At 32.4% G+C, this 51,596-nt stretch overlaps 3 protein-coding genes across 3 annotated transcripts; 2 read left to right on the top strand and 1 right to left on the bottom strand.

Moving 5' to 3' along the window:
• Positions 1 to 3,018: 3,018 nt before the first annotated feature.
• On the bottom strand, positions 3,019 to 23,760 carry LOC134719970 (inter-alpha-trypsin inhibitor heavy chain H3-like). The gene is made up of 12 exons (XM_063582800.1): positions 23,537 to 23,760; positions 20,823 to 20,980; positions 20,312 to 20,422; positions 17,929 to 18,176; positions 16,559 to 16,725; positions 12,669 to 12,954; positions 11,095 to 11,780; positions 10,577 to 10,667; positions 9,209 to 9,376; positions 7,935 to 8,048; positions 5,307 to 5,672; positions 3,019 to 4,517 (listed from the first exon to the last, which is right to left on the bottom strand). Exons 1-12 carry the CDS (start codon positions 23,597 to 23,599, stop codon positions 4,279 to 4,281), a joined length of 2,697 nt encoding a protein of 898 aa, XP_063438870.1. The 5' UTR covers positions 23,600 to 23,760; the 3' UTR covers positions 3,019 to 4,278.
• Positions 23,761 to 27,226: 3,466 nt separating this feature from the next.
• On the top strand, positions 27,227 to 35,495 carry LOC134719928 (microfibril-associated glycoprotein 4-like). Its single transcript, XM_063582797.1, has 7 exons — positions 27,227 to 27,347; positions 27,699 to 27,827; positions 30,143 to 30,271; positions 31,321 to 31,451; positions 32,346 to 32,442; positions 33,099 to 33,263; positions 35,219 to 35,495. Exons 1-7 carry the CDS (start codon positions 27,260 to 27,262, stop codon positions 35,464 to 35,466), a joined length of 987 nt encoding a protein of 328 aa, XP_063438867.1. The 5' UTR covers positions 27,227 to 27,259; the 3' UTR covers positions 35,467 to 35,495.
• A 4,452-nt stretch (positions 35,496 to 39,947) lies between these two features.
• Positions 39,948 to 47,230, top strand: LOC134719912 (microfibril-associated glycoprotein 4-like). Its single transcript, XM_063582796.1, has 6 exons — positions 39,948 to 40,068; positions 40,372 to 40,500; positions 41,967 to 42,097; positions 43,443 to 43,539; positions 45,396 to 45,560; positions 46,928 to 47,230. Exons 1-6 carry the CDS (start codon positions 39,981 to 39,983, stop codon positions 47,176 to 47,178), a joined length of 861 nt encoding a protein of 286 aa, XP_063438866.1. The 5' UTR covers positions 39,948 to 39,980; the 3' UTR covers positions 47,179 to 47,230.
• Positions 47,231 to 51,596: the final 4,366 nt, after the last annotated feature.

Raw genomic sequence — 51,596 nt, 5'->3', positions numbered from 1 at the left:
TACATGCTTATTGTATATGTCATATTTTCTTCAAAAGCAAATAAATGCATTTTACCCTTCTGTTCTGTTTTAGCCATAGTGTCTTTGTTTCTTGACGTACAAGGAAATGAAATACAAAATTCATACTAGATTCATTTGAGAAGATTTTTGAAGTTAAAAAACATAAACAACTGGTGTAAAATTGTCATTTAAGGACAATAACTTATTGAGGGGGTCAAGTGACAATTTTTGTCATTACAGTTTATCTTTATCTTCAATGTTCAAGATAATAACCAAAACCTGCATTTTCTTTAAATAACCAATTTGGTCTCAGCAAATCAACAATGGGTTGTTCGGTTTGTCTCAAATTTCAGGGCTGATAGATCTTGAACTTTTAAACATTTTTACCCCTTGTCAGATTTGCTGTTAATGCTCTAGTTAATGAGATATAAACCAAATCTGCATTTGACCCCTATGTTCTATTTTTAGCCATGGCGGTCATGTTTGTTGATGGATAAAAATTCGGATACAATTCATAAACAAGATTCATAAAGGAACATTCATTTAAGGTGTAGAAGTAGTTTCAGAGGAGAAGATTTTTAAATGTTAGCAAACTGGATGAACGAATTGTGTAAAATTGTCTTTAGAGGGCAATAACTCCTTAAGGGGTCAATTGACAATTTTCAATTGGTAAAATTGACTTTTTTGTAGATCTTTCTTTGATGAACATTATTGCTGTTTACAGTTTATATTTATTTAATAAAATTCAAAATGCAAAATTTTCTTAAAACTACCAATTTAGTGGCAGTATTCAAACAATGGATTGTACGATTCGTCGGAACTGATATATCTTCACCAATTGAACAATTTTACCCATGCCAGATTTGCTCTAAAAGCTTTAGCTTTTGAGGAATAAGCCACAAACTGCATTTGACCCCTATGTTCTTTTTTTAGCCATAGCGGTCATGTTTGTCTATGGATCAAAACATTGGATACAATTTATAGACTAGATACCCTAAGGAATATGTAGTTAAAAATTGAAGATTTTTGGCGCAGCAGTTTCAGAGAAGAAGATTTTTTTAGCAGTTAACGACGACAGACGACGATAGACGCCGAGGGACAACGGACGACGGACGAAAAACGACGACAACGGACGACAAACGACGATGACGAACGGAAAAACGACGACGACGTACGACAAACGGCGACGACGGAAGCCAAATGATGATATCAGGTCTCATGGGCCCGTCGGCCCCCGTGAGCTGAAAAGAAAAATCCCTAATTAAATGGTAAAAGTAAAAGCTCAAGCACATCAAACGAATAAACAACAACTGTCATATTCCATTTTCTTGTGCACAAATAAGGCAGTTAGTTTTCTGTTTTATATAGTTTTACATTCGTAATTTAGGGCCTTTTAAAGCTGACTATGTAGTATGGGCTTCGCTCATTGATGAAGGACGTACGGTAACCTATATTTGTTAATTTCTGTGTCATTTTGTCTCTTGTGGAGAGTTGTCTCATTTGCAATCATATCACATCTTCTTTTTTTGTACATAACAGGCAATGATGTCAAAAAAGGTGAACAGCATAAAATTAAGAATGGGAATGGGGAATATGTCAAAGAGACAACAACCCGATCAAAGAGTAGACAACAGTCGAAGGCCACTAATGAAAAAATCCCACACCCGGAAGTGGTCCTCAGTTTGCCTCTGAAAAATGTGTAATAGTTCAATGGAAATGGACGTCACACTCATTTCAAAAACATATATATGAACTCAAATTAAAAAACATACAAGAATAATAAAGGCCAGAGGCTCCTGACTTAGAACAGACGCAAAAATGCGGCGGAGTTAAAACTGTTTTGTGAGATCTCAACCCTCCCTTTAGCAATTTTTTTTTTTATAAAATAATATCTTTATTGCACTTTTCTTTGCTGTTGTTACAAGTTACTCGACCTACAGCAGTTGGCCGAGTATCCCTGTGAATTAGTCACTGGATAACCAGGGAATTTATTCCCTTTAGCAAATGTAGAATAAAGAAACACATAGCAATACGCACAGTAAAACTTAGTTTAAAAGTAGTCCGAGTACCATGTCAGAATAGGTAACAAAAGAAAAATGTCAAAAATTAAACTAAGATTATGCTTTTATCGTATTAAAAATGCAAGTACAATTCCTCCTGTTAGGGGTTTAGTATCATACCATCATAAACTTTATGAGAGGGGCTTAGTATCATACCATCATAAAATATATGACAATAAAAATTGAGAATGGAAATGGGGAATGTGTCAAAGAGACAACAACCCGACTATAGAGCAGACAACAGCAGAAGGCCACCAACATGTCTTCAATGCAGCGAGAAATTCCCGCACTGGAGGCGTCCTTCAGCTGGCCCCTGAACACATATATATACTAGTTCAGTGATAATCACCAAATCTTGTGAAATACGACATTAATCCACTAACGACAGTTACATTTTTAAATATTTAACTGTCTCGAGAGGATAAATATCGAATCACACTCGATGCAGTGGTAGAATCTATGTTTACATGAAGCTGTCATAAGGGATTTTCGCGTCCAACATTTTACTGATGTCACTGAACTAGTATAATATACATGTTGTATTTGTTTAGGGGCCAGCTGAAGGACGCCTCCGGGTGCAGGAATTTCTCGTTACATTGAAGACATGTTGGTGACCTTCTGCTGTTGTTTTTTCTATGGTCAGGTTGTTGTCTCTTTGATACATTCCCCATTTCCATTCTCAATTTTATTATGTGTAAATAAATATATTATATTAAATTTAAAAATTATAAAATAATATCTTTATTGCACTTTTCTTTGCTGTTGTTACAAATTACTCGACCTACAGCAGTTGGCCGAGTATCCCTGTGAATTAGTCACTGGATAACCAGGGAATTTATTCCCTTTAGCAAATGTAGAATAAAGAAACACATAGCAATACGCACAGTAAAACTTAGTTTAAAAGTAGTCCGAGTACCATGTCAGAATAGGTAACAAAAGAAAAATGTCAAAAATTAAACTAAGATTATGCTTTTATCGTATTAAAAATGCAGGTACAATTCCTCCTGTTAGGGGTTTAGTATCATACCATCATAAACTTTATGAGAGGGGCTTAGTATCATACCATCATAAAATATATGACAATAAAAATTGAGAATGGAAATGGGGAATGTGTCAAAAAGACAACAACCCGACTATAGAGCAGACAACAGCAGAAGGTCACCAACAGGTCTTCAATGCAGCGAGAAATTCCCGCACTGGAGGCGTCCTTCAGCTGGCCCCTGAACACATATATATACTAGTTCAGTGATAATCACCAAATCTTGTGAAATACGACATTAATCCACTAACGACAGTTACATTTTTAAATATTTAACTGTCTCGAGAGGATAAATATCGAATCACACTCGATGCAGTGGTAGAATCTATGTTTACATGAAGCTGTCATAAGGGATTTTCGCGTCCAATATTTTACTGATGTCATTGAACTAGTATAATATATTTGTTTAGGGGCCAGCTGAAGGACGCCTCCGGGTGCAGGAATTTCTCGTTACATTGAAGACATGTTGGTGACCTTCTGCTGTTGTTTTTGCTATGGTCAGGTTGTTGTCTCTTTGATACATTCCCCATTTCCATTCTCAATTTTATTATGTGTAAATAAATATATTATATTAAATTCAAATCAAATTTTATTTGCCACAAATGGACAAAATATATGAACTCGAAACTTAGTATACTAGAGTTTTTTTTATAACTACTACTGGTGCCTCTAATACAATGTACACTAAGAAAACATTTGCATGAGCAAATCTTATGTAAATTCTAATTAAAATTGCAAAACATAATTCTACATTTCAATTGGCCCTGCGTATGTTCTTTTTATGCATATAAATAGACCTTAAAGCTATTTGGGAATCCAAAACACTTCACCCAATAATCTGAGACACAAGACCTATTGGGGTCATTCAACATTCACTTTTCCTTTGTGGCGTAGACATTTTATTTTATGGCGTCAAAATTTTACGGGAACTTTTTCGGATAAATAGAGATCATGTAATAAAGTTGGGTGCACATTTTGCAGTGTATTAGATCGCGAATCATTGCCTATAATTAAAATCGTTGGCTCAAAAAATGAAATCGTTCACCTTTTAAAATCATATAGCATCAAATAAGTTTTATAACAAATTCGCACAATAAATGTATTAGATTGTTTAACTAATAATTCAGTAACAACTTAAAAAGCACATAATGATGACGAGATATTCAAAACACTAGTCTTTCAAGCATGCATATCAGGTACGATGTACTTTGAAATATTTTCATCTAATAGGCCTTCCATAGGCTGGGGAACATTCCAGCATGTCATGTCCTCTCCGGTAATAACGTTTTGTTTCTGGTCCAAATTCGTGTAGAATCGATACGTATGGCCATCTCCAACTTCCAAGAAATGACCATGTTCATTACCTTGTTTATCCAATGTAATCTGAAACAGCTTTGTAGATTTGTGTACAAGTTCTCCTAAAACAACATAATTAACATAATTAACAATTCAATTATGTAACAACCAAAGCTGAGGTATTTTTTAAAACAAACCAGTGTGTAATGTTAGTACTAAAAATGACACGCGAGATAATTAAAAAGCGCCACATAATCATGTGCATATCCCAAGTCGAGGTCCTCCCTGACTTTATTAACATATCTGTTTTCCTTACGCAATGCCGAAATATGAAACATCTGTATTTGTGAGAGAGAGCAAATAGTACCACATCAGTTAAATTGATGTCTGGAGGTGACATTTCAGTAACTGCTAGTTGTCCTTTGTTCATTTATGCATCATTGTCATTTTGCATAATTTCTTTTGTTACCTATTCTGGCATCCGACTCCAACTGAGTTTTACTGAGCGTATTGTTATGTGTATCTTTATTCTACATTGGCTAGAGGCATAGGGGAGGGTTGCGATCTCACCGTTTCACACCGGCTCATTTTTACACCTGACCCAAATCTGGAGCTTCTGGCCTTTGTAAGTCTTGTAGACAAAATCCGCGTCTGGCGTATTAACTTATATAATCCTTGTACCTCTGAAAATTATTGTATGGTTTTAGTTAATTTATTTAATTTCGCGGCTAGTTGAGGACCACTTCCGTGTGCGCGATTTTTTGGTTCGTCGAAGACCCATTGGTGGTCTTCGGTTGTTGTCTGCTCTTTGGTCGGATTGTTGTCTCTTTGACATATTCCCCATTTCCATTCTTAATTTTATTACTATATAATAATATATTTGTGTTATATGACTTTATGAAGTTCCTCACCAAGAACCCCTGATGCAAACTGTGATATCCCTGTCTCTTTTTCTATATAGATGTTTAAGTAACTCATTGCCATGGTTGTATCCTGTTTCATATGTCGTCTGATGGTAACGATGATGTCATTTCCAAAGTCAATCGTCATAGCTCTGTCATGGCGACCAACATACTTCACCATGATTGCAACATTTTCCATTCGAAAAACGGTTTTGTCATCCCAAGATAGGGACGCACCATTAAAATAAATGCTACTAGGTTTTACCACTATTTCCACAGAGGGTGTGCGTAAAACAAGTTCCCCGAAAAAAGTTTTAAAGTCTCCGTGTTCATTTCTAGCAGTCGATTCCACAACTCCAGCATTGATAGTGACACCTTTAGAAATAATAAAAAAAATAAAACCATAAATGTGTTGTTATCGTTCGAGCTTTTCAACTAGAGTGAGAAATGGAAAAAAAATATGAAACAATAAGTATATTTATTGTATAGCAATATCATATTCCCCGCAGAAAGTAACCAAAAGTTAGCGTGCAATAAATTCTAATATTGCACTAGTGCAATAAATTCTAATATTGCACTAGTGCAATAAATCTTCAAATTCATGACGTCATCAACGACAAAATATTAGTTTAAACCAATGTGTACGTTCAAATATTATATTGCTATACAATAAAAGGGTTATTGCATGAATATTGGGGAATATTGTCCCTCGTAGAACATATATTGCACTCGCAAGCTCGTGCAATATAAAATTCTACTTGGGACAATATTCCCCAATATTCATGCAATAACCCTATATTATTCTAAAATAAAAAGTGTTTCTAAATACAGAAGTTTTGAATTTTGATAGAATATAGTTAATAATTATCAGTATTGTACCGAGCGATTAAAATAAATTGAAATTATAGTAATACCAAGAATGCCGAGTATCAAAAGCACTGTTTAAAGTATCAGCTGTATGTCATGTCAAAATAAAAACGTATTTCATCTAGTTGCAAAAAATAATTTGAAAATATGAGTAAAGTGTTTACGGGAACTTTTATACAAGAAGAAAGTATGATAAGGTTTCCCCTTTTTTCCCTTGATTTTGGAAATCTTGGAGTACTTAAAATCTTTCAAATAACATTCTCTTCGTACGTAGTCTTTCGTGGTGTGTTTTTTAAATTTAGTTCCTTTAGTTTTGGAGTTGAGTGTAGACTTCCCTGAAATAGTACACATCTTTTAGGGACAGCTGAAGCCTGTATCCAAATGTGGGAACTTCTCGCTGTAAGGAAGACCACTTGGTGGCATTATGTTTTTTTTATAAATTTTGCTCGGATTGTCTTGACACATTTCCCATTTCCAGCCTCAATTTTATTTATATGTTTATAAGTATGTAAGATAGCATTCAATTGTGTAGACTTTTTTAATATATTAACAGTAAAGAATTTAGTGCAAATTGCACACAGACTGCTAAAATAACCTAGTTGTAAAATCTTGTAGATGATATTTAGATATGAAACAAGGTTTTACCAACAAATATATTTATTCATCTTTGTTTAAAACTAAATAATGTTCCTTTTATATTTCAAGTATCTGATCACATCACTTATTTGTATGTAATTTTGTTAAAAAAAATACATCTTATGTTTTCAAATCTACTAACTTGTCGACTGTGAAATTGGTTAAAGAAAGGTTAAATATTTGACAATTGGAAGGCTTGATGGTAAAGCATAATGAAATATAAACTCTATGTATATTCTCGGATTAGAATTTCATAAATCTATTTGTTACAAACTTTTATTAAAAAAAAATCACATTCTCATATTCAACATGACACTTCAATTCAGCAGGTTTTTTACTCATATTGTCTCCGTCATTGATGTTTATGATCAATTTGTTGGTATATAAATGTCAATTTCATATATGCTAAGGACACATACTTAATATATTTGAATTAATTATCAAACAAGTGTAATTGGAAACATTAAAAAATCGCATGCGTCTGTAAAAACGGTTTGATTTAACTTTAAAAACTTTAATAAATGTTTGTTAAACTTCTATTTTCGAGCAACAATTTTTCTTTTTCTCCTTTTCTTACATCGTATAAGTTGCATTTCGAACTATCTCTCAATAAGTTAATTTTGGATATAACGCGTCTTCTGATTGGCTGACGTTATTTTGTAAATTGTTATTAACCCATAGAAATAATTATGTCATGTGGCCGTGACGTCATCAACGTTTTTTATGGTTTTCTACGGTTTAAAATGGAATTCAGAATTAAATTATAAGAAATGACTGTAATATTTTTTCTGTCTTTTCGAAATTACATAAAAAAATGTGGTGCACACTGTGAAATAACCCGCTACGCGCGTTATTCGATGTGCACCAATTTTTTTATGTTATTTTTTCGTTTCGTAGACAGAAAAAATATTAGTCATTCCTTAAATGTTGTAGCCCTGAACCTGGCTCACTGATCGACAAAGTTGAAGATTGGATCAGGATGCTATGCTACCAACGTTAAATCCAACATTGATTTTGATTTACATTATCTATAAAATAAATATAGTCTTCACATAAAAATTTCAACAAGTTAACAGCTGACTTTCAGGGGAAAACTTGACCAACATAAACAAGGATACTTTCAAGATACAGTACCTGACACTGGGTCTTTCACCAACTGGAGGATTTCGCCATTCTTTGCTCGAATATTAAAACAAACGGGTAACTCTAGATCCTTCATGCGAACCATAAAGTGTGGATCTCCGCCAGCTAAAACAGGATACACATTTCATAGTTAAATATTATTGTTAAATAACATGTTTTAGAATGTTCATTTGAAGTTTTTCAGACGGAAACCTTTAAAATGTCATTTTAACATAACATTTGTTAAGAACAAAATATTTGAATTGCAACACAGTTGTAAGACATTTAAATTAATAGTTTTAGCAAAATACGTGCTTCCTTTATTTCATCATTGTTTCAATTTTTCTGTGTTCCCTTGAACCTAAGGAACAACAAACATTGCATTTTTACCATTTGGTGTGATGAAACAGTCATGAAACCGTACAGTTAAGATTTGGTTTATGACAAATATACTCCCTTAATAAATTTAGCTTCCTGATTCATTTTTACCTTATTGGCTCATATCTTTAAATTTTTATCACACTAAAATATTAAGACGCACTATATGAATAACTGCATAGAGTGCCGATGGTCAAGTTTTCCAATATAAACTAATTATACGTACAAATAAGCATACGAGAATTTGCAATGGTGTAAATTAGCTCGTTTCTTTATTTATATTCATGATAGTAACTAAATGATGATTATGAATGCTTAAAGTTAAAACAAATGAACTAAATATGGTTACAATATGTCTTGTATCTTTATTGCAGAGAAATAATATTTTAGATATATGGAAACAAAAAATGTCACAGAATTTATAATCTTTATCAGGAATAAATGTTGTCTGAAAGTACGTTGCATTTTAAAAAAAAATGGTTGATACAGTCACTACATTATATATATATTGTCATCGACAACTTTCATTCGCACAACACTTAAGTGCTTGCATCAACTTTATATTCTTTCGTCTGTCCTTACCAAAAACGAGATGTTAACAAATTATATAAATCTGATTAAAACTTATATCTTGTGTTCAAGCTTTGCTTAAAAGGATCTGAAAACACTCTAATTTTATTCAGTGATGGTAAATATTACATCAGCCAATCAAATTCCAACTTGAAGGTGAGTTATTATCTGAAGAAACCAGAGGATTGCTTATTTAGGGCGTTAAAACAGAAAGTAGAATGTTGTTTTCACATGTCTTTGTAAGCAAAGCTTGGACACAGGATCTATATTTTAATCATATTGTATAAACATCATACTGACAATGTCAGTGTAGGCTATGTTACTGTATGTTAAAGTACCTCCCCCACTGAAACTTCCTCCCGACGGGCCTCCAGCTCCAGCAGTGTAGTAACTTCCTTTTGAAAGGTCATAAACCGGCAAAGGCGAGTTATACATGGAAGCACCAACAGGTGGCCCACGTTGTTGTACTGAAGAACTTGTCCTAAAAATCTGCCCAGACACCGCAACTAAACAAGTAAAACAAAGAATTAACATACTCATTAACGGTACATTTACTAATAGTATTCTAAGGTCGCATTTCTGAAATATTTTGCCTAGTAATTATATCATTGATTCATGTCGTTTTTTCAGTAGTTGAAGGCAAACTTGACAAACTAACCTATTTTTGTTCTAGCTCTAGCATGGAATAGTTTTCGTAGATTAGATACCTCATTCTTTTAGATTTCGTGCATTTTATGAAACATGAATTTGTTTTTACAAATCATGGTAACATCTAGGCTATTAGTTTGTTGTTATTGAAAGCAAAATTTTGAAAAAGGCTTGTTTATTAATCAGATTTGAAAAGGAAGTACCCGTGTACCAATACGACATGTGATGATTAAAATGAGCGTTCGTATACATTATTTTTTAGTGCATATCCTTTTTAGAGTGTCTACTTTATATTTGATTCTTTAAACGCTATTTGTGCAATAAACCAGTTTAAAATTAAAAAAAAAATTAAAAAAACATTGTTCGCTATAATTTCCTAGCTTAATTATAGGTTCACATGTTTTGTAGTACTACACAAGTTTAAAGTGGCTTCTATATTTCTGTGAAAATATATTATTGACAAAAAATAAACAATTACATTTACAGAAAAACAAACTTTAAATTTGTTCATTCTGATGTTCAATCTGATGGGCACATTCAGACAAATAAAATGATTTTTATTTAAATTTAAAAAAAATCTGGTTTTTTTTATTAACAATTTGTATTGTTATATTTTCGGTAGAAATATTTTAATTTATACTGCATTTCTAAAATGAATAACGTGAATGTGTTTACCACCTTTTGCAGTAGCAGTAACCATATTTGTCATTTGTACTCTTGTAAACAGAAACTGAGATGTATATGCACTAGTGATGCAAGTGCTTTATTGAATATACGTTTTATATTGAACATTAAAAGGAAAAACGATCGGGCATAGACATTGTTTTCCCTTCCAGACGACCTACGTGCACTCCACAATCCGAATTGGGTTGCATTAAATTTTATGTGGTTCTTTGCAATATTTGTGTTACATTCCTTGTCTTTAAGTATTTTTATGTTTGTCATGGTGCTACTGTTTTTTTTCTTTCACACATGTTTTTTTGGTGGCAGCATTTGTATCTCCTCTAATGTGTTACATAAGGATGTGTTTTATGAAATTTAAAAATATTTGTTCTTACGTTTAGCATCCTCATTTTCTTCGAATGATCCGACATCTTTTTCATCTGGTTTTGTAACGACCATGGATGTCAAGGGTGTAACAAACTTGTACTGTAAATAAAAATGTTGTGGTAATGAATAAAATTGAGAAAGGAAATGGTGAATATGTCAAAGCGACAACAATCCGACCATAGAGAAAACAACAGCCGAAGGCAACCAATGGGTCTTCAATGTAGCGAGAATTCCCGCACCCGTAGGTAATGAAGCCTACTTTTCTATTTCTTTCCTATTTTTCTATGACATTCCTATTTTTCTATTTATTTTATAGCCTTATAAAATACATTTAAATAGTACTGAGTCTGTAGTGGTGGAATATCAATTTCAAGTATGATATATTCAATAATCATATAAACAAGTGACCATGCTGTCAAGTCTGTTAATAGTAATCAAATCCAGATAGCTAATATATTGCAAACAATTGTTTTATTTTCAATTCTTAAAATAGTTGAAGAGTATATGTATTTCACGTCATATATACCTTAAGAGAAAGATCTAAAGCTTTTTGATTCAATTGTGTCTTTTCTTCGGCATTGTCAACTTCTATTGCAGACTCTAGCAATTGTTTTATTGTTAAATATGCCCATATTCTCTCTGTAATTTTGTGGAAATCCTCAGGTTTTGTCAGTTCCGGAACACCTTTGTTTACATCTGAATCAAGAGACAGTTCTATATGTCCATCAGAACCGTCCCCAGTTACAACCAAATCCACTTCATTGACATTTTCATCGGACATTTTACCGGCAATAATTAATTCCTTTCCATCAAAAAACGTATCAAAACTCAACCTTGTAACATTTTCAACAACTTCATCGTCTTTTCCGAGGTATTGAAATGTTAAATTTTGTAATGTCGCAGACGATATTTCATCATAAAATCCTTTTATCTGCAAAGAGGAATCTGAATCTTCAAAAATTCTTCTGGCAATTCCTTTGTTCTGGACAGCAAGCTTCTTGATGAAGGTATAATCAGCATTATTCCCAAATGCAAGACTGAACATCGTTATTCCTTTTGTGTTATATGTTTTAACGTTTTTCAGAATTGTGTTGCTGGCTGTTTCTGCTCTTCCATCAGTCAAAAACACAATCAATTTGATACGTTGACTGTCGAGTTCTACGTTATTTAGAAACTGTATTCCTTTCTCCAATGCGTCATTAGCTCTTGTTCCTATTCAAAAAGTAATTATATTTATTAAAATAATTATCGATTATTAAACTTTCTCGCATCGGAATTAATGACGTGGACCCAAATATGTTTATTCAAATCCAATAGCTTTTCTGTTTCGTATTTACCGATTTTTATTCAAACAAAATAGTAGAAAACCCGACTTCTGGTGATGTTATGATTATTTAATGTGGCGAATTTCGGTTGTCATCTTTCGAAAAAAAATTGGCAAAAACCCGACTTCTGGTTGTGTTATAATTATTTAATGTTGAGAATTTCGGTTGTCATCTTAAGAAAATAAAACAACGGGGGACGGTATTTTCTTGAGTGAAGAGGGGTTTATTTCGTTCGTTTTATTTATCCCACAGCAAGGTATGTAAATTTTTTGGACGTAAAACTTTTTTAGGGGGGATCGGATGTGAGCAATCATCATCACAATTACTCGCGTAGAGTTAGGAAGTCATGGGTTCAATCCCCGGTTGGGTAAAATTGAAGACTGGATAATTAATTGTTTGTGCTTCTCTACAAGGGACGCTGCATATTGTAAGAACAATCGACTCAGAGTTAGAATAGTGTGTTACGGTAAGATGATATGTCTTCCTCCTCACCAGTGTCCTCCTCATCATCATCATCACCATTATCCAGTCCCAAAATTTTATTATTATATTATAATTGACAATTTCAGCAAATAAAATTATGGAGTAATGTTAATATATGGACTTTCGACACATTTTATTTCATCTATTACTAGAAATTCAGGTTACCATGGTACATATGTTTCAGTGTCTATTAAAATCCGTTCATAATAATAATTTACAAGTAATCTGCAGATATATACAATAATAGAATATAGTAGTGTATACCATATAGTATACAAATAATCAAGTTTACCTCCACTTGCCTCCATCTTTTTGCTAAACTCTCTGGCTGTATGTGTTGTATTGCTATTTACAGAAACCAGAGACTCCTGCCAAAGTTTAGAATGTGAACTGAATTTCATAATATTGAATCTGTCTTCTTCGTTTAAGTCTTGCAAAATCTTATCCATGGCATCACGTTGTTGTTGGATTTTCACTCCGGACATTGAGCCGCTTACGTCTAGAATGAACAGAATGTCTTTCGGAATCGGTTTCATACCAGACGGTGCAAAGAAGTGGACAAAATATCCATCAACAACCTAGAAATTTTAAAAAAAAATGATAGTTATCAACAGCTATACTAGTGATAATAATTATACAATACAAATGATGTCTGACGAAAAGTTTAATTATGGCCGTTACTTCGCTAGTACGCCTACATCTTGTGTACGCATCAGCAGTATGGAACTATATCGAAAACTCACATAGACTCCCTAGACTTTGTCCAAAGAAAATGTGCCAGATTTTCAACATCAATATACAGTCGAGAACCAGTAACAGTTACAAGCATCATGAAAACCCTAGAATGTCAAACGCTTGAATCTTAACGAAAATCCAGTAGATTAAGCATGTTTTACAATGCCACGACATATGGAAATGCAGCAGTCAACATAACACCATGCGTTAGAAGACCATCTACCTCAACAAGACAATACCATCCAGATGAATTAACTCAGATCAGTACCTCCACAGATGCCTACAAATACAGCCTGCCTCTTGAAGCCTTCCGAGCTATGTACTTCTCTGGAATGCTTAAAAGGGCTACTTCGGAGACTGCAGCTTTATATATCCAATTTAATTAGAACTTGTAAATACTGAGCAAGTTGGATGACATTTGCACAGAAGTATCTGCGCTACGGATAATACAGATTGATAGTGCATTTATATAAATAGAGTGTGTAATTTGAACTTATCCCAAAGCACGTACTTGCTCTTGCGGTTTAATTTCCAACCCAAACTTCATATATTTTATACACACATTATTAAGACACATTATTTTGCAATAATGATGCGAATATATGGACATGGTTTAATTTAAATACTAGTATATATGTAAACCTCAGATCTATGTACGACCTCAAATCTGTGTCCGTTTCTCAAATCTATGCCCAATCGTAACGTCAATCGCTAATCTATGTCCATACAAAATTATTCGACCTCAAATCTGTGGCCGATTTTTAATCATGACGTCAATCGTAAATCTATGTCCTTAAAAAAATAATTCTGCCTCAAATGTGTGGCCGATTTTTAAATATGACGTTTTTCTCAAATCTATGTCCGTTATAAAAGAAAAGGCTAAAAACTGTAATGTTTAATTCTTTTTTAGTCATGCGCAAATTTATGCCCGTCTAATAATTTCGGCCTTATAGGTTTTTGTCATTCCCATAGTTCAATATATATTTGGTGGTAGATCTATGTGTTTTCCATGTGTGTACAAGAGCTTAAGTATTAGTAAATCTTCCGTTCTTATATTGTACTGCTATACCACTGTCCCAGGTTAGGGGAGGGTTGGGATCCCGCTAACATGTTTAACCCCGCCACATTATTTATATGTATGTGCATGTCCCAAGTTAGGAGCCTGTAATTCAGTGGTTGTTGTTTGTTCATGTCTTACAGTTTTGTTCATTTATTTTACATAAATGAGGCCGTTAGTTTTCTCGTTTGAGTTGTTTTACATTGTCTTATCGGGCCTTTTATAGCTGACTATGCGGTATGGGCTTTGCTTATTGTTGAAGGCTGTACGGTTACCTGTAGTTGTTAATGTTTGTGTCATTTTGGTCTTTTGTGGACAGTTGTCTCATTGGCAATAATACCACATCTTCTTTTTCCGACGTAGTCTTTATAGTTTCAGTTTGTGCACTTTGAACTTGAGGACGCTTAACTATGGCAACCGAATACGCATGCTCGAAAATCCTTTCTCTGATTGGACAAAAAGCTGTCATGGTGAGTGATTTGGTTGTGTTTGAAAAAAACGTCTCGAAAATTATATCGTGATAGAAAGCAAATGAAAAGCTATAAATATTTGAACTAGATGTTACAAAGATTTATATTTCTATTAAAATAAGTGTTTCTCCAATAGCTCTTTGCATCCATGACAGCTGTTTTTTCGGGACAATTATATAATTTTTAATGTAAACTTTGTCATGTTTGTTGTACGAACGTACGTGTCGTTTAGAACGCACCTACGCATGTGAGATTTCCGCGGGGTTTTGGTGAATTTAAACAGAAAGATACTACTTATACTACCAATAGTTTCTAGCTTTGTTAACCATGAATTTAGTTTAATGTCAACAGTAGTAAATGTATATATTTGTTTCTTGTTATTTGCACTGGATTTTTGGCAAATAATTATTTTAGGTGTCATCACAATATTCTTATATATTATTGCCTTAATATAACCAGACTTAGTAAAGAATTTCTTGTAACTAGTTACATTCAGATGGAGATTTTATTAAAGAGGTCCTACATCATTAAGTCATTGTGCTTCTGAAGGTTATCGAAATGAAAGTTTTAAACATATACTCAAATTTAAATACGTCGGATATATTTTTTAAAGATAATACTTGTTTTATACTAGCTAGATTATTTCGCTTGTATTTAAAGAGGGACTAAAAAAGTCCCTGATTTAAAATTTTATTTTTTAATATAAAAAAGATGTGGTGTGATTTTTGATTTAAGTACGGTTTTGTATGATTTTTGTTTTATATAAAGTAATTTCTCCATGATTGTGGTTAAAATTATGTGTGTGGTATTATTGTATGCCGCCTTGAAGAATTCAACTACACGTTTTTTCTAACTAAAAAGACAGTAAAGAATTACTATTTGTATGCAACTTAGGCGTACTTCAATTGTCTCTAAATTCTCTCATATTGCTGTTAAATTGACATCCATACCACATTATCTATTATATGTTACTTTAAATATCAAAAAAATCATTCTGAATTGATAAAAATAAAAGTTACGTGCTCTATATTTTTTATATACGTTTTGTTATGTTAGACGTCCATGAAAGGACATAGATTGGATCCAAAAATGGCCATAGATTTGAGTAAATAAAGGACATAGATTTGAGACAATACAGGACATAGATTCGGAACATCTATTACGCAATATAAAAAAGGACATAGATTTGCGGAAAGGACATAGATTTGAGGCCGGACATATATTTGAGGCTTACATATATACTATTGTAAAAATGTTCTTCAAACAGAAATCATTTTAATTGAAGGAAGAAATGTCCATCGTGTATGGCTCTGATTGTTCTCCGAGTTTGGCTTTTCAGTTTTATTTTGTTTTTTAACAACTCCTTAAAGTTTTTATAAGGTTTTTGCCTTTAACATCACAGACAAGACATGATTGATTGTCAATATGAACATCTGGTGCAGTATTATAAATGGTACTGTTAATGTTACTACATTCACTGTGTTGATGCCTCTGCTAGTAACTTGATATAAATCAGGCTGTTAGTTTTTTCAGTTGAATTGTTTCTTATTTTTCATATCGGGGGCTTTTATATTCAACCATACGATAAGGTTTTTCTCATTTTTGAAGAAGGCCGTACAGTTGCCTATAATTGCTTACATCAACTTCATTTGAACTTGGGTAATTGTCGCGTAGGCTATCATACCATATCTACTTATTTTTATATAGTAATTAGAACTTCCAAATTAACAGGTATTATCATAGTTAAAGTCATATTATATTTCATTTAATTAACTGCTCTCAAAACTTTAAAATGGTCGAAATACTACTAAGAGTTTCTAGCCAAGGAGTTGTTTTTCCAAAATACCAACAATTAAGTTACACTAGTTAAAATAATAATTTCTGAAACATATCATTATATCTACTTTATACTAATCATACCAAAACCTCTCCGCCATCAAATTTTCTTTCAACGTCATATTCAATGACAAAGAGCCCGGATATTCCTTGGTCAGATAGCTGTTTTTGGTCATCTGCAGTAGGTGCATAGTGAATCATCGCTGATTTTGTTGTTGGTCTATTAATCGTCACCAAAGCATTCTTGCCTTCTAAAAATTTAAAAACACAATGACTTACCATCTCCAATCATAATTATATATTTAAATGTTATATTTGAATTTAGAAACTGTTATCATTGGGTTTTTTTTATCAAATATTTCAGAATGATTTATAGCATAGCTGTAAACAAAAATGTATCCGCAAACATAAGCAAATTTTAAGCAAACGTTACACTTAAGTATCAGCATTGTACATGTATGCAGCATGTATTCCCTTAGTTACATTATGTATTTGACTTGTATGTGTGTGTTTGACAGTTTGTGCGTGTGTGAAAAGACAGGATCAAAGGATGGTATATTTATCCTATAATAATAATTTAGATGTTTGGTAAAATGATGTACCACATTCCAAAAATTCTTTTGATGACACATATTGATGGGAAATGCACGAAAATGTGTCAATTATAAGGCTTGACAAAACCTAACAATGAATAAAGTTTTGGAATTAATTTTGAACTTAGGTACATGTGTACTAACAAATGTTTGCTTAACAGAAACAGACACATTTAAGAACTTTTTAGGTGCAAACATGCAAACTTTGATTTCAGGCCAAAACAGTAATTAAAAGTTAATGTTTTTGATTCTATGCCGTTTTAAAATCTTGTATTGAGGGCGTTGTAAAAACATTTTGTTTTTTAAGAACGTATATATTGTTGGACTAAAAAAATGTATATATCTCGTATTGTTCTTTCGTGATTTCTATTAAATAGGGCTCACTCTTACAAGGAAGTTAAGCTCTTATCGGTCAAATTGAAATTTTAGGAACACCATCATGTTTACAATTATAGAATATACTTGAACACGGATATGTTCCAATTTATTGTATGCACATTTCTGTCCTGTTGCACTTGGTTGTGACTTCTTTCTCAAACTAAGACTAATCACGGGATGTTTACTTCTTTAAGCAACACAACGAGTGTCATATGTGGAGCAGGATCTGCTTACTTTCTTGAGATTCTGACGCGAGTTCATCCCTTTTTTTGACGAGGTACATTTGGCTTAACATTTTTTTGGGATGAATTGCACTGGTTTAGTAGGTCTGTTTTCGCCTTATGAGTTTTGATTGTTCCTTTTGATATCTAATTAGACTTGTTTTGGTTATTTCATGCACCAATTTGGTTTGCTGATGGTTCAGTAAAAGGAATGTCTTAAAATGATTACGTCATGCGTGTATGTTAATACTTGTTTTCTTACCATCAATACTACTATCAGAGAGTATGTCATTTCTAATTGGTGGCACAGAGACTTTAGTAATTTCCCTCGACTCGTGTATAGCTACGTCTATCGTGAAATCTTCTACTATCTGACCGGGGTCAATATATATGATATGCTCATATTCCCCGTAAACTCGCTCCAATAATTCTTGGTAGGTCAGATTGAATGTTACTGAACTCTCGGCTGCAACGTTAACATCAACACTGAAGCGGTTGGTATGCCTTGGTCTGTAACGAGATAGCTTGTTGTTTGTAAAACCATGGAAGTACAATCATGTATACTTCCATAAAACTTCCATGGTAAAACAGAAGCAAAGGCTGTTAACAATGATAAAGGATTTTCAATACAATTTATATTTAATACTTGTGGCTATCGTTAAGAAATAATCAAATTAGGCAACTACTAGTACTCCTTAAAACAAAAGTGTGACGCTTTCTGTACAAAACATAAGATTAACAAAAAAACTCTTTAAGGGGTCTACTAGGGGAACGAAATCCAGCTTATCCTCATTTCTCATGACGACAATTAAATATTTCGCGCTCTTAAATCAGTCTTCTAATTCTGTAGACCTTAATCATAATACAAAAGCAATTGTTAACATCAATGTGCATGAACTGTATTTTGCCCAAGGCCGTTCTATAATAAATAAATTACTGTGTAATTAAAATGCTGAAACTTGAATTGGCTCCTGTCCTAATAAGAACGCCACGAAACACGAATTAACATTTCGAAGAAGATCATGACATAGACGGCTAGAACTCCACGAAACTGGTAGTGTAGCGAGACTAAAGACAAAATTGACGATTTTAAGCTAAAACACGATACTATGTCCAATCCAAGGGTTGAAGACCTGTTTGCCCCACACCCGAATCCGCCATGTGCCTTGAAATTACGACAAAGTTGAACTTCGTACAAACATCGTAGTTTCAAAATAGGAAAACGAAAGGTTTCTCATTCCTTTTTTTTTTTTTTTTTATCTAAGCTGGGACATAAACTATTTTACTATATTTTGTGTAAAACGTAAATCTAAATCGGTGTTTTAAAGTTAGAAAGATAGTTAAAACATTTTTTGGTCATTTCTGTTAAAAAAGAAATGTATCTAAGAATATCCGAATAAAAGAAATCTGATTTGGATAGCTATTCCTACAAAAGGACTATTTTTGGATTGAATTTAATGAGGAACATAACTAAGTTAGTTTCAAAACGGGGATTAGCTGGTTAGATGGAGATCAATCAGACTTCATTTAGATGGACGTGTCTAAAAAAGTAATACAGTAGATAAAAAGGAAATTTGGGGGGGGGGGGAGTTAAAAGGTTTTAAAAGAGAAATGTATTTTCTGTTTATTAAACATTAAAATTTAGGTAATATAACATCTTTTTTTCTCTAAGCATATCATTGAGAGAAAGAAGTTCAAAAGCATTTGATCTAATTTAAACTCAATAACCCTTGCAGTTATTTTTCTTTTCATACACCAATTTGAAAGTACACAATTTGTCAAAGTCTTAATCATCACCAATGAAATAAAAATGGGAATAAATTTAACGGAAACGATAAAAAATAAATATACCATTTAATCGCAATTTTAGAATGAGTCTAAATATTATTTTTTTTTTTTTTAAACCTACCAAAGTCGTATTTCTCCTACAAGAAACTTTCCTAGGATCAGTGGATTGCGGAATAACGTACACATTTCTAAAACGTTAACGTAAATTGATTGCGTCATGTGTTAAAATAGTTATTGGCCAATCAAATCGGTATATGTAATTTAATCTGCACAGCACGAGATGACGCAATAACCCGAACTCCTACGTCGTTCGGGTTATTGGGTCATCTCGTGCTGTGCAGATTAAATGGCATATACCGACTTGCTTGATCAATAACTATAACATAATGAGAAAAACTGTTCAGTCAAATTTCTTTACAATACATTTGTAGTGAGCGTAGCGTATCGGAATTTACGATTTTAAGCTGTCTACTTTTGTGGACAACACAATTAAAGCCCGATACACACGATTTCTAAAGGAAACGGTAATGTGTTTTTTAGAAATCAAAAGTTTTCAAATAATGCATTTTTGTATTACTGGTAAATTATTAAATTATTGAGTCAGGTATCTGCATTTGCTACCCCAAGTTACTTAAACCTTTACTAGATTCTTTCATGGATACAAAGATTTGGTTTGCAAGTTTGGATGTTCCTGTAGAACTTATTTCTAAGGTAAGGAAGCACAAAAGTCATCTTAATATTTCCACTGGTGTGGTTTACCGAACCCGGAAATTTATTTGAGCTTTGGTGGCTAGTTGTCTCATGGGAAATCATACCACATCTTCTTATTCTCATATACCCGGTAGTGGTTTACATACTTTTGTGAAACGATTCCAGCTGTTTGTCCCTTTTTCTTTGCTGTTTCGTACTTTTTCTTTGCTTTCTCTTTCTCATTGATTTCTCCTGGATATAGTTTGCCATCAATCTCCCTGTTCATATAATGATAATATTATCTATTAAAAAGGACAAAAGGGATATCACATGAAATGAAAGAAAACATAAGGTGAATAAAGCAAATCATGCATAGACTAAATGTCCTCAGACGAAACATAACAGAGCACAATGTGACATGCTAGGAACATTGTGGATTGATTCATGACATAAAATCGCAACAACAAAAAAACGACTTTGATGAACCCCAAAACAACGTATCTGGGTTTGTATTAAAGTTGTTAGTCTGAATGGCATATTGATGTTCAGGAAACGAAGTCCAAGACGGCTCACGGTAGAGGTGAGAACTACTGCTTTTAAATAACCAAAAATTCAAAAAAAATATATTTTGTTCAAGACGAGACGAATGGGAAATAGCTACATTTTTTTTAAACTTACATGACAAATTCGGTGATAAATGCGGCATCCGGAAGAGTGACATCGAATTTAGCCTCTACCGACTTGTTATCGCTATTAGCCACAGTACTGGTAACGAGAGTTGTAGCAAACCTATATCTGATATCAGATTGAACATGAAGAGATGTGATTTCTAGGTTCTGAAATGAAAAAAAAGTATATTAAGCTGAAAAGCTGCATACCAAAAAAACAATTATCACTAAATTGGTTAGTTTCTTCTGAAAGAAGTATAGTTTAAACATGGGAATAAAAAAATAAGTTATTTCATCATAAGTACATGTATTTAAAGATTTGTTTTGTTTGTTTTCGTGTCAATGACAAATAGTGCATGTATATTTAGGATAAAACATAAAAAGACTATGTATATGAGAGTTAAAAAACAGATAAACTATGTAGTTGCTTTGTTGAGAATAGTATCATTGCAAACTAGTACATGTTACATCATGATATTTTTTTAATTTTATGGATTTTGGTATGAAATAGTCTTAGTAGAGGTTTGGGACTAAATAATGGTATCTGTTATGTTTCGATGTAATTAAATATTAAAGCTGACTCGAGAAAAGTGTTGCTGAAACGATAGGGACATGATACAATATCGCACATGCGCTTGACAAATACAAAAAGCAAAGAGAGACCGTTTATAATGCTAGTTTCATCTCAAATGCACAACGAGACCCTGAACATTATACATTATTTCACACGTGCAACTCATTGCAAATGTAAGACGACCTGCCAATAGATCTTTACGAACAATTATAAATTATCTGAGACATGATCATCTAGCAAGTACTGTTCTAAAGCGCCCGACAATCCCTGCACAAAATAAGGAAACAGTTTTTCTTCTTCTTCTTTGAGTCAAAAAGGTCGATATAATCATAAGTAATAACGAAATTGAAAGCAAGATATGACTAGAGGAGATTACTTGTTGGGATGCACAAACATATCAATAAATAAAACGTGTCAGAAAGATAGAGACAGAGGGATAATGAAGTAGTGCACAGTTCTTCGCGTGAAAAGTCACATTCTCAATGAGGTCCTTAACATAGCGTGGTTGATTTCTTATTCGATCGCGATGGCGCTACATCAACCCATTGAAAGACAGCTTCGTGGTGATAATCATCAAATTAAAACCTATATCGGTTAAATAAATGTATATCTCGCTAATGCTGTGAAATAATAATACTTCATATTAACTTCAACAGGATTTAAATGAAGTAGGTTTAGTGGACACTTGAACAACTCTGGACCAGAGATATTATCAGCTTGTATATCGGAAAGAAATAATTACTCCTTACCCACTTCATTGCAACCTTTACAATATATGTACTATTAATAAAAATGTCAAGTGCATAGTGTTGATTCATAATTAAGAAACATATAAATAATTGAAAAATGAGTCAATCTACTTTTCAAACTAAAAAGGGAAAAAAGTACTCATATTTTATGTGAATGAATTTTATGTTCTAAGCGGTCAACAAGAAGATTGTTTCCCTCAATTTATGTGTTGTTAAGCATGCCAAAAATAAGCAGGACTATTCGTTTAGTACAAGTCTGCGTTGAAATAATTAAAATGCTAGTTTTTTTTTCTTGATTTAATGTTTCCAAAATAAGTAGTCTTTATCAATCTGTGAGGTAAAGGGGGCCGATGTTGCCTGAATTTATGTCACACGAAGGTCATTTTTATAAGTTTTTCAAATTCTTTTTTACACATCACAGTATAACATCTTCTATTATTAGTGCACTTTAAAATTCTTAAAACATTTTGGCTGATTTTAGTATATTTAATATACTCATGACAAGTTGGTGAGAATAAGGATCTAAACAGAAATTTCAAAACCATCACAAGTTCCATAAATTAAACATGAATAAAGGCGTCAATTAGAGAAGGGTAAGGACGATTTCAGTTATATATATTACATTAGAAAAATCATGGAAAAGAAAATATAAGATTGAGCAATGATTTTTTTTGGTGCAAAATATACAATTATAGTTTTTTCCTTGAAAAAATGAGTATAGTTTTGTAATCAAAGTCTGTTCATTTCATTTAATATCTAAACGAGTGTCAGAGTAACAAATGAAGCACTGATCATGTGTAATCATATTCACGGTACACCTACCTGTCATTTAATTTATGTATCTGTATTAAACGTGCATTTAGATAACACATATCTCTTAAGTGAAGCTCGAGGCAAATTTTTTGGACATCCAAAACTTATCTAAAAGAGCTTATAAACCAACAACGACTAAAAGACTAGCCAAAGACGCGTACGGAATCTGATCTTTCCATTGGGGAGATTTATTCCTGGATTTAATTTTTTTTAACATCAGTGTCCGCATTTTCATGCCATTTCCGAATTCTACTCAGATAAAAATCATATATTTATATAGCGTCTGCTGGTTAATTGAAAAAAAGGAACGTTTGCATTGTGAACATCATTGATAAAATTCAGAATGGAAATCGGGAATATGTCAAAGAGACAACAATCCGACCAAAGAGCAGTCAACAGCAGAATGATATACTTGATATTCTTTAGATGTGATTCTCATCTTCATGTTTTACTTTAAAACGTTTCCATCGGAGGATCATATAGAGGGGGTTAATATCATACAGTTTCATACTATTTAAACCAACAGGCAATCATAAATTACTAACGATATTATATTATTAAATGAAAACAACAACATTGAAAACTTACATTACTTTTGGAATTTACAACTGTAAACAACAGAAAAACTAAACATGTACATCTTGCATCCATGTTGTTGCCTTGAGAAATTACTTTTCACATAAACATCTATTTGTATCTCAAGTCTTTAAGATTGAATGACAATGATGTAAGAAGTAAGTAGGTTTTTCCCTTACTTCTGACTACGCAGCCGTGTGTACTTAGACAGAGTACATTTGTAAGTGTTGATACGAATGAAGATCTAGGCATAATCCTAATGTCTATGATAATTATTGTTTGTAGTTTAAGTATTTTAATAAATCGGATTATAAACCAAATCATTATATAACAAGTCATTTCTATTTCTTAAGAATATTGAATAATACGAGATAATATTCAGTCTCGAAAAATTCAAACGTTACGTTAATTTAATTTTTTATAATTGATTACATTATAATTGTTGAGTTAGCTAATAAATCGATTGATTCACTTTGGGGAACACAATTACGAATACCGCTAACAGTGGGTAGTATTTTTAAAAGATGTGGCCATCTACAAATGTATCTACGAGATGAAACCAGATATTGGAGATTATCCTAAATATAAACTGACCGGATTTGAAATAAAAAAAATAGATAACTCAGAGATTAATAATGGGGATAAACATCATTAAGCATATTGCATAAAAAATAATTTGATTTCTATGAATATTGCCTATTGGCTACACTATTTAGGAATGCGGTTTTTGTGCTTTAAAACGATTACCATTATTAGAATTTGAATTAAACTTTTGTGACAGTCGTTCCATAACCCTGCCTTTTACAAACAAGAAAAATATTTTGTTCTTACTTCTCTAATACAAGTTCTAGCATATGAGACAAGAATGTGTCTATAGTTCACGGATGCCCCACTCGCACTATCATTTTTATATTTAGTAGCTATATGTATAGACCGTGAAATGGGAATCGAAACTCTAATTTGGCATTAAAATTAAAAAGATCATAATAATTATCATAGGGAACATGTGTACTACATGTACGTTTCAAGGTGAATGGGCTTCAACTTCATAAAAAGAACTACCTTGACCAAAAACTTAAACCTGAAACGGGAAAGACGGACGGACGAACGAACAAACGGACACACAGACAAGAAAACACAATGCCCCTCTACTATCTATCGAATGTGGAGCATAAAATTATTTTTGTTGAATAGGCATGCAAGTGTTGGCACATAACGTCGACGTTAAGGGCATACGATACAGTTTTGATCCTGTATTTACAAGTTCATGAAAATTTGCATGAAGGCTATTTTTCACCTGATTAAATCAAATATGTAATAAAAAATATACCTTCATGTGCTACTTTTTGAGTAAAATGAGGTCGAAATTTTGTATATTTGCTCAAAATTCATATTTGTGGCCGTAATTTCTTTTTCGAAAGAAATACATAACTTTTTTGTTATAAAAGATAAACACAAATTGTTTTTTGTTAACTAATCGGTAATTTCTGTATTTTATAAGTATTCTAAAAAATATGCAATTTTTTATTCAGAAATAACTCATATTTATTAAATATTCATGAATTGAGAAAAAAACGTCATTTTTTACTGCATTAAAATTTTAAAAAATCCTCTATTTACAGTTTAATAAAATTTTGATTACACAATCTCCCTGAAAAATGAAACAAATTTAAACAACAAAAGACAAATCAAGCTTTTTAAATAAATAATTTATATCTACATGTACAGCTTATCATATTTCTTGTTGACAAACTATTCAATGTGTTTTGATATGCTAAAATATCTCCAATGTCTCCGTATATTTTTAACATTTCGGTCTTTTCCATAGATGATCATGCATAAGCATATTTTTGTCACTCAACATATTAAAAAACCTCAAATAGGTAAGTTATACTACCCTTCGTTCGAAATAGTCTAGTCTTACAAACAAATAGATTAGTTATCTGTCGGACTAGTCTATTTTTAAAGAAGAGTAATTTATCTAACCTAATAATGACTTCACGTTTCAGCTACATGTAACAAGCAAGCTAACCAAGGCTTCTAACTTTCCCTACACACTCAATGAAATCGGCTGTAATAACATTTGAATTTTCATTTAAATCAATTTTCATGTGTTTAACAAATACTGAAAAATCCCAGTGTCTCCCTTTAATGTAAGCATCAAATATATACTATATCATTCGTTTTGTTTTACTTTTTTTTTAAAGTGTTACTTTGATATATATTTCTGATGATGTCGATACGAGGACGTTAAATCCGAGGCTTCAAGTCGACAGAGTATCGTATATTCTATATGTTATAGAACAACTACAGCAAATGTTTAAGGGTTCCGTAAGCGATCTTCATGCAGTAAGACACAAAATGTCCATATTTATGATTGCCTGTTTTAAATGTTCGGCTTTTATCCCATTTGACTCACTTTGCAAAACTTTAAAATGAGAATGGAAAAGGAAATGTGTCAAAGACCAGTAAACCGCACAAGGCAACCTTCATTGGTATGGCTCTTCCTACAGCGAGAAAATCCCGCACCCGTAGGCGTATTTCAGCAGTTCCCTCAACCAAAAAATAATATATTATACCGCGAAAAAGGACTTCACACTAGTTTCCGAAACATATAGATGAATTCTCAACCCCCCCCCCCCCCCCAAAGAAACAAGAAAAAATCATTAAAAAAGTAAAAGCTCCAAGGACCCTGTGTCGCTCACCTGCTATTTTTTGTAAACTGCATTTTAACCCTGTTTTTTTTTAATTTTTAGCCATGTCGACCATGTTGGTTGATAGGCGGAGTTATCCGACACATTTTTAAACTAGACTGAGATACCCTTGATATGATGGTTGTGGCCAAGTTTTTTCAGAGAAGAAGATTTACAGAAAAATACGAAAAGTTGTTGAAATTTGACTTTATACTCCTTAAAGGGTCAGTTGACATTTTTTGCCTTGTTTGACTTATTTGTAGATCTTACTTGGCTGAAACTTATTGCTGTTAACAGTTTATCTCTATCTATAACAATATTCAAATAATATCCAAAAACTGCAAATTTTCCTGAAAAGGTTGAACAAGGTTTTCGTGGCATGCCAAACCTCCCGCCTTAATGACAATGTTAAATATAACATTAAAATGACAACATTATACGACAGGAATACAATACAAATAAATGGGAGAAAATATAGGATAGAGAAACACACGAATAATAGCCAACAAAAGGTATCAGGTTTAAAATTTAATACACCAGACGTGCGTTTCGTCCAAACAAGGCCAACCAGTGACGCTCACATGAAAAAACAATTGAAGGCCAAAAACAACCACAAAGTTCAAGAGCACTGAGGACCAAAAGTTCAAAGATCTATTAGATTGTTAACGTCCAGAACATGCATTATATTTTAGGTTGAACAGATAGGGATTTTTAATTGGTGGTCTGACACCTTTAGTCTATTCGATGTTAGGCAATTTGAAAGTTGACTGCAACCTGTCAACATAATGACAACTTATGCAAATGATAAAGGTATAATTTCACAACTTAATAAAAAAAAAATCACATGTTCTATTTGCGATTGGAACTTTACCAATATAGGTCCAAACTTTCCATTTGATTAAACTTAAAACTAGATATTTTAATATGTCATTATGTAGCATATGGAGCGTATTTGGTTACACTCGAATATATATAAAGTCTTTCTATTTAACAAAATAAAATGTGAATTATTTTTGAGGACACAGTTCGCTAAGATATCATTATGGCTATCTGGTCTGTGCTTTTGTCAACTGTGTTGGTTGTTAGTCTTTCCTTTGCCGATACCTTAGATGATAAGAAATGCCAGTCTGGTAAATATATTTTTTTAAATTTTCATTAAGAAAATGTATTTTAATATGTCACATTACATTATAATTCGTTTAACTTGACGATAGGAATACAAACTTATTTAAAATATCGATAATATATTGTAAAAAAATCTTTAAATGATATTTTTAAATATAATCTATATATTTAAGTTTGTGGAAACATTCTATAATGCTACAAACTGTCTTGTACCAGTACAATTTAACAAAGACGTCATCAACAATTATAATAATTCTAAATTGTATAAATCGTGAATATCAAGTATTTTCTTTGCTGATCTATACTTATGTTAAATTTGCCATTCGTGTCGAATAGGAATTGCTTTCTATTCGAAGGTGTGACCTTTCACGGCGATACAGCTGACAAAATTATAGAACTACTTTCCAATAGTGGTGGTAGTAAACAAAACGGGAAGTCCAATTACAACAATGAAAGGCCGGGAAAAGATAAAGGACCATGTTCCGGTAACACTCTTTTTTGAAAACTTCATAATACTTAAACATAAACTAGAAAAAGATGAAGGTACGACTGTTACGTGTAGTTCGACGTTTCACTTGACTGTAGGAAGGCCTCGATCGCCGAGTGTTCTAGGTATTCCAACTATTGTAGCACTAGCCAGTAAACACAGAGTTAGAACCTCCAATTTACTTGACCAGGATTTTCAGTTTTCTAACTGAAGGTCGGCTGTACTCCCCGGAAAATCCGGCTTCCTCTATAAATAGAAACTGACCGTCACGACATAGTAAAATAGTGATAATGTTACGTTTAAGGGGGCTCGCGGGTCTAAATCAATTTTTTTATTTAATATAAGATTTCGCTATATTTTTCTATAAATTAACTTTATCTTATACCTAATGGAAAAATGAAATAAAAAAATGGGGTCACCGTTCATTTACGCTCACAATCTGCCTTCGAAAAATGCATACATTTTTGCTAATGTCCTTTTTTTCTGTTGAACTAATAGGATAAAAAGCGGTAATATAGAAATTAAAAAAGAACTAAATTACAAAAATGGCTACAATTTTACAATTATTTAGTTTATGTACATTTATTTCGAAAATAACAATAAAAAATATAGGTCACCGATGAGTTAAAAAAGATATTTATATTCTAATGCCAAAAAATGGCATTTTTGCACCAAAGGGAGATAATTTGGAGCTTTTTCAATGATATCTACATTTTAAAAGTCACCTGGGGCCAACACGTATTAATTTTTTGGAATAATTTTTGAACCATATGATAAAGTAACAACTTCTTACGGTAATTAATAAAATTTGTAATGAAAAATAAACGCTTGATTTTTTTCTGAAAATTTTATACCCGCGAGCCTCCTTAAAACCAATCAATCTTTCACTCGACTGTACATGTTATCAGACCCGGTTATGTTGTCCGTATTTGTCGTAACTTACGTATCGATAAAAATACATGTGTATGAAAATGTTATACAATAGGACTAAGATAATGGTAATTGCTTTTAATGTGTGTTTTGGGTATAATGTTTCGTACAAATGGTCTGTCCTATACATACATAAGCAAAGCACCCCACTAATTAGTACAAAACATTGTTTTACTCACTATCTTACTCAAAGTAGTTCTTTCCTGAGTAATATTATTCGTGACTAAAAACAAAATACTATCATAGTTGTTTACCTCTATATAATTTAATTGTTTTATTTTGTTTTAATGATTCTAAAATTTGCCAAAAAAAGCAGTGTTAAATGCGATTATGTCGTCGATTTTTTTATTTAGCATTTGCATATTATAGCTAGTAGTATTCGTAATATTATTATCATTTATACGCACCCGTAGGTGGGCTTCATTTGTCCCCTTAACCAGAATAAAATGGACATCACACTAAACTCGGAAACATATTTAGATGAATCCCCACCCCAAAAATAAACAAGAAAAGCTTTAAAAACTATCAAAGGTTTATGACTTGGGACAGTCTTAAAAATGCGACGTAAATAAACATGATTTATGAGATCCCCGTTCTTCCCTATATATATCTACCAAATGTAGAATAAACAAATACATGAAGCAATACGTATACTAAAACTAAACTTAACGAAACACAAGTCCGATGTTAGAATAGGTGTCGAATGAAACTGGGCAAAATGACAATGATATAAAACCATTTCTTTTCTTAAAATGTCCTGTACCAAGTCAGAAAAATGGCCACTGATATATTATAGTTCGTTTCTGTGTGTGTTACATTTTAATGATGACATGTGTTTCTGTTGTGTCGTAGTTCTCTTATATTTGAAGCGTTTACCTCACTTTTAGGTTGTGTTTTTATCTCTATCGATTAAAATGAATTTCGTACAGCGGCATACTTTTGTTGCCTTTATTGAACAATGGACTATAAGCAGTGTCTGATGTGCAAGCTTCAGACCTCAAGTGTACCTATTAAAATAACGTATATAATTTTATGAAAATAAGGAGGTACATGTATTATTGAGAATAAGACAATTATCCGTCAAAGTTTAAATGAGCATGCGGTAAGCGACCCATATCGTATAGAAATATATCAAAGGCCTTGACATACAAAAAATATATCAAAAAAAAACAAATGTCCTAGATATGTCAGCTTCATGGAAAAATTCTTAAATTCTGCGAACTATCTTGTACATGCTTGTAATAAAATTTAACAAAGATGTCACCAACAATTATAATAATTCTGAATCGTATAAATCGTAAATATCAAGTATTTTCCTTACTGATCTATACTTATGTTAAATTTGCCATTCATGTCGAATAAGGAATTGCATTTTATTTAAAGGTGTGACCTTTCACGGCGATACAGCTGACACAATTGTAGAACTACTTTCCAATAGTGGTGGTAGTAAACAAAACAGGAAGTCCAATTACAGCAATGAAAAGCCGGAAAAAGTTAAAGGTTCATGTTCAGGTAACACTCATTTTTGAAAACTTAATGATACTTAAACATGAACTAGAAAAAAATAATGTACGACTGTTACGTGTAGTTTGACGTTTCACTCGACTGTAGGAGGGGCTCGGTGGGTGAGTGGTCCAGGTATTCCAACTACTATAGCACTAGTCAATAAACACAGATTTAGAATCCCGCTTATCTCCAATCTTAATTGACTAGGATTGTCAGTTTTTCTACAGAAGGTCGGCTGTACTCCCCCGGTACTCCGGCTTCCTCTATAAATAGAAACTGACCGCCACGAAATAGTAAAACAGTGATAAAAGTTACGTTTAAAATCAATCAATCAATCTTTCACTCGACTGTACATGTTATCAGACCCCGGTTCTATTGTCCGTAGTTGTCGTAACTTACGTATCGATAAAAATACATGTGTATGTAAATGCAATAGAATAGGACTGAGATAGTGGTAATTTCTTTTTAAATGTGTTTTGGGTAATGTTTCGTACAAATGATCTTTCCTATAAATCTGTGACTACTATGTGTTTTAGTAGTCTCAGTATAAATACATACCCAAAGCACCTATTGGAGTTGAACAATTAGTACCAATTGTAATACTCACTATCTGATTCAAAGTAGTCTTTTAGTAAGTTCTTTCCTAAGTTACATTTGTATATTATTCGTTACTAAAAACAAAAACAATTATAGTTGTTTACCTCTATATAATTTGATACTTTTATTTTGTTTTGATGATTCTAAAATTTGACAAAAAAAAGCAGTGTTGAATGCGATTATGTAGTCAATCTTTTGACTTAGCATTCGAATAGTATACGTCATATCCTTATCATTTATAAGTTTTGAAGTTTAGTGTGACATTCATTTCCATTGCACTAGACGTATACATTTTGTATAGTTGCCAGTTTATGATCGCCTCCGGATCCGGAAAACTATTAAAATTTCAAAAAGATTTGAGATTGAATATATAAATTGAAATAAGATTAATTATATATCTGTTAAAATGTATTAAGTATTTAAAAAAAATCAGCAAACTCTACATACATTAATTGTAGTCAAAAGACCATCGGACTGTGGTGACTTAGATAAATCTACTTGTAAAAGTGGAATCTACCAGATTTACCCTGAAAAGACTTCCAGTTTCAAAGTTTTTTGTGAAATGGAGAAGAATGGAGGGGGTTGGACAGTGAGTATGAATTTAATGGAAAGTTTTGTTTCCAAAGCAAAGCAACCTGGTGCCTAGTCCACGATATACTGAAGACCTAATGAAATTATTTGTTACGAATTTGACAAAAAAAGGTGCAAAAATACCAAGATCAGCAGCATAAAAACAAATGCAGTATAGAACTTTTAAGTTATATGAATTTAAAAGTAGAAAATCCGCAATTTCAATACGTTTTGTTTACTAGAAAGGTTAAAATGGTAACAGGGGGGGGGGGGGGGGGGGTTTAAAACAAACTTTATTTCAAAAATAGAAAATACTCGCAAATATAAAATACGGAGTCAGCATTCGCTATAAATTAAACCAAAAGAAAGGTGTTCAGGATTATTATAAACAACGGAAAGATGACAGATGAACACACTGAAGTCTGCAAATAGCAGGAAGAGTAATACCTTAGTCGCAATTAATAAACAAATTAAACATTAATATTGTACATACTAAAGACCGATGGTCTGTTATGTACCATGTTTGATTGCATCAATCAACAAGTCTTTCAAAAAGGTCCTATAATTATGGAACTATCAAAATATGAAAAAATTAAATAACCGTATTCCAAAGTAAATTCAAAACGGAAATTCTTTTAATTTCTATTAAAGTCAAACAGACTTAAAAGAAAGTTTGGCTTTAAAAATTTATTACAGCACTTTGTTTATTAATACAGGTTTATCATTAAATAAGAAAGTTATTCATTATAATTCAATGATGAATCCACCAGTTTTTACTGAAGAAGTGCTAGTTAAAGAAATAGAGAATAACATGTTGCATAGCCAACCAAAATGCTGTAAAGTAAGGCTAAATATTTATTAATAACCTTTAGTTATTTTTGTTTCACGACCTTTAGTTCAATTTGATTTTTAGGTATTCCAGCGAAGGATGAATGGAAAAATCAATTTCTTTAGAAAATGGGAATCGTATAAAACTGGATTTGGAAATTTGAATGGAGAACATTGGTTAGGTAATAACAATATTGCAAATCTCTTTGCTTGTTTGAAAGATCAATAGTTTTTTCTTTCTTTTGTCATCACTCACCATAGAATTTAAGAAAATATCAAGTCTTACAATACATAAGAAATTGGGGTAATTTCAACAAAGTCTATTTATAGTTTCTTTCATTTATGATACGAAGGTTTAAAAAATATTGCTGTACCTTAAGAATTCTTATTACAAACTGGGTAGCATATCTTTTTTTACGGTAATATTGTTAATAGATGTAGAGCTCGGCAATTTAGAAACGATCCATGTACACTTATTTGCTCTTTACATAACTAGATTATTAAGGAAAAGGGATAGTTTGTCATCCTAGTAAGATATTTGAAATTGTTGGGTTTTGTCAGTGGGTGTAAGACGACATATTTACCGAAATTTGGAGGTTAACTAGATTGATATTATTTTCCGTCTATTTAGCTTTTAAAAGCTTATACATTGTACTAATGTGTGGTATTTTTTTACTAAGCTCTGTAATAGTAAAAAACTTCACTATCTTTGGTGGAAATTTGTCTTATTTGTATTAATATTCCTTATTCTTATTTTATTTTTCAAGCTAATTTGATTAAAACACATTGTTTCATTTCAATCTTAAAACTTTACAGTAAAAAATGAATTATTTTACAGGAAACGATCACTTGCATCAGCTGACTTCACAAAGAAGGTACACGCTTCGGATAGACATGTCCGACTTTGAAAACAATAACAGACATGCTGTCTATAGCAAATTTTTTGTTGGAAGTGAAAGCGCAGGATATAAATTAGATATCTCTGGTTACTCTGGGGACGCAGGTGAGAAAAACCTATCAATATTAATACTACTTAAACACAAACTCTAGACTAAGCTGGAGTTATTAACCTTGTCTGTCCTCCTGTTCCGTTCCTTCCAAAAAGTATATTCCGTCACAGATTTCTTCAGTACTACCAGACAGAATGACTTCATATTTGACAAACAGCTTAGTGCTCAGTGATAGGTTGAACTTTATGAATGTTTGTAGTCAGTTACCTTTTTAGCTCACCTGTCTCGAAGGGACAAGTGAGCTTATGCCATCACTTGGCGTCCGTCGTCGTCCGTCGTCCGTCGTCTGTCGTCGTCGCCTGTCGTCGTCTGTCGTCGTAAACTATTTCAAGAATCTGCTCCTCTGAAACTACTGGGCCAAATAATTTCAAACTTTAACTGAATGTTCCTTAGGGTATCTAATTTGTAAATTGTATCCGAAGTTTTGATCTATCAACAAACATGGTCGCCATTGCTAAAAATAGAACATAGGGGTCAAATGCAGTTTTTGGCGTATAACTCAAAAAACCAAAGCATTTAGAGCAAATCTGACATGGGGGTAATATTGTTTATCAGGTCAAGATCTATCTGCCCTGAAATTTTCAGATGAATCAGACAACCTGTTGTTGGGTTGCTGCCCCTGAATTTGTAATTTTAAGGAAATTTTGCTGTTTTTGGTTATTATCTTGAATATTATTATAGATAGAGATAAACTGTAAACAGGAATTATGTTCAGCAAAGTAAGATTTACAAATAAGTCAACATGACGGAAATGGTCAGTTGACCCCTTTATGAGTTATTGCCCTTTATAGTCAATTTTTAATCATTTTTCGTAAATCTTAGTCAAATAATTCATTTAACGGAATATGATAAAGTGTTGAAAATATATCATTTGTGTGAAACATTATAGATCGGAAAAAAAGGAAGTTTTATTAAATAATATTATGTAAAACCTGCAGAAATATTGTAATGCGTGTTATTATAACTAGTAGAATGATATCACAGAGTTTGAACTAAAATATCATCGTCAAAGCCAGCTAAAGGGCAACTTGAGCTTCATTAAAACAGAGAGTTGCAGGGAAATCAAAATAACAAAACATAAGCCAAAATCAGCGAGAGTGGTCAAACAGCGAACAAACACGTTTTGATCAATACGATTCTGTACAAACCAAAATATTATGGGATATTTATATTTTGTGTATGGCATTTTTCTAATTGTACTCAGGGTTTAATATGATCATCAAAGTTAAAACACGATTTTAGATCAATATGATACTTATGTGTATAACAAAGTTTTAATTTGAATGTTGAACAATTTTCAGACCATATTAAGACTTAAGAAATGACTCTGTTTGTGGCCAATTTATAGAACTGTTCCTGACTATCATGGAGATTATAGATTAAACCATTTTTAAAATCATTTGAAAGTTCTGGTTAAACACAAACACATGTGCAAGTGTTTTTTCTTTAGAATTCGGTCTTGATGGCATATTTTTGATAGTCGCAGTTAGTCTCGTTTAAAACTTTAAAACTGTTGTTGATTTAACGCTTGATCTTGTGTATGAACACGTGTATTTTGTTAAAATTTGTAGATACTATTTTTAAAAAACTTTAAAATGTTGTTTGAATCATTGGGCTCTCTCTATGGCGTTTACGTCATATATCCTTTTACCCACAACAAACCGGTCGTATAACTGTAGGTAAGGGAGGTCGTGTGCCAAATACAAGTCCGAGTCTGTAATATTGTTTTTTTCTTTACGGTAACATTTCTTCCTACAGCAGACTGTTTCCTTTTGTTCAAACAAGTTAAAAATCAGGCTAAGTTCAAGTCAAGGTTCATGTAATATTTTTCACTGGAATATAACCAGCATGTGATCTTTATCGAAATCTTTTTATCCTGTAGATATAACAATATTATTCAATGTATATATCATTTTACTAAACCACAGTTGTTTTATTAAACTTCTAGGTGATTCTATGAATGTGCATCAAAATGGAAAGAAATTTACAACGATTGATAAAGATCAAGACGCACATGGCGAAAACTGCGCCAAATATTATAAGGGTGGCTGGTGGTATGGCGCATGTCACCAATGCAACTTGAATGGCCTCTATCTGAAAGGAAGCAGCACGTATGGTGAAGGAATTAACTGGTATACATGGAAGGGTCTTAAATACTCACTAAAGACAACAACTATGATGATTCGAAGATCATAAACTGATATACATATTTCAAGAAAATTAAAGAGAACATATGATGATCGAAGTCTTAGTTATTAATTAGATATATTCAATCATTTTTAGCATGCATTTTAGCAGTCCAGAACGTGTTGAAAGAGTCTTCGTACTAAGCTCAACAGTGTTGTCCTCTTATACCGTTATAACTGTTTATCGCCATTCATGTTTATGTTTTGTGATTATTGGCATAGTTCCAATACATATTCCATCATGTATCAATTGATATTATTGAATCTACATTTGAACGGTTCTCAAACCCTACCCTTATACAATTATCATACATGATGTGCGTACACATATCACATATAGTGTTTGCATACGTTAAGCTTGTATGCTTTAGTTTTCATTTTCATTTTCATTTTTATTTTCCTTTTATCTTTTTATTCTTTTCATATCTGAGTCTTGTCAATCCTTGTCAATATAAAAGAAACCCGATTAAGTTGTTGGGTTATTATAGAAAAATAAGAAGATGTGGTATGATAGCCAAAGAGGTCAATTTACGTGTCATTTGGTCTCTTGTGGAGAGTTGTCGCATTGTCAATCATACCACATCTTCTTTTTTACATTTACATAAGTATGTTATTGAATCAATACTTCCTAAAGGTATATATATGTTACAAAAGACCAGAGATCTGCTTACCTTGCAGAGCACATAGAATCACCCGGGATTTCATGTGAATTGTCTAGTCTTATGTGTTTCTATGAACTGTTTTGTCGACTATTGATTTTCATTGAGGCGTCATCCTGGTTTTATGAGTTCCTTCTCCACTTATGAACTTTAATGTATATTTAGTCACTTCTGCCTCTATTTTAAGATTAATAATGATTGACAGTTCAATCTGTGTAAACCAAATATCTGGCCTGCTTATGCAGAATAAATCATCGTCCTAAATATGTTTGAAGTATTTGTCACTGGAAGTAAATCAAAGAAAAATTTATCAACCAATCCGAGTTATTTTCAAAAACAAAATTCACTGTTCGTTCATGTAATCTTTTTGTGTCTTTTTTTGTGTCATTGAAAGTACAGAAGAACAAACTGATGATGTTTACGGACGGAGATCGATAGTTGCTTGCATCTAATATACGTCATTTTATCTCTGATGTATAGTCTAATTTACAGCAAAAAACAGTGAATATGCACGCAAGTGTTGCCACACGACGTTAAACAACCAAAATACCAATCAAGCATTTTAAATAGATAAATTAAATCTACATTTACATGTACAGCTAATCATATTTCTTGTTGATAAACTATTGAAAGTGTTCTGATAATCTTAAAATATATTGCATTTTCCGTACATTATTTTATATTTCGGTATTTTCCATAGACAATATTTTTGTCCCTCAACATATTAAACTAGAGGCTCTCAAGAGCCTGTGTCGCTCACCTGAAACAACCTGGGTTTTTTAATTCATATAAAAAGTAGATAAAATTTGGCTACAAGTTAACAACACTTGGCCAGAACCTCATAAGGAAAGGAACATTTATGCTATGTTTGGTTTCATTCAATTCAGTGGTTCTCTTAAAGAAGAAATTTGTATGTATTTCCCATAGGGTCCTATGTTAAACTAAGTCCCCCCTATGGCAACCATCTAACAAGTTTGATTGGCGACAAAGTAACAACACTTTGTCGGCATCTCATTAGGAACATTCATGCTATGTTTGGTTTCAATCCATTCAGTGGTTCTCTAAAAGAAAACATTTGTATGTATTTCCCTTATGGCCCTATGTAAAACTAAGTCCCCTGCTGGCGGCTATCTTGGATGATGGATCGGCTACAAAGTAACAACACCTGGTCAGCACCCCGTAAGGAACATTCATGCTATGTTGGGTTTCATTACATTCAGTGGTTCTCTTGAAGTCATTTGTATGCATTTCCAATAGGGTCAGTAATGTTAAACTAAGTCCCCCGATTGTGGCCATCTTGGATGATGGATCGGCAACAAAGTAACAACACTTGGTCAGCACCCCAAAAGGAACATTCATGCTATGTTTGGTTTTATTCCATTCAGTGGTTCTCTAAAATAAGTCATTTGTATGCATTTCCCATAGGGTCCTATGTTAAACTAAGTCCCCCGCTGGCGGCCATCTTGGATGATGGATCGCCTACAAAGAAACACCACTTGGTCAGTACCCCGTAAGGAACATTCATGCTATATTTTGTTTTATTCTATTCAGTGGTTCTCTAAAAGAAGTCATTTGTATGCATTTCCCATAGGGTTCTATGTTAAACTAAGTCCCCCGCTGCTGCCATCTTGGATGATGGATCGGCAACAAAGTAACAACACTTGGTCAGCACTCCATAAGGAACATTCATGCCATGATTGGTTTCATTCCATTCAGTGGTTTTCTAAAAAGGAAGTCATTTGTATGCATTTCCCATAGGGTCCTATGTTAAACTAAGTCCCCCGCTGGCGGCCATCTTGGATGATGGATCGGCAACAAAGTAACAACACTTGGTCAGCACCTCATAAGGAACATTCATGTCATGGTTGGTTTCATTCCATTCAGTGTTTCTCCAAAAGAAGTCATTTGTATGCATTTCCCGTAGGGTCCTATGTTAAACTAAGTCCCCTGCTGGCGGCCATCTTGGATGATGGATCGGCAACAAAGTAACAACACTTGGTCAGCACCTCATAAGGAACATTCATGCAATGTTTGGTTTCATTCCATTAGTGGTTCTCTAGAAGAAGTTCAAAATGTAAATTGTTAACGACGACGACGACGACGGACGACGACGGACGACGGACGACGGACGCCAAGTGGTGAGAAAAGCTCACTTGGCCAAGTGAGCTAAAAACGGCAAATTAACATCAGCTTCAATACTTTCAAAGTATATTAATTCCATTAGAATTTTCATTCATGTTAATTTTCAGGTTTATCAACAAAAACTGACATTTCCTGGAAAAATTTTGATTATTTTGATACATTATTTTATATCTTTCATATTTCTCTTTTAAGAAAGTGTCTTCCTTTAATCTTACCATCAAGTATACTTATATTATTCTTTGATAGTCATTTGTATTTGTTTAAAAAAAAATAATTTAAAATGTTACTTTGACATTTATTTCTAATGATGTCGGTACGGGGACGTTAAATCCAATGCTTCATGTCGACAAGGTATCGTACATTATGTATGTTTTAACACCTGCAGCAAATATTTAAGGGTTCTGTAAGCGACCGTCATGCAGAAAGACAAGCTTGAGTTGTTCCCTAAACATACAACAAACGTCTTATACAGCAAAAGTGGTACATATATCCAATGGAGAATAAAAAAAAACACACAGAAACACGCACACTGAATCTCAGCTTAAAAAAGTTGGATGTTAGAATAGGTGTCGGAAGAAACTGGGTAAAATGACAATGTTATATAGATAAACAAAAGACTACTACTGACATGCAAGCTCCACACCTCAATTATATCAGTTATATTTATTATTATTAAAAGAAGGAGATATGATCACCTATCAGACAACTGTCTACCAAAGTATAAATGAACTTGATGTACGCAACCGTACGGCATTCAACAATGAGAGAGGAAACAAACCCATACCATATAGTTATGTATTACAAGCATTAACATAAAGCAATATTATCAATCAAATTGAAAAACTAACGGTCTTTTTTTTTAACAAAACAATGCCGAAAAACAAATATGACAGATGTGAACCAACGCCGAGCACTGAACTGCAGACTTCAAACTTGAGACAGACACAAAAAAGAATGTTGCCTTGGGTGAAGCATGCTAGTGATTGGCCCCATAAACTGGAACAATAGTGTTACAGCACAACATATGAACACTCTATACAAATCAGCTTTAAAATGCCGAAAAGACATAAATACATCAAACAAAATCTGATCAGATGTTGCAAGGTATTTCTCCATCCCTAACAACAAAAATCACAAAAGTACAGATCTTAGAGTATTTGCATTGACTTTGTCTTACAGCTGGTCAATTATAACTATCATAAACATCATGGATCTAAGACTAAAATATCAATCGGTGCACATCTAACATCCAATCGATTTAGTTTAAAAACGTATGTCAAAAAATGACCTTATTCAATGCCAAACTGTAGGTACAAATATATCGACAGATTGAAGCACCGTGAAAGTGCATAAATATGTGTATACTATAAGTAATAACTTATGCAATTTATAAAGGTGTAATTCTACAACTTATCTATATAAAAAAAAAACACACGGTTCTATTTGAGATTGGATCTTTACCAATACTTATGCAATTTATAAAGGTGTAATTCCACAACTTATCTGTAAAAAAAAACACGCGGTTCTATTTGCGATTGGAACTTTACCAATATAGTTCCAAACTATCCCTTTGTAATGAAAACTAGATATTAGGAGTTTATGTTTATATGTAACATATGGAGCGTATTTAGTTACACGTAAATCTATCTATATAAAAAGTATCTATATAAAAATAAAGAATATGTAAATTATTTTCGAGGACACAGTTCAATAAGATATCATAATGGCTACATGGTCTGTGCTGTTGTTAACTGTGTTGGTTGTTAGTCATTCCTTTGCGGATAACTTCAATGATAAGAAATGCCAGTCTGGTAAAATATATTTTTTAAATTTTAAACAAGAAAATGTTTTTTATGTCGCGTTTAATTATAATTCGTTTAACTTAAAGACAGGAGTACAAACTTTTTGTACATACATTTCCTAGATATTTCAGTTTCCTGGAAACATTCTTTAATTCTTGTATATGCTTATAATAAAATTCCACAAAGAAGCCACCGTCAATTGTAATAATTAAAAATCGTATAAATCGTAACTATCAAGTATTTCCTTTACTAAAATGCACTAATGTTAGATTTACCATTTGAGTCGAAAAGGAAATTGCATTTTATTTGAAGGTGTGACCTTTCACGGCGATACAGCTGACAAAGTTGTAGAACTACTTTCCAATAATTGTGGATGTAAACAAGACAAAAAGTGCAATAACGACAATGAAGACTCGGAAGAAGATCAAGGACCATGTACAGGTAACATTTTTTAAAATACTTTATGATATTTAAACATAAACTAGAAAAAAAATGAATTTACGATTGTAACATGTAGTTTGCCGTTTTACTCGGCTGTAGGATGGCCTCGCTGGCCGAGTGGTCTAAGTATTCCAACTAATGTAACGATTACTATAGACAGTCAGCACTGAGGTTGTAAGTTCGAATCCCAGACGCGGTAGGAACACTCAACTACAATCTCAATTGACTAGGATTATCAGTTGTCGTACCATAAGGTCGACTGTATTATTCAGAAATTCTAGCTCCCTCCACAAATAAAAACTGACCGCCACGAAATAGCACAATAGTGATGAAACAGGGACTTTCTATACTAGTTTCTGGATGGAAGAAGTGTTAAAAAATAATTCATCAACCAATCACTCGACTGTTGATGTTATTAGACTCGGTTTTATTGCCCATTTTTGATTGACTTATTTAGACGTCCTTTCTAAGAATTATGTTGGATCAGTTTTTGATTTTGTACCACATTCCTGTCAATGATTACATCGATATTTGTAACAGTAACTAGAAAAAGGCTTCCAAGTTACTTTCGTACCGTTAGAAATATATGTGTATGTAAATACAATACAATGGGACTAAGATAGTGGTATTTGCTATTTTTTTGGGGGTGGGGGATGTTTTGTATGAATGATCTTCTATAAATACATAACCAAAGCACCCATTGGGATTGCATAATTAGTACCTATTGGAATATCCACTATTTGTTGAATCCAATATCAGTCTTCTAACTATGTTAACCGATCCAAAAGTCTTGGATTTTGTTTATACCCTTTTCGCTTTTTCTCTACTTTGATTCATAGCGGTTTTTCACTAAGTAATATTATTCGTGACTAACTACAAAATCTATAATAGTTGTTTAAATCCTTATATAAGTTATAATTTGAACACTAGACTCGTACCGTATAGTGTTTACTCATTATCAATCTTACAAGTCTGGCTTCTTTTTTTCTATTTTTTGTTTCTAAGATTTTACAATGTGAAGAAAACACCAGAATCGAATAAAGAGATGTAGTAGATTTTTCGATTGAGCATAAATATATAGAATTGTAGACTAAATTTTTTTTTAAACTTTTGATATTTTTTGTATATTTATTTACGCTGTTATGATTTCAATAATATATTATGGAGAAGATCTTTTAGAATTTTTCTTTCTAGAATCTGCATCCAATTGGCACCTCTGCTCACAGGCACTTGTCTCAGACTTTTTTGGGGTTATTTTATAAAGTTAATACTGTATATAAAAAAAATCTGATGCAAGTGCCTGTGCGCTGGTTGAGAAAACTTTATTTCAATATTTATTTAAGGCCATCCGAACTTCTTAATTACTTTAAGGTTGGGTATCTTAAATAGAATAAGAGTAACATCTGTTTAAAATTGTCAATTCAATCAATAATTTGTCAAATTCTATCTACATACATTAATTGTAGTTAAGAGACCGTCTGACTGTAGTCACTTGGATAAATCTACGTGTAAAAGTGGAATTTACAAGATTTACCCTGAAAAGACTTCCGGTTTCAAAGTTTTCTGTGAAATGGAGAAGTATGGCGGAGGATGGACAGTGAGTATAAATTAAATCAATTGTTTCAAAATTGTCTGTGTAAATATCTACCACTTTCATGAGATTTGCCTCACATAATATATAGTTTTTGTTTGTATTTAACAACGCGACCAGAAAAAGTGCAGAAAAGAACAAAAAATATCAAGAACAATTTTTAATCAAATACGACATAGAACTTAATTTGAAATTAAAAGTGGGAACCTGAAATTAGTAATGTTAACCTTAGGGATTAAAATACAAACTTAATTGCTAGAATCAGAAGTACGGAATCCTAGTCAACATTCGTTTTGAATTGAACTACAAGAATTGTGTTCGGTCAAATTGACACAAAGAAGTCTGGTATGTACCATGTTTATAACATCAACAGACAAGTCTTATAAAAGGTCATATATTTATGGAACTACTAGTATCAAAATTTAAAATAAGCAAAAATATTTATACCGATCTCTAAGAAAAAATATAAATCTGGCAAAATCAAAAGATCAAAGAAAGCAAACGAATGAGAAACAACTTTCGTATTCCTCACTTGGTACAAGCTTTTCCTTTTGCAGAATTGATTGATTGGACCTGGTGTTATAGCTAGCTAAACTTCTCACTTATTTCCGTTTTTTTCTGCAATTAGCAGACTATAGTAGACATAACCGGTACAAACATAATATTTTGCTTTATTTGTACTAAAGTCTCCTATTACATATACCCCGCTTCCATGTTTTTGAGCAAGCGGTTATGTGGATATTATTTTTTGCGTAACAGTTAATTTCGAGGTCCTCTATGAGGTCCGCGGTTAAACTTTGTCGATGTCTACTTAAATTTTTAGAGACAATGATTTGGATTTTAAAAACTAATGTTTCAAATGTCGGGTTACTAAATTGCATGATTAAAACAGTACTGTACATTGTCGAAAAATATAAAATTATTGTACTCGCTACGTAAAAGGAAAAAGGCTCGTTGATCTCCTAGCTTTGTTACCTGTAACTAAATCTCATACAACTAAGTTTTTGTATTTTCTGACAATTTACATAATATGGTATATATATTGACAACGACGTCAGGCATAATATTTAGAAAAGTAAAAAAATGAGGTACATGTACTGTTTTAGACAAGTTTCTCGTAAAATAAGAAAGTACAGTTTAGTGATGAATTTATCAGTTTTTACTGGTTAAATCCTTAAAATAGGATACAGCATTTATCATAGAAGTGCTAATAATAGAAATTTGATATATAAAGGTTCGTGAAAACATGGAAATCAATTTCAACCAAAATTCTGTAAAAAAATGAAAAATATATATATTGATAAGCTTAGTTATATTTCTTTTTAGATTTTTCGTTCAATTGGTTTTGTAGGTATTTCAGCGAAGGATGAATGGTAAAATCCATTTCTATAGAGACTGGGATTCGTATAAACGTGGTTTTGGTAATATGAAAGGAGAACATTGGTTAGGTAAGGACAAGAATTCAAAAAAATCATGCTTCTTTCCCAAAAAGTTCAATATATTCTTTTTCTTTTGGGGGTTTACCATGTAATAGATCTTGAATACCTCCGTCGCCAAATAAGATTTAATATACCAAGTCTTACATGACACCACAATTCAAGTAACATCACTAAATATTTATAATTTCTTTTATTGATATATAAAGATTTGAAAATCTGTTGTTGTACCTTTCGAATTATTATTACGAACGGAATAGCATATTCTTAATTTTTAAATTAAGGTTGTTTAGAGAGTTCGTCAATTAGGTAACGACCAATGGACCCTTATTTTTTTAAAGATAAATAAAGGGGCATTAGCTGCAAAATTCGTGTTCACCGATTTGACTCAAATTCTAATATTTTATTTATTATAATGTAAAACATTTTTCCAAACTATCAAAAGTATAAATTAAACAATTTACGGGACTTGATCGCAATAAGATGTAGCTTCGTTTCGTGTGAATTTAACCAAGATTTCATCTTATTAACTATCGAGTTGACCTTCTTTGACCATATAAGCGATGTAAACATGAACATAAATATAAATAGATTAAGCAACTCGAGCAATTGGATTTTTATAGGTTTGTTTTGTATTATAGATTAAAAATTTATGTTGTTTTTACCTTTATAAGAATATTTTTTGTGGATCGAATCAGTCAATCAAATTATTTACCTTTGTTTCACTTTCAATGTTGACCTTATTTTCCTTTAAATAACCGTACACGGACGATGCATGCGTAATTCTATCTCTTTCTACGGAGTTAAATTGGAGTTCACATGAATACGGATTAAATGTGGTCGAATTATTAACTTGCAAGTGAATAATTCTTTATCAATTTTTATTCGCTTAACTTAACAAAATTGAATAATTCTTAGTAGACGAAACGCGCGTCGGAGTATATACTAAATTTAGTCCTGGTATCTATAATGAGTTTATTTAGCTGAAAGATCAAATTATTATTTCACAATTTCACTTTCATTAATTATTGAACAAAAATTCATGCTTTAGTTTGGTTTTTTTTATATATCTCTTTGCCTGTGCCCCTTTTAAGATGTTTATTAAATTAAACATTATAGTAAGATACTGCAATAACATTTGATTTTGTCAGTTTGTGTCAGTCGTCATCTTTACACTCAATTCGTTGCTAGATAGATACGATGTAAAGTTCCTTCTTCGCGATTTGAAAATAAAATATATTCATGTTACAACGTAAGTTCAATCTGAGATAAATTCGGAGTGTCTATTAGTTTAATTAAAGCGTTTATAGTGTTTTGATGCATACCACAGCTCACTACTGTAGAAAGTTTAACACCTGGCTAATTGATTACCCTGAAAAGACATAGTGTATAAACAAATATGTTTTTATTGCATTTTGATCTTTAAAATTAATTAGACAAACTGGTTTTGACAGATAATAGTAGTATTGGGACTGCATCACAACACCGGAATTTTGAATACGCAGGGTCCGGTTTACAAAGGGTATTTTAACAAAGACTTTGCAGGGGGAAATGGGACTTTGATTATCGGCTGGAATGGAAAGGACACCGGTTTTTTCGGGGTCTGGTTTACTCAGATTTGACTATTATCTTACCTCCTAAGCTCTAAATATTGTCTTATCATTTAAGGTATTATATTTGCTCATCTATCTAAATCAGTAAATGACATACGGTTACCTTTAAATGTCGTTTTCTCTGTCTTTCGTTGATCGGTTTCTTATTGGCAACATTACTCCTTACTTCTATTTACATTTTTTTCCAGGCTAATTTGATTATAAAAACCACCATATTTTAGCTTGATTTTACAGTGTTATAGCATTGTGTTACAGGAAATGATCACTTGCATCAGCTGACTTCACAAGGAAAGTACATGCTTAGGATAGACATGTCCGACTTTGAAAACAGTGAGAGGCATGCTGTATACAGCAAATTCTCTGTTGGAAGTGAAACTTCAGGATATAAATTAGATGTCACTGGCTACTCTGGCGATGCAGGTAAGAAAACACTCTTATTATTATCAGTTAATCCCAATTCTAGGCTAAGGGGAAAACTATATCATATTAACCTTGTCCAATAAGAACATTCCGTCACGGAATTCTTTAGTACTACTGGACAGGATGACTTCATATTAGACAAACAGCTTGGCAGCTAGTGATAAGTTGAATTGGATAGCGTTTGTAAGATCAGTCAGATAACCTCTTCCTATTTTCCACTATATTAAATTACGACTAATGTCTTCTAAATGCGTGCATTCAAGAATATAATATGTACGCGTTTCACACTGACTTAGAAAAAAATATGTACATTCATAGCTAGCGCAATATTTTTTCTTTGTCCCTTTTTAACCGTTAATAATTATCCCCTTAACATGCTTTTGGACATTAACATAATAGGAGAATATCGCGTTTTTTTGGAAAAATTTCAAAAAGATATTAAAATGAAATTTTATAAGAGCATATTAAAAGTTTTTATACGCGTGATTTACTTACAATAATGGAAAGTGGAATGGGAAAACTGTTATGGGAAGAGCTTTATTGACACCAAGTTTCGTTTTGCCGAGATTTTGTTGACAATTTTGAAAAGAAACTGTGAAAAGTTTTAAATGAACTAAAAAAACATGATTTATAAAAGTGTTCAGCTTAAGTTATTTTAAAAAAAATACTTATAATTATTTTCATAGAAAAGAAATTTGAAGAACGTTGAAATACAATCCCAAAAATTAGAAAAAAAACCTTTCATGGCGCTTGGTTAAAAATCTATAAAATATCATCCTCTGAAATTAACTCCGTTTTAAAAAAAGAGTTGCACGGGCTTCCCTCTTTTTCAACTGGGTAAGAGTATAAGTGAGGCGTGTACAGTTGTAAGTTAAAGAAGTCTTTCCAGAACAGCCTTTATATGATAAAGTGTTTATATCATTTTAAATCGGGAGGAATGTTCATTGAAGATTTTTGTGGAGAAACTGCGGAAAGTTGGTAATATTTGTAGATGTTATAGCTAATTGAAAGCTATAAGAGAGCTATAACTGAAAGAGCATCTTCAATTATAGCTAAAGGGCAACTTAGGGTTCAGTAAAATAAGGAACAGAAGGTAAATCCAAATGACAAAATATTAACCAGAATCAGTAAGAGTCGACTAATGGCGAACAACATGTTTTGAGCAATACAAGTCTGTACAAAACAAATTATCATGTGACATTTCTAACTTGTGTATTGAAATAATTAGATTTTTTACCGAGTTAAAAGTGACCATAAAATTTATACCACAATTGCAGATCTTTTATGTGTTTACAAAGTTTTAGTCAACGTGATCATTATATTATATCTCATTATCCTAAATCAAAGTTGTATTACTATCCCTGTAGGTGATGCTATGAAGATTCACCAAAATGGACACAAATTTTCAACGAAGGATAAGGATAATGACGTATCTAATGATAACTGCGCTGCAATGTTTAAAGGTGGGTGGTGGTATGGTGGTTGTCATCAAAGTAACTTAAATGGCCTCTATCTGAAAGGAAGCCACAAATCATTTGCTGATGGTGTAAACTGGCTACAATGGAAGGGTTACAACTACTCTCTAAAGACAACAACTATGATGCTCCGCAGAACATAAACTGATATACATGCATGTGTAACTCCTGAAAAATAAATAGAACACATACTAATCTATGTCTTTATTGCAATTTATTATGCCTGTATCAAGTCAGGAATATGACAGTTGTTATTCATTCATTTGATGTGCCTTTGGTCTGATTTTGCTATTTCAATAGGGAATTACCGTTTTTAATTTCCCTCGAACATGGAGTTCAGTTTTTTTCTTCGGATTTTACTTTTTTAGATATACTCAGTCATTCAAGCATACCATTTAGCAGAAAAGACAGAACTGAAAAACCTGCCTGTCCTCTTAAATAACTCTTTATCGCTGGGATTGGGACTTTATTGTTACAGTATTGGTAGAGTTCCAATAAAGTAATCACATATCTGTTGATATTACCGAATCTACATTTGGACGCTCATTACAAACTTATTTCTGTTGTGAGTAGTTTACTACATATCATTATGTTTGCAAGCTTGTATGCTATAGCTTACAATTTTTTTCTTTTGACTTTTTATATATCTGTGTAGTGTCTTAAAATTGTACATCCTTTGTCACTAAAAAAACGATCAAAATAAAGGGTTATTATAAAAAGAAGATGTGGTATAAGTGACAACTATCTTTTATAAATCAAATGAAATAGAAGTTTACAACTATTATAGGTTACCGTACGGCCTTCAACAATGACCAAAACCCATGCCGCATATAGGAGTATAAGACAAACCTAAAATGGCAAATGTAAAACATTTCAAACAAGATATATAACATTCTATAGTGCCACATGTGGAGAATGATCGTTTTACCCTTCCGGAGCACCTGCCATCACCCTTAGTTTTTGGTGGGGTTCGTGTTGCTTATTCTTTACTTTTCTTTGCTTAGTCTTGCGTTATATTACTCTATGTTATTACGTCTATTTGTCGTTTTCTTTCCTAGCCATAATGTTGTCATATTATTTGCGATTTATGAGTTTGACTTCCCTTCTGCTATCTTTCGTTCCTCTTTAAATACAAACAATGAATACACCAAAAACGACAACAACCAAATTAGAGACTCTAAATTGGGACAAGAACATACTGAATACAGCTGGATTAAACAAGTTTGTTGGAACAATAGAAGACCGATGGTTTACTAATTTAGATTTATATACTAGAATTTTAGGGTCTGATATTCTGTGATTCCATATCATTTGACACGTCTTCTCAATACATTTAAGAAACTGGATCTGCTTTCCCTTTGATAGACCCTAAGTCATCCCCGTATTTTGAAAGAGTTAGTGTTCATCAGACGTTAGTTTTTGGAGTATTGCTCTACTGTTTTTCATCACGGTGTGTTTTTGTTTTGTTTTATGCGCTGTCTACACCATCTTTGAATTATTACGTAAGCCATTGGTCGCTTGATGATGTAGGAAAGATTGTATTTGCTACAAGGAAATATAGAATTGGAAACATGTTCAGAGCATGAGAAGATATCAAATACGGACAAAATTACAATATGGTAATTCAAGATCAAATTAAATACCATATAAATCAATACACAAGCCTTTACTGCCATTACTGGCTTATAGATGTACGAAGGTTTAACATGAGTAGCAATTTGACAACGCTCCATTCAAGTCACAATTTGTTAACATGTTTATATAATATCTAGTCGAATAAATATTGAATTCATGTACAAAATTATCGCCGGGTAATTAGAAAAAGATGTATTGCACTTGGACTGAATAAATATGTGGCACACAGGTACATTGGAAATCGGTTATTTTATTCTACCCAAAATCAATGTGAACATGAGTTATGCATCAATAAGGAGCTCCTTCAGTGCAGTGTAAATGTAAATATTTGTTTCAGAGATAAAATTTGGTGCGCTCTATATTAAAAAGAAATAGTCGTTCGAAGGAAAAAATCATGCTAACTACTTTAAAACGGGTAGTCATGACATTAATACTAGGGCGCACGACATTTTGAAACTGGCACGCACAAATTAAAACAAAACCTCGTGAACGAGACATTCAAACTTGTTGGTGTCGCATTTAAACTCACAAAGATACCCGATCAAATATCAAATACTTAATCTTTGTAGCCCTATTCACCAAGAAAAGTGAAGAGGGAACTACATATAAGTCTTGGCTTCTTTATTACCGTACCGAAATGATAACATCACTGTCATGTGCCTTATCTGACGCCATTAACCGGGGTGTAGTTGTTGTGCTCATCCTCATGATCAATTGGCTGGTGTACGATTGAAGGATACGAATTTTGTGAAGATTATGCAGTGTATTATACGCAAGAAAGATCGAATCAGTGGTCTCCGGAGAGTGCTATTTGTTGACAATAATTATGATTCGACTAGTATTACTATCAGACATGGGGCGAATTATATTGAAATGTAATGCATTATATTACAATAACTTTGACAAAAGCATGCATTAAATTACAATTACCGTTACATAAAATTATCAAAGTAAGGCATTATATAACAATTACTTTTACAAAGTTGTACATTGAATAATACTTTAAGTTTGGAAATGTTATTATTAAATGAAAAAGAATCAAACATTTTAAAAAACAAAACGAAGTCACAAAAGATTCTTGCATATGCAATTACTGTTCCATATACCTATAAAAATCAGGTATCAAGCAAAATGTCTGTTCAATTCCCAACACCTAATTGTTAACATCATAAGGGTTTTAAGGTATACATCTCTGTGTTTTCTTTAAACAGAAATTACCGAGATGAAGTTTAATTTTTATTTTATCTTATGTTTATCTCACTTTTATAAATATACATTTGTTTTATTAATTACATTCAAGAATATTTTTTGAGAATTTCTTTCCTAATTATATAATAAACAAAGAGCTAAACGTTTGACCAAGTGTCAAAATGGCGGAAAGATTGATTGTCAAACAACCTAATTAGTGTTTCTGACAATGATCTATTTTCTGTTAAGGCCGTACTTTAACCTATAATGGTTTACTTTTTAAATTGTTACTTGGATGGAGAGTTGTCTCCTTGGCACTCACACCACATCTTCCTATATCTAAATGATTATGTTCTTAATTGATTAATCTAGAAATCTTTAAATCTACTCTATCTAAGTCTCCAACAATCTGTCAATATGTATGTGAAAAAAGTGATTCTATGTAATACAATGTAAACAAATTTCTTAAGTAATGCATTAAATTACAATTACGTGTGATGCAAAAATTGCTGCATTACACATTACATGCAATAACATGGAAAACTGTAATTCATTACCATGCATAACAATTACAAATTTGCATTACCCCATGTCTGATCACTATTCGTGTTGGGATGTTGACAGAAGCACAAAGCGCTACATAATAGATTGTGCGCAATTTCAACGCTTTACTAACCATAAAAAAGCCTAAACATTGAATTAAAACACATTTTTGATGAGGTTTTTTTTATACAAATATTCCTACGAATCGAACGTTGTAAGGATTGGAGTACATAATGTTGTGTTATGTAAAAGATGTTGCCTCGACTTATTTTGAGACATTTGACATAATGTTTAATACTACGTTATGTATGTACGCTCGATGTATTGAAGGCCCATTGTTGGCCTTCGGCTGTTTTCTGCTATTTTTGTCGGGTTGTTGTCTTTTCGATTTATTCCCCATTTCCTTTCTCAATTTTATTTTAGTATGTTTATAAATCACCATGTTATGAAACAATTAGTTTATAATCAATATCATAAACGGTACCAATCTTACTGCACTAGATACAAATTTTGACAACGCAACAGGGATGTTCGACGCCCAAATATTGAAAAATGCTAAACATGTTCAAAAATTTTTTTCAAGCAACACCAAATAAGAAACAAAATGTGTAGCCATAGCTAGGCAAAGAATTAGAGCTTTGATGAGGGAAATATGTCATTCCTTAATTTATGATAATTAAGAAATTGTGTTAATCTTTATCAAGTACATAAGACGTTGATTTGTAAAGAGATCGCAAAAGAATGAATTAAAAGTAATGAATCAGGTTTTTTTCCGTTTAGAGTTTTCGGACATTTAAAAATGGAGTAAAAAAAATCGGATGCGATCTGATGTATACCTTTCTTTGTATTGTCAGACCATATTTGATTATGTGTATAACATCTCCATAAGAGACAACCATAGAATAGAGGTTCTGTAATTCATTGCAACCAATGTAATAAATTGTGTTAATCTTTATCAAATACATAAGACTTTGATTTGTATACAACTACAAAGAAGTAATATATCGGTGATAAAGTTCCAACAAACTAATGTAATCCAGTCACAATTAATATGTTTTTGTATTAGTTCAGAACCTCTATTCTATGGTTGTCTCTTATGGAGAGTTGTCTTATTGACAATCATACCGAATTTTCTTTGTTATATGTGTTGCTGTTTATCCTATTTGTTTTTCTTTCATTGTTTTCTACATAAATC

Source organism: Mytilus trossulus, chromosome 1, assembly GCF_036588685.1.
Source record: "Mytilus trossulus isolate FHL-02 chromosome 1, PNRI_Mtr1.1.1.hap1, whole genome shotgun sequence".
Classification (NCBI taxonomy): domain Eukaryota; kingdom Metazoa; phylum Mollusca; class Bivalvia; order Mytilida; family Mytilidae; genus Mytilus; species Mytilus trossulus.
This window is presented reverse-complemented; position numbering and strand designations above follow the sequence as displayed.

Bases quoted from the DNA above. Each gene is read 5' to 3' on its own strand.
- LOC134719928 (XM_063582797.1), top strand. From the start codon at position 27,260: ATGGCTATCTGGTCTGTGCTTTTGTCAACTGTGTTGGTTGTTAGTCTT. The intron at 27,348-27,698 runs GTAAATATATTT...TTCTATTCGAAG, and splicing joins TGATAAGAAATGCCAGTCTG to GTGTGACCTTTCACGGCGAT. The intron at 30,272-31,320 runs GTAACACTCATT...CATTAATTGTAG, and splicing joins AGTTAAAGGTTCATGTTCAG to TCAAAAGACCATCGGACTGT.
- LOC134719912 (XM_063582796.1), top strand. From the start codon at position 39,981: ATGGCTACATGGTCTGTGCTGTTGTTAACTGTGTTGGTTGTTAGTCAT. The intron at 42,098-43,442 runs GTGAGTATAAAT...TTGGTTTTGTAG, and splicing joins AGTATGGCGGAGGATGGACA to GTATTTCAGCGAAGGATGAA. The intron at 43,540-45,395 runs GTAAGGACAAGA...ATTGTGTTACAG, and splicing joins GAAAGGAGAACATTGGTTAG to GAAATGATCACTTGCATCAG.
- LOC134719970 (XM_063582800.1), bottom strand. From the start codon at position 23,599: ATGGATGCAAGATGTACATGTTTAGTTTTTCTGTTGTTTACAGTTGTA. The intron at 11,781-12,668 runs GTAAACTTGATT...CTTTTTGAATAG, and splicing joins AAAGATGGAGGCAAGTGGAG to GAACAAGAGCTAATGACGCA. The intron at 8,049-9,208 runs GTACTTTAACAT...ATCCTGTTTTAG, and splicing joins AGGAAGTTTCAGTGGGGGAG to CTGGCGGAGATCCACACTTT.